At 33.2% G+C, this 61370-nt stretch overlaps 8 protein-coding genes across 9 annotated transcripts; 2 read left to right on the top strand and 6 right to left on the bottom strand.

Moving 5' to 3' along the window:
- Nucleotides 1-1006: 1006 nt before the first annotated feature.
- Nucleotides 1007-3002, bottom strand: LOC132622609 (protein NOI4). The gene is made up of 3 exons (XM_060337235.1): nt 2853-3002; nt 1911-2102; nt 1007-1375 (listed from the first exon to the last, which is right to left on the bottom strand). The coding sequence occupies exons 1-3, from the start codon at nt 2859-2861 to the stop codon at nt 1352-1354; spliced, it is 225 nt and encodes a 74-aa protein (XP_060193218.1). The 5' UTR covers nt 2862-3002; the 3' UTR covers nt 1007-1351.
- Nucleotides 3003-8932: 5930 nt separating this feature from the next.
- Nucleotides 8933-11225, bottom strand: LOC132621673 (early nodulin-like protein 21). Its single transcript, XM_060336014.1, has 2 exons — nt 10522-11225; nt 8933-9929 (listed from the first exon to the last, which is right to left on the bottom strand). Exons 1-2 carry the CDS (start codon nt 10712-10714, stop codon nt 9610-9612), a joined length of 513 nt encoding a protein of 170 aa, XP_060191997.1. The 5' UTR covers nt 10715-11225; the 3' UTR covers nt 8933-9609.
- An 892-nt stretch (nt 11226-12117) lies between these two features.
- Nucleotides 12118-15853, top strand: LOC132621672 (very-long-chain 3-oxoacyl-CoA reductase 1). Its single transcript, XM_060336012.1, has 3 exons — nt 12118-13079; nt 14530-14599; nt 15284-15853. The coding sequence occupies exons 1-3, from the start codon at nt 12442-12444 to the stop codon at nt 15536-15538; spliced, it is 963 nt and encodes a 320-aa protein (XP_060191995.1). The 5' UTR covers nt 12118-12441; the 3' UTR covers nt 15539-15853.
- Nucleotides 15854-18577: 2724 nt separating this feature from the next.
- On the bottom strand, nt 18578-28091 carry LOC132621671 (uncharacterized membrane protein At3g27390-like). 2 transcript variants are annotated; one of them, XM_060336011.1, is made up of 10 exons: nt 27670-28091; nt 21920-22028; nt 21638-21830; nt 21408-21544; nt 20556-20844; nt 20352-20458; nt 19750-19885; nt 19459-19657; nt 19135-19378; nt 18578-19055 (listed from the first exon to the last, which is right to left on the bottom strand). In XM_060336011.1, the coding sequence occupies exons 1-10, from the start codon at nt 27761-27763 to the stop codon at nt 18785-18787; spliced, it is 1779 nt and encodes a 592-aa protein (XP_060191994.1). In that variant the 5' UTR covers nt 27764-28091; the 3' UTR covers nt 18578-18784. The 2 variants fall into 2 exon arrangements, with proteins under 2 accessions (XP_060191994.1, XP_060191993.1); XM_060336010.1 differs by lacking the exon at nt 27670-28091 and adding an exon at nt 22607-23083.
- A 1273-nt stretch (nt 28092-29364) lies between these two features.
- LOC132621413 (protein LOW PHOTOSYNTHETIC EFFICIENCY 1, chloroplastic-like) lies at nt 29365-32346 on the bottom strand. Its single transcript, XM_060335670.1, has one exon. It carries the CDS (start codon nt 32007-32009, stop codon nt 29760-29762), a length of 2250 nt encoding a protein of 749 aa, XP_060191653.1. The 5' UTR covers nt 32010-32346; the 3' UTR covers nt 29365-29759.
- Nucleotides 32347-40317: 7971 nt separating this feature from the next.
- On the top strand, nt 40318-41367 carry LOC132623940 (BAG family molecular chaperone regulator 3-like). The gene is made up of 2 exons (XM_060338755.1): nt 40318-40707; nt 40787-41367. Exons 1-2 carry the CDS (start codon nt 40452-40454, stop codon nt 41026-41028), a joined length of 498 nt encoding a protein of 165 aa, XP_060194738.1. The 5' UTR covers nt 40318-40451; the 3' UTR covers nt 41029-41367.
- Nucleotides 41368-51436: 10069 nt separating this feature from the next.
- Nucleotides 51437-52796, bottom strand: LOC132623226 (class I heat shock protein-like). Its single transcript, XM_060337959.1, has 2 exons — nt 52514-52796; nt 51437-51918 (listed from the first exon to the last, which is right to left on the bottom strand). The coding sequence occupies exons 1-2, from the start codon at nt 52647-52649 to the stop codon at nt 51623-51625; spliced, it is 432 nt and encodes a 143-aa protein (XP_060193942.1). The 5' UTR covers nt 52650-52796; the 3' UTR covers nt 51437-51622.
- A 1795-nt stretch (nt 52797-54591) lies between these two features.
- Nucleotides 54592-59932, bottom strand: LOC132623056 (zinc finger protein CONSTANS-LIKE 16-like). The gene is made up of 4 exons (XM_060337758.1): nt 59300-59932; nt 58579-58903; nt 55494-55712; nt 54592-54945 (listed from the first exon to the last, which is right to left on the bottom strand). Exons 1-4 carry the CDS (start codon nt 59701-59703, stop codon nt 54922-54924), a joined length of 972 nt encoding a protein of 323 aa, XP_060193741.1. The 5' UTR covers nt 59704-59932; the 3' UTR covers nt 54592-54921.
- Nucleotides 59933-61370: the final 1438 nt, after the last annotated feature.

The following is a 61370-nucleotide window of genomic DNA, read 5'->3' as shown; positions in this document are numbered from 1 at the left end:
TATTTGATCGAATTAAGTTCATTCGTAGCTTAGGAGTTAGGACTTGGGTCGTGGATCATTTACTTTCCGCAAACATGTTTATTTTTATGTAGTGTATAATTATGCTACGTACTATGTGTTATGAGGTGATTGACATTTCAAATTGACCATCTTGACTGCCATAAATAACCATATTTGACAACTATGGGGGCGGGAGACTGAATTTTGTTTTCTGGATTCTGAATCGCAATTATTTTTATTTAATGGCTTCTACTTATATTTATTTATATAATCAAATAATTTTTAAATATAAATATTGATTTTGAACTAAAATTATTGGATTATGCTAAACCCTATATCTAAAAGGTGTGGCTCCGCCCTTGAGTTTGCTACTAAGGACATGATTCTAATTTAATTGTGCCACTCATGGGTTGCTTTCTTGTTATAGGCTATATAACCTCGAGCAATTTGTCATGGACAATGAGAGAATTATAGATATTACTTATTTGCTTGAGTTTAAATATTGTAAAGTGATTGTATATAATATTTTTTACACAATCAGATTAAGGTGATTTACAATAACATATAACTCTTGATAGCACGTACAATATGGTAACCTAAAAATAAAGAAATACACTTACCATAGTTGGTGTGGTGTAAGAAAAAAATATGTGCTTAAATCCCTTTTCAGCTTTTCTTATAATGGTTTGCCATTTGTTTGTTCTGTTCATGATATCATGAGGCAACGCAAATATTATTTTCTCAAATTATATGTCTTCTCAATCCTCTGCTTGTGGTAGTGTCCAATGGACACATAAATAGGAACTTTCTTTCTCTACCAGCAGCCAATTCGAGCATGAAAGACGAGTTCTTTCTTTCTCTACTAGTAGCCATCCTGATGGCATGAAGAGGCAAGTTTCATCATAATGTACAAGATACATAATCCATGTAGCTGGAGAAGGTTCAAATATTCAAATTGCACTGGTAAACGCACATACTGAAAATTCTAAACAGCTGCTATTAGCTCTGAGGACAACATAACAGATATATCATTCAATCTAGTACCATGTTCTACAAGAGAAGTGATATAAATTGACAGACTAATCAACTATGATTGTCGAGCATAATACATTAGCGTGTTTGTTAAAGTTGGTCGGCGATTCCCCTGAATAATACATATTGGGGAGTAGAGTACTATTGAGAGAGACTTTAAGAAAACCTTATATGCAAAATAACCAATACAGGAAAATACAAACAGAGGCTGCAGCACCCATTCTCCCACCTTTGTAAACTACACTTGGCAGACTTGAACTGCAATATTATGACGATGGCCTTAAGTCTCACGATTCACAGCCACCGAAACATTATGGTTTCAGAAACAGCAAAACCTTTTTTTCTGCAGATATAGTAGATGTAAGAGTCAATTCAACTAATCAATTACCATCAATTCTAAACTAGTTGGAGTCTGACTTAATGAAATTTCAACAATTAAACTATCTATCATCAGAGGTTCTTTGCATCTCCTACTAACAAGATTACAAAGACTCTTAGCAGACATTGAACATGACGTAAACTCACCAACATGACAATACCTTAATCCCGCCTGCATATGGACTTGTTCTATCAATTTATTCTATTTTCGTCAAGTTTCAGTATATCCGAATCTAATTTCCAAGAGTTGTAATTCAAACACATTTCATGTCACCACTGAATAAAATTTCTCTAGAATAGGTGTCTCTAGATCTCAGAATTATATACATTGAGAGGCAAGTCTCGAACCAAACTAAAAAGGAACTCCTGACAAACGCCGAACCTAATGATGGTAAACAACAACAACAACAACTAGACCATAACTCCAAGTAGTTGATATCTCCAAGTGATCATTTGCAAAAGTGTAATCAAATATTAAGATTTAGTAGTTGAGGGGATACCCTGGGTTCTTGCTGATAAGGGTTAGGTTGTCCATATGCATAGTCATTCCTGGGCGCTTGTGTTGGTGCTGCACTGCCACTAGCTTTTTTGTCATCTCTAGCCTTAGCAAATATGACAGTGAATCCATCTGCCGAGGCCGGATTATTTACATCCCACTCCCCGAATTTCGGCAATGGCCGACCTTTTTCTTGCTGGAAAATGGTGTCAAAACAGAGAAATGAAGAAATGTAAGTTAGCCATTATAAGCAAACTGAAGTCTTTCTTTATGTTCCCTTTAGTAAATTCACTCTAATTACTTCCTCTTCCTTTTCAGTTTTCAAAAAAGAATGAAATTTTTCTTCTCATTTTACTTATAATGACATGCTCTTATAGCTATTAGAATGACATGGCATATTTAAGGCAACAAGAATTCTAAAAGGTACTTTTGGTATGTGTCAAAAGGCTCACTTTTCCCCCTTAAACCTCGTGGTAAGTCAAACAACTCTAACACATGATTTTATTCTAATCTTATGTCTTTTAAGAACAATCAATTAAACATCTTTGTTAAACTGAAATGTGAAATAGATTATCAACTAAAGGTGCTCAATCTGGCTATAAAAATCAAGCAAAAACATGTTAACAGTTAAAATTGTTGGTGAATTATATGCAGCAACAGCAGCAAACGAATTGAAAATAAAGGCGAATAAGCTCGGTCCCAGCCATGCCATATTAACAAAGAAATCATATACATATGAAACAATTTTTCCTAACGTTTCATTCATTCAAGGAGAAATGTGGGGGTCGGGGTTTTGGATATTTACACATTTCTTGAATCGCATTATATTTCATCTTATTCAATAACCGATGGCAAATTCAAGAATATTCACATTCAAAAAAGCATAGGGAATTCATGACAAAAATAAAAATGAAAATGAAAAAGATTGGAAGAGAGAGAAACTTACAGAATTCATGAATATGAGATTTTAGGTCTTTCTAATTTCAATGGATGAAAGGAAGAAGAATGCAGAGAGAGAGAGAGAGAAGGATGATCAGAACGAGTCTTGTGGGAGAGGACAATTAAAGAGGTGGAAATCAATTTGCAAATTAGTCGTTGCCCCCATGACACCCCCATTCTCTAATTCAATAATAATATAGTCTCAGATAGCCAAAAAGTCAAATACTTTCAGAAAGTCCCACGCTGTGTTTGAAAATTGCAAATTTTTTTTTTTTTTTTTTTTTGGAGGGCATGGAAAATTTTAAACTAGTACGTACCATTTAGGAGTGTCAATTTTAGAAATAAAAATATAACATGTTTGTATACCGTATAAACCGAGGTAACATGTTTTGGTCCATTGACGCAAGATCGGAGCAGGGTATGAGAGTTGGCTTTGAGATGTAACGTCAGTCCAAGTTCAACGAGTCGGATAGAATAAAGCTCGAGGGATCATAAACTGGAGGGACGCTAGTTGACACGAATGCAAGAAATCCGACCTGTAACGGATTTCCCGCCGCCCGTTACGCCGAGTGTTGCGTTGCCAGCCGTTGTGGCGCCCCAAATCATCTGAATCATTATCCGTTTAGCGGATTTAGTTACCATGTATAACTCTAAGTCTTGTACTATATATAGGGGTGAATCCTCTCATTATGGACCAGGTCCTCATTACTCTCACATTCTTACTCTGTAACCACTAAAACTATTCTAATTCTCCTAAGATTGGCTCGGGTTCAAGGCAAAAAAGGCTCCAAGCCGGACCAATTTGTTGTGTTCCTCAATTATCAATCAAGGCTATCTCTTTTCTTGCTCTTTACGAATCTTTGCTTGTTATTGCTTACTTCATTATTGTATCAACATATTACACCACGTATCCTTTAACTGCGTATAAATTCAATTGTTACCTTTTTAAGGGGTAAACAATGTTCAATACGTCAATCCGTTCAAATTTGAGCGGTTGAGTTGGTTATATTATATAACTTATATATCTATTAATAGGTCATTTTGGTTAAAATCTAATTTCTTCATTCTAAGATTTTGGAACAATTTTAACGGCATATATAGCACAAATTTGAACTTATCATTAATTACGTATAAAAATAAGTTTTTTTAGGTAATCTTTTTGATATAGTGACGGAAATAGAAGAAAAGGCTGTAATTAGTTTGCTTTGGTAATAAGAAAATTATAAAAGAAAAACAAACAAATTTAAATAATTAATTTTGTATTAGGGGAAGTGTTCTGATTAAGATTCTTATTTAGCTCAAGTCGATCCGTCCATTTTGACTGAAACAAATATTGGACGGTTTATGATCAAACTTATTTATTGAGTTGAATCATTTTAACACATTAATGTATTCAAACGTCGGCCATTCATGAAAAGTAGTATTTCTTATGAATGCGACGGCATTTGGAGAAATGTTCTGAACAAATGTTGTGCAAACCAAAAACAGATTTGAATAATTATGTTTTTCTTTCAAATCTTGTGAGTGTCCCTAAAAAATATCTTTTTTGAGAAAAGGCACTTTCCACGTTAAAAATCTCTTAACATCTAAAAAAAACTTTGTTAGGATTTTTGTTCGACTACTTCTCAAAGAGTGTACAAAACTTTCAACAAATAAATGAGCTTGTACATTTCAATAAAAATTTGAACTCCCTCTGTACCAGGATACTTGTCACAATTAAAGTAATTTTCGTATAATTTTTAAATATCTAAATTTTAATTTTAAAATATTAAATTAATTTAATTTAATTTAGCTGCGAAAATTAACTAAGTTGACTCTCGAGAAGCGAAATGTGACAACGAGTCATATAACTCTGAAAATGAGAAAAATGCATTTGAAGTTATAAGAGTGATAAACCGTTTACCATTTCAAGTTATTTGACTTAGAAAAATATTGATAAAGGGGCGCTACTAACTATATATAGTATATCTTTCAGAAGGGTTATTGTCATATACTGGTCAAATTCATGACATAAATGAAATTGGGAAATATAAGATAATGTTGTTTGAATAAGTTGTGAGTGCACGAACACCTCAGGCTACGTCTATAAATTGTAGTGAAATTAAACTAGAACACCATACTCCCATTAGCTACTCTGTTTTCCTCTTACGTTTTTTTTACTCGAGGAGATCATATCAATTATCATAGCTTATATACTCTCAAAAAATCTGAAGCAAAGAGTCAAGAAGTTGAAAATGTCGGATAATTCAGGCCTCCGTGATCGACTACTGGAGAAGAATGAAATCTCCGATAATTACTTTGAAGTTGATCAACAGAGTGATTCAATGACGGTAGAGGAACAAAACAATGAAATCCGTGATATTACTGAAAATTCAGGGAGCGGTTCTCTGAAAACCAAAGACTCCAAGTATGTGTATTGATAATTCGCTGTTCTTTAAACCTAAACCGCAACTAGTTAATTGAAAGGCTGAATATACATCGACAATCTCATAATTAACTTGCCACTAAATTTCATTTCGACACTTGCACTGCACATCCTCCAATTGAATAGCTGAATACTTATCATGTTTTCAGGTGCTCAATCGGAACAGCCAGTAGTTCGAATATCCAAATGAAATTTACAGATAAGTTTAAGAGGTTGTCGATTCATTCAACTTAATTGAAATGATGAATACTCAATGTTTGTGTATATGTATAATTCCGATTGATAATATCTTAATTTCTATTGGCAGAGGCAACCCTGTTGTCATGGGAACATCATGGGTTTACAGAGATACAACAACAACAACAACCCAGTGAAATCCCACAACGTGGGGTCTGGGGAGGGTAGAGTGTACGCAGACCTTACTCCTACCAAGGTAGGATGGCTGTTTCCGAGAGACCCTCGACTCAATAAAAACATAAAAAGAGGTCAGATACGGCTAAGAGATTCAAAGCGATATGGAAATGAAGTAACGCAAGCGACACAGATAACATAGAATAATCAAAGCACAGGAAATAACAGATAATAGCATAATAGCATAAATTAGAGCACAAGAAATTATACTACGATAATGCGACTATTAATAAGGCAGGGTAATGAGACTATCTACTAGCCTTCTACCCTAATATGGGTCCTCCAAACCCTCCTATCTAAGGTCATGTCCTCGGTAAGCTGTAACTGCGCCATGTCGTGTCTAATTACCTCTCCCCAATACTTCTTTGGCCTACCCCTACCTCGTCTGAAACCATCCATGGCCAATTAAGCGAAGATGACATTACTGGCGATCACTTAGAGATTCCCAGGAGACTGGCGCATTATATACAGAGTTTGAAATTACATCGTCGCGTTGATGCTGGAGAAGAAACACGGAAAGTCAATTTGGTACACGATAATGGGGAAAATGAAAATGAATGTTACTATTTCACTGGACAATGGAGGGACTTCGTCAAGGAAAATAAGTTGAAAGCTAACAAGGATTTGGTCCGACTTGAGATTTCACAGCAATTAGGCCTTCGAATCGGGTACACTAACGACCAGAAAGCTATTGACATGAATAACCCTGTACTCCTAAGGCGTTTGTCTAGAGCTGATGTTAAAAGCCTATATATAAAAAAGTTGTGTGAACGGTATTCGTATAGTAGTGGTGGTACCGGATTAATAGAGATTGAACCAATCGTTCAAATTAAATTATGTTCGCAAGTTGTGTATAGATATGGTGGTATAAAAGGTGTAATGTTCATACAGCTACCAAAGAAAGACGTAGAAGAAAATCTAGGCTGTGATCTTCCTCTTCCTGGAGCGGGCGGAGAAATTGCCATGCCTTTGTTTGATCCAGTGGGAAACAATTTGGTGGAGATGAAATTATTGCACACTGAGAAGGGTGAATACCATATTGGAGGAGCATGGGAAGTGTATGCTGCTAAACATGGCTTGTTAATTTCTGATACAATTTTTCTTGACAAGGTAAATGTGCACGCTGTCAATGATCATGATCAGATGAATACTGCACAATTTTCGTGTCACTACGAAATTACTTACCAGAGACGACGACGAGGAGGCACTAAAGATCAGAGCAGGCCAGCAGCACTTGCTAATTCTGTTAAAGATGTACCTCGTGTTCCTAAAATCGAGTCAGGATATGAAGGTGATCCGTCCTGGCTTCAATATTGCACTCCATAGTTATGATATCAGATTCTAAAAATGTATGTTAATAGCTTCAATTTAGCCTTAAATGTGCGCCTTTAATCTCAAGAGACCCGATCAATTTTCCATTCGTCTACTAATGATTCCAGATTATACCTTGTGTTCGTCTATTTATCTTTACTTCTTGATTTAATTCTAGCAGCTTTAAAGAAGAAATTAAGAGTTGAAACTGTAAAGATGCTCCCTTTTTCGATTCTAGGAAACTTTCAAGACGCTCAGTGTTTTGGGGTGATGAACTTATGGTTAACTATCACGATCTTCCTTTTCGTCTTATATGATGGTTTTGATTGTGCACTGTTAGAAAAAAAAGACTTCAGGCACGCATAGAAAAAGTATACACACTCTTAAAACTTACTGTCTTAAACCAAAGCATGTAAGATGAAAAAAGTTTAAATTAAAGAGTTCACATAGAAACGTACCATACTTTCTAAACATACTTAAAAAGAACAAATGTCAAATAAATCATATATATATATATAAAAGCAGGACAAAGTCCTGCTGACGTGGCGCAATACAAATGCAGGAATTGTATTTATCTTTTTTTACAAATTTTTGGATTTTTACCCTAGCTTTTCACAAAGAAAAAAATTAAAGAAAACCCTTCGGCATTCCATTCGGAAATGACACCGCTTAAAAATTTCAACTGCTTCTTACCATTAGTTATTCTTAATTCACTCTATTCTCCCCGCTCTCTCTGTGTATGTATCGTTTCTTCTCTTCTTTTACAAGTTCTAACGTTCTCTTCCATCACAGTTTGATCAATTTCTTGAATTTCCCTTGCTAATAACATCTACTTTCTACCCTCACTGCCATCTTCATTTACCATGTTACACTTACTTCCGCTTTGGATTTTTACATCAGTTCGTCTTTTATTCCCTCCATCACTGTTATCAGCATTACTGCAGAAATGGATAACAAACTACTTACAAGTTCATTCTGAGAAAAGAAAAAGACCAAAACGACATGCTTATTTTTTACGCCCATGAAGTGTTCGCAGAAATGCCCTAACAAAGAGACATCCCCCACAGCTTGCGGAAATGACTCGAATTCTAAGTCGGAAAACCAATAATGTTGCAGGTGATGCAGAGCAAAAAAAAAAAAAAAGAACCTTCCCTCCCTCTCTCTCTATGTATGTATTGCTCCTTCTCACATTTTAAAATCTATTGTTCCCTTGCTTCACGTTTATTCAATTTCTTTATGCTTTCCTTACGTTCTTCTCCCATTGTCATCTTCATTTATGTGCTACATTTACTTGCACTTTCGATTTTTATTTCAGTCGTCTTTGTTCACTCCATCGCTGTTACCAAGTACCGACGTTACTGCAGAGTTGGATAACAGGTACTTACCAAGTTTTGTTCTGAGTAAAAAACAGACCAACATGACATGCTTATTGTGACTCGTATGAAGTGTTCGCAAAAAATGCCCGACAAGATCTGTTGGTACATCCGCAGTGTGGAATTGGATCCACACAAATTTCACAGTGATCAATATAAATTAATTCAACAATCAATAGGTTATAAACATAATCTCACTGCTAAGCCGAATCATAAACCCATAAATATATTAGGTAAATTTGTTTATTACAGAAGGCTATTCATTGAAAAACAGAACCTCCTCCTATAATAACTCAATGACTGTTGTTCTTGCAATATGCCGAAAAAAATTAAGCTTGAGTGACATAAATATTGATTATAGTTTAGAGTGTATTACATTTTTATCTTTCGGTAAAGTTTTATTTCTTCTGCTTATATAGAACTCATTGTTATATTATATATAAAGGCAGGACATAGCCCCGCATACGTGGCATGCTTCAATGATCAGGATTCCGATTTATCTATTTCCTCCCTTTTTATTTATTTTATTATAACTAATACTAAAAACGTTTCTTTTATTAGTGCTTTCCCCTGAAAGGGTTCTTTCAATTTGTTTTCCCTTAAAATCATCTTTCCTTAACCATTTTACATTAAGAAAAACTAACGGACACCGTACCAAAACCTCTTAAATACTGCTACCCTTTTCATTGTGGCTACTTGTATTCCTTCAAGTTGAGCAAGGAGTAAAGTTTCTATTTGGTAAGGCAGAGGAAACAAAACAAAGAAGAAGAAAATAACAGAGAAATATGAAAATGGGAAATAAAGAAAAGAGGGTTGAGGGAAATAACAGATTTTCTAGAAATGCTAGATAAGCATATCAAAAAAATTAAAATAAAAAAAAAACAAGAAAAGCAATGGAAAAAACAGTAAGAAAAAGCATTTTAAATTTCTTATTATGACTTTTAAATTTGTGATTTGGTTATATATTAATATACTTTGTGTATAATGATAAAAAAAAATTATCTTCCAATTTTGATTAAATTTGTAAAAAAGAATTATCCCTAGTTCACTAATATACCGCGCGAAGCACAAATTTATTGACTAGTTGAAACATATATCTAGATGAAATTCAAAATAATCAATTCCCACAAAGTGTCTATGCAGAAGAAAAACAATGTACCCCTAAGTAATTAACCAATACAAAAACCCAAAACGCAGTTCAACATAAAGCAGCAACAAATTGGTTAAATTAAAGATCTAACTAGCTAGTAGACAAGTGAACCGAGAAGAAAGACAAGAAGCTGAAGAGCACAAAGTTGTTCAAAGAGTGGCAATGACATGAATGTTGTAGCTGAGGCTGCAGAAGTAGCTTCACCGATCACATCTTGCACCAGAACCCTTACGATCATTCGCTGTCCTCTCTCACAGTGTCCTGCTGCTCCACTCACAAAATAGAAATAACCAGAATGCTCTAACGTGAACATCGTGTTCCCTGTGTTGGAAAAGAAATGGGGGCGCGTTGAGTTGCATTTCTTGTATTCTTTCTCTGACACCTCCATCACTGAGTCCTTCTTGTACTTGAAACCTAAATCCATCGCCAAAGCAAAACAAACGAGAGGACTTTAGATCTACACAACAACTATAACAACTTGTACATTTATATGACGATGGAATTTTAATCTTTATATAGTGGTCGTGTAAAGAATTTGTAATATCATGGGTTACATTAAATTTAACTACAACTAACTATCTAATTGGTTACACTGAAAAATGGCAAGTAACATATAAATATTACAAACAATTGAACTATACTACTTATTTTTTTTTTTTTTTTAAAAGTGACTTTTTATAAGCGTATATACAAACACTTATATTGTAAAGAATTTTTACGCAATTTTCCAAGTTATCATCTCGGACTTAATTAGCTATGAAAAGTGACATACTACTATGTTGTTGCAGGTCAATTTAATTAACCGGATGAACTAAAAAGCTCGTAAAATGTCATGCATGCTATGGTACATGACAAGTTATTATAAGTCAATTTAACAAGATAAAGTACAAAATTGGGTACTTACTGTTCAGTGTGCAAAATCTCTAAACATAACATGGTAGTAACTTAAAAGTCAGTTAATTTGTGCTATGCTGCTAGTAAGATGCAAGTAAGTTAAAATGCTTACGGATGGTGTCGCCAATTTTGAACCTCATTTGGGAAGCCCAATTGTTGTAGAAATTGGTGACATTTGCGGGAGGAACAGCCCAACCAGTAGTGTCACCAACTTGGAATTCCAAGGATGACACATGCATGAATTGAAGAGAAGTCGTAACTAATATTGAGATGATGAGCACGTTACGAAAACATGTGAAGGCCATGATCAGTAATCACAGGGGCAAGGCAATCAATTAAAGAGCTCAGATAGATAGAGGAAATTTTGGCTAGCTGCTAGAGAGAAGTTAAGACTTTTTTTTTCTTTTCAATGTGTGATGATAATGAGGAACTGAACTTACAAGGAACAAGTCTTTAATTTGTGTTTAGTCTAATAGCGAACAGTTGTTAAATCAGTTATATATAATACGTGCACAGTGTAATTAACGTGGGCGTGTGGGAGGAAAAAATGGAAACGTGAGGGTGGTGGGCTTAGTGGCTGCGATATCCCAAATAGTTACCATGAACTTACCCCACTATATCTCTCTCTTTTTTTTTTTTTTTTTTTTTTGTTAACCCGCAAGCGTTATCTAAAATAATGAATTTAGGGTAGGGGTTTCTAGAAAGGGGGAGGGTTTAACATAGCAAAATCAACCCACATATATCAATTAACTTGCCCAATTATAAAAGGGCCTGAATTTTCACCTGTTTCAAGATCAGATAGTGTAAATCAACGAGTTAAAATCCAATCCAAACTCATACAAAACCAAATTCGGAGAGTAATTGAGAATTATTTATATTTAAAGAACTTAAGCTAATAATTGTACGTTAACGTTCACTTTCTTTTTTAATTAAAAATAAAAGAAAGGAAGGTATGTTTGGTCATGTTGAACTGGTTGGGTTTGAACCATTTTATCTCAATCAATTTTGACCCAATTAATTTTTTTGGATAACTATTAAGTCACAATCTATTTATTAATTTGACTCAATTCACTCGTTTATCACCTCTATTTTCAAATTTTCAAGAGAAGTCTATTTGTTTATTCATTCATAAATGTAATCCGACTATAAATTGTTTAAAAAATTTGTAGATATATTGTATGATTTAATACAATAAAACAAAGTAGAATAAGTGTAAAGGTAAATAATGAATCGTGAGATCACAAAAATTGAACAAAAGATGTAGGGAAATTATAAACACAGCACCGAAGGAAAATTTGGCTTCTACTAGAAAAGAAGGGATCTTGAGGCAGAGCTAAAATATTGAATTTAGAGATTCTAGATTCTAAAATAAGAACGTTATTAGGTTTTTGATAAATTATTTATACATATTAAGTAAATTTTTAAAATAAATATAGAGTCTGCGCCAAACTATCAGGTTCTGTCAAACTCATAATCCGAAGGCTAGCTGGCCCCTGTCTTTACACAAAGCCGAATTCACTATTTTTTTTTTTAACCGTATAGTATATAAATCATACACGATTATATACGTGTTATATATAAATTATACATATATTATACATTCACTAAATATATTTAATTTAGACGGTGGATTGGACCCATATATTTAAGTTAATTCTTCTGAAAAGAACTATACCTTAACATTATAAATTGGAGGAGTTAGATTACCTAAGCCTAAAGGCACGTTTGTTCATCTACTTCAACAAACCATACCTTCCAAAATGTAAATCTTAGTGTCGACTTTCGAAATAATAATAGCCTTTTCGGCCGCCCTATTAAATTCCCAACTGCCTGCCTCTCCCTAACCATAATTATTACTCTTTTACACTTGTGTTTATCAGTTGCTCTGTTCCATTCTTCTAGCTGTGCCTAACCATGTGCATTTACATTGCACTAATAATCTTCAAATCCCATCGATTTTAACGCTCAAAAATCCAATCTTTAGATCTATATATAGCTAAAAAAAAACCCAATCTTTCTGTTCCAGTCACACATGGAGACTTGCATCTATCATCAGCTCAAATCTCAGCCAATATGGCTTCTTTTGCTTCTTTCTTTAGGTTCTTTAAAAGTCTTATGCTTTTCAATCATTGTTCTCAAATGGGTCTATGTTAATTTCCTTAGACCTGCAAAAAATCTCAAGAAATATGGTTCTTGGGCACTTGTTACGGGACCTACAGATGGTATTGGAAAAGCCTTTGCTTTTCAATTAGCAAGAAAGGGTCTTAATTTAGTTCTTGTGGGTCGTAACCCTGATAAATTAAATGATGTTCTTGAATCAATTAAGGCTAAATATGGGAAAATCCAGATTAAAACAGTGGTTGTTGATTTTTCTGGTGATTTGGATGAAGGGGTTAAGAAGATTAAGGAGATAATTGAAGGATTAGATATTGGGGTTTTGATTAACAACGTTGGGGTTAGTTATCCTTATGCTAGGTTTTTCCATGAAGTGGATGATAAGTTATTGGCTGATTTGATTAAAGTTAATGTGGAAGGAACTACAAAGGTTACTCAAGCTGTTTTGCCTGGTATGGTTCAGAGGAAAAGAGGAGCAATTGTTAATATTGGTTCTGGTGCTGCCATTGTTATCCCTTCTGATCCCTTGTATGCTGTTTATGCCGCGACTAAAGCGTAAGTTGAGCTGTTTTCCCTCTCTAATTTATAGAAATCTAGTCTTCTTTTTTTTTTAATGTTAGATAACTTTTGCACCCTAGTTGAAACTTATTAGAAAAAAAGCAAAAAGTTATACATAAGTTGATAGACTAAGAAGCTAACTAATAAATGGTAAGAAAATCTTGCATATAAGTATTATAACTATATGAGTTGATATTCATGTTAATGTCCACATGGAAAATTAAATTTATATGCATATGGGAAGATTTCCAAATTCTAAATTTTAAACTATTGTCCGTGCATAGTGGGAGCTTAGTACACCGGGCTGCCCTTTTGTTTGTTTTGAGGTCCCTTTTGGATTGAATGATAGCACATGATTGCACCGTAAGTTGAAACTTATTAGGAAAAAGTAAAAGTTATACATAAGTTGATAGACATTGAAGCCAACTAAAAATGGAAAAAATCTTGCATACAACTGTAAGAGTTGATTTTCATGTTAATGTGCACATGTTAAATTAAATTTGTGTGCATATGGATGGATTTCGAATTACTAAATTTTAGACTATTGTTTGTTTTGAGGTCCCTTTTGGATTGAATGATGCCAAATGAAGTAAAATTTAAACATAAGTTGATAGACTTTGAAGCTAATTAAGAATTGGTAAAAAAATCTTGCATATAGTTATACGAGTTGATATTCATGTTAGTTTACACTTGTAAAATTAAACTTGTGTGCATATGGATAGCTTTCCAAACACTAAATCTTAGACTATTATTTGTTTTGAGGTCCCTTTTGGATTGAATGATGGCAAATGATTGCACCTTGTGTTGAAACATAGTAGAAAAAAGTAAAATTGTACATAAGTTGATAGACTTTGAAGCTAATTAAGAATTGGTTAAAAAAAAAAAAATCTTGCATATATAAACTATAAGAGTTGATATTCATGTTAATGTACACATGTAAAATTAAATTTGTGTGCATATGGATGGATTTCCAAAGACTAAAATTTGACTTGAGATCTGATGATTTCGTTACTTTAGCAGTTCCTGTTCACTTAGCTAATTGAGGCATCCTCATTTTAGAAATCTACTGTACCATTGGACGACATGAATCTTGATATCCTCTATTTTTAAAAAAGAGATCAACTTGAAGATTGCACCAATGAAAGATAGCTTTAGTGATCTAGTAGTAGAATGTACTATAAAGAAAATAATGACACTGAAAATGAAAAGGGGGTGGAATTGTTTTCCGGTACTAAAGAAAACTTTGATATTCATCAGGTGAAATTCATTGTGGCCTTTAAGCTAATTTGAGGCGTTGATGACAGATTTACATTTCCTACTGGTTCCTCGTTTTTAATATGACGATGTATTATACTTTTAGTAAGCCTTGGATGTTTAAGCATGACATAGTAGCTGTTCCCTAATATTCTTTTGTGCTGCCTTGAACTTTTTTGGATCTATTTTTCAGATACATTGATCAGTTCTCAAGATGCCTCTATGTAGAGTACAAGAAGAGTGGAATTGATGTGCAATGTCAGGTATATGTTATGCCCTTGGCTTTACTGGCTTTTAATCAGTTCTCTGGATGCCTCAAATGATGATCATTTGGATTTACTGGCTTTTTATCCATTTTCTTGTCAATTTTGAAAGTTGTAATCATAACTTTTTATGCTAGAGTACTATTCCCATGTGAAGTTCACTACTTGTGTGTTATGTCCTAATGCCCTGGATTCATCTGTCTTTTGCTTCTTGATATATTATTCTACAACACGAAATGCAAATTTTAGGAGCACACCAAAATAGTCTTAAAATGGCACCACTATTGGGTGTTTGGTTGAAGAGTTTACTGTTGCTAGTTGTTCATTATGGACGGACATGTGAGGCTAATACGGGAGAAGTGTGTGTTGGGGAAGAGCAGGAGGGGGTATGTTCGGTATGAAGGAAAATGTTCTTCAGAAAAATAAGTGGGTTTTTGAAGTCTTCTTATGTTGATATGTATAAACTAAAATTTTACTTTTTCAACTTGCCCTTTTATTATTATTATTAAGCATTTGGAGGGATTTTTCCGATAGTGAATGAACTTGTCTGTTGGCATCTTGTTCAACTTCATGAACAAATGGATTGAATAGGGTCTTGTTAATGTTGAAGGACATCCTGACATACTCCATTACATTTTCTTGTTTTCCGCTGATGCAAACATTATTCTTGGTTTCCAAATATAGGTGCCTTTGTATGTGGCAACAAAAATGGCGTCAATCAAAAGATCTTCATTTTTTGTTCCCTCGACTGATGGTTATGCTCGAGCTGCCCTGGGATGGATAGGTCATGATCCAAGGTGCACACCTTACTGGCCCCATTCTCTTCTGTGGGGTTTGCTGTACTCATTGCCAGAATCAATTGTTGATGCATGGCGTCTGAAGTTCTGCATTGGAATCCGGAAGAGAGGACAGATGAAAGACTCCAGAAAGAAGGAATAGAAAAACTCGCCGTATCCCAATATCTCATATCTTAAGTCTGATCAGCTATCTTCTTTCTGTTTCTGTTTCCAATTGGGTAGTGCTAGTTCTGGTAATGCAACAAGAACCTTGTTGATTTCGTTCTCATTAAACAAGGCCAGATGTCATTCTTGTTGCATTTTTAGTTGTAGGCTGTTTGAATCCAGAGCTGCCTAAAAGAGTTCGAAATTTCAATTCTCTAATCTAGCCAAAAAAAAAACATTTTCCAGGGCAAGTAAATTAAAATGACTTTGTTGTATTTATTCATTGAGTTTGATATTGCACAATGGTTTTTCAGTATGGTGTTTACTTCTATGATCCACGGAAGTACCCTTACATGATCTGGGTTTGCTAATTTTATTTTACTATAATTATTTCAAAATATTACTCCTGTGATTTATCAGATCATTTGAAGATCGACTGAGGTTTCCTACTAGTGCATGTTTTGAAATCATTGGCTAAATTATTGTGATGGTACTTTCTCAGCCTTGTTCTATCTCCAAAGAGGGGAGAAAACTTTGTCCAAGAATATAATTTATTTGCAGCAGGAAGAACTAATTAAAGCTGTCAAATTCGTGCCCATACAACACACGGTGTGATCTCACAAGTGGCCCTAGTGTACAAACGTTACTCCTGTCTTGTGTAAGGTAGAGAGGTTGTTTCCAATGGACTCTCGGCTCAATTTTAACCTGTTGACTGAAAGTGGAGAAACAGATTAAGCAAAGCATACTAGTTTCTAGCTCTATAGAGAGATAAAAGAAGAGGAAACTTTTATCTTTAAATTAAAAAAAAAAGAAAGGAAGGTTACTCCTTTGGCCAATTTTACAACACATGCTCATTCTTAAAGCATCAGCAGAAAATATATCATCCTAACCCATACCTGCTAGGATTCTCAAGCAAATCCAATCATCTCAACAAGGGAAAAAAGATTAACAGCTATACCGAAGCTACGTACCAGAAAATGGTTAATACTATGCATATTTTCATTGAATTTCAACATCTCTGTCAGTAGCCTGTTGAGCCTCTTGATCGTATCCATTTTTGCCATTTCTGGTTTTGAGATTTCTCTCTAAGCATACGAGCAAACATGCTTTTCGACCTGGGAATTCTTTGAGGTCCTGAATTATCACCATTCTTCTTGGCCAGGTCTTCTAAGATAATCTTGATGCTACTCTCAAAGCGGCGCCTGAATGTTGAAAATCTTGATATCGATTTGGTGATGCCTCGTAGTCTTCATGACAAAAACAGGAGGAGTTAATACAAAAATCAGAATGCCATGAGTGGTAACAATATCAGGATTCTGGATTTCACGGGAAAACAAATGATTATCACCTTCGAGCTAACGCCTCAAACTCAGCTCGCCTCAGTTCAGATTCAGGTGGTGATCCAATATTTGAATTCCTCAACCTCTCAGGATCACCACTCAACAACACCAATTGGTCAAGGTATTCCTCGTCGCTGTCAGGAAGATTTTCAGCTTTGATCTGGTCCTTGATGTTCAAAAGTGGATTGAGAAACCACTCAGAGAATGTATCTATAGGCTTGTTTGTGCTAGTTACTTCACTACCATATTCGTCTGCATTAAAAGAAGATTTAAATGATCAGTCTCTTTTTAAGGGAAAGTGTGTGTTGGGGGTGGGGTGGGGGGGGGGGGGGGGGAGGGGGGTTGTTAGATTCACGGATATTATGACATTGAGGGTGTGTTCAGTATGAAGGAAAATGTTCTCCAGGAAAATAAGCGGGTGTCTGAAGTCTTGTTATGTTGATATGTATAAATTAAAATTTTACCTTTTCAATTTGCCCTTTTATTATTATTAAGCATTTGGAGTGATTTTTCCGATAGTGAATGAACTTGTCTGTTGGCATCTAGTTCAACTTCATGAAAATGGACTGAATAGGCTCTTGTTAAAGTTGAAGGACATCCTGACATACTCCATTTTATGTTGTTGTTTTCCGCTGATGCAAACACTATTCTTGGTTTCCAAATATAGGTGCCATTGTATGTGGCAACAAAAATGGCGACGATCAAAAGATCTTCATTTTTTGTTCCCTCAACTGATGGTTATGCTCGGGCTGCCTTGGAATGGATAGGTCATGACCCAAGATGCACACCTTACTGGCCCCATTCTCTTCTGTGGGGTTTGCTGTACTCATTGCCAGAATCAATTGTTGATGCTTGGCGTCTGAAGTTCTGTATTGGAATCCGGAAGAGAGGACAGATGAATGACTCCAGAAAGAAGGAATAGAAAGAACCTTCCTCGCCTGATCCCAATATCTCATATCTTAAGTCTGATTAGCTGAATTCATATCTTCTTCTTTCTGTTTCTGTTTCCAATTGGGTAATGCTAGTTCTGGTAATGCAACAAGAACCTTGTTGATTTCGTTCTCATTAAACAAGGCCAGACGTCATTCTTGTTGCATTTTTAGTTGTAGGCTGTTTGAATCAAGAGCGGTCTAAAAGAAATTCTAGTTCTCAATTCTCTAATACGTCTAGCCAAAAGAACCATTTTCCAGGGCAAGTAAATTAAATGACTTGGTTTATATTCATTCTTTGAGTTTGATGTTGCAGAATGAATTTTCAGTATGGCGTCTACTCCTATGAACCAATGGAGTACCCTTACATGATTTGCTAATTTGTATTTTTCGTAACTAGATCAAAATATTACTCCTGTGATTAATCAGATCATTTGGAAATTGAGTGAGGTTTTCTACAAGTGCATGCATTGAAAACATTGGCTAAGATCATTTGAAGGTTTTCTCAGCCTTGTTCTACCTCTAAAGAGGGGGAAAAAAGGAAAGTTTTATCTAAGGTGCACACAGATTCATGAACTTTGTCCTAGTTATACAATTCATTTGCAGTAGCAAGAACTAATTAAAGCTAACAAGCTGTCAAATTCATGCCCTTCTTTCTTTCAATCTAAACCTGTTGACTGAAAGAGCAGAAACAGATTAAGCAAACCATGGTAGTTTCTACCGCTATAGAGGGATAAGGAAGAAGAAAGTTTTATCTTTAAATTTAAAAAAAAAAAAAAAAAAAAAAGAGGAAGGCTTACTTCCTTGCCAATTTTACAACATGCTCATTCTAAAGCATCAGCAGAGAAGATATCATCCTAACCCCATTCCTGCTAGGATTCTCAAGCAAATCCAATCATCTCATCAAGGACAAAAAAGATTTTAACATCTATATCGAAGCTACACAGAAGAAAATGGTTAATACTATACATATTATCATTGAATTTCAACATCTCTGTCAGTAGATTCTACCAGTTGAGCTTCTTGATCATATCCATTCTTGCCGTTTCTGGTCCTGAAAGATTTCTCGCTAAGCATGCGAGCAAACATGCTTTTTGACCTGGAAACTTTTTGAGGTCCTGATTCTTCTGATTGTCTACTATCACCATGCTTCTTGGCCAGTTCTTCTAAGATAATCTTCATGCTACTCTCAAACCGGCGCCTGAATGTTGGATATCTTGATATAGATTTTGTGATGCCTCGTAGTCTTCATGACAAAATCAGGAGAGTTAATACAAAAATCAGAATGCCATGAGTGGTAACAAAATCAGGATTCTGTATTTCACCTTCGAGCTAACGCCTCAAACTCAGCTCGCCTCAGTTCAGATTCAGGTGGTGATCCAATATTTGAATTCCTCAACCTCTCAGGATCACCACTAAACAAAACCAATTTGCCAAGGTACTCCTCGTCGCTGTCGGAAAGATTTTCAGCTTTGATCTGGTCTTTGATGATCAAGAGTGGATTGAGAAACCACTCATAGAATGTATCTCTAGGCCTGTTTGAGCTAGTTACTTCTGTGCCATCATCGTCTGCATTAAAAGAAGGTTTATATGAACAATCCTTTTTTATAATTCAGTATTAAATGGTCAAACTTGCATATTCGACTTACTTAACAAGATACCATCACTGTTGGCTTTGGCAGATTGTATAAGGGTCTGAAGGATGCAATAGGCAGGCAAACCAATGCTAATGACTTGACCACTGTCTTTATTAGACTTGGCATCTTCAATGTCTATTTGTGTAATTACTCCTTTAGATACCATCATCTCACCATGACGTTGACAGCCCTTGAATAGGCCATCAAGAAGCTACAGTAGTAATATATGTGGAGCGCAAATTAGCACCAAATTTCACAGCCAGGTACTGGTGAAGCATCACAAAAGCAAATAACTAAGTATACCTCAAGGGGCTTCAACTCGACCATGGGGGCATTGATGGAGTTTGTACGAGATGGTGGATTTCTGAAAGAATCAGGCCTTGAGAATGAAGCTGCACGAGAGCTGGTTCTTGATGCAGTCTTCTTTCTGTACTGAGGCCTGTATGAATACCAGATATATGGCAACTATCAAAATTATTTGAAAATAATAGCCTGTTTGGCCAAGCTTCTCCCCGGCCAAAAATGTTTTCTCCCCCTCAAAAAGGTGCTTTTGTTTCAAAGTTGAGGTGTTTGGCCAAGATTTTAGGAGAAAAAAAAGTGCTTTTGAGTAGAAGCAGAAGCTGTTTTGAGAAGTAGAAAAAAGTAGCTTCTCCTCAAAAGTACTTTTTTTGAAAAGCACTTTTAAAAGCTTGGCCGAACTCTAATTGTTGCTCCGAACACTAATCGTTGCTCAAAAGTATTTTTCAAATTGATTAGCCAAACACAAACCGCTTCTCACCAAAAGTACTTTTTTGAAAAGCACTTTTCAAAACAAGCTGATTTTAGAAGTTCGACCAAATAGGCTACAAATATAGTTTGGTCAATTATCACAGGTATGGAGGTTTAAAGGTTGTAGTTATCAGAACCTAGGAAAGCAGGACCCTTCTGGCATGTCTAGCACATCATTGCTATATTCATCATATATGGACAAGGAAGCAACAATATAGCAAAGCCCTAACCAAAGAGAACACTCCTGAAGTAGAAGGCAATGGTAAAACTTTAGCAGTTAAGGAAATGTATAAAACACAAGAGGCAATTTTGAGGTCCTTGAAGCAAAAAAGGAAGTTAACCTGATATACAACTACTCCTGCATAAGCACCCAGCAGGATACTTGATAACATTGATCCAATGAATGCACCAACAACAGCCAGTGGCCAGAGTAAGATAGCAAGACCAGCAAATGGGACACAGATTGTCTCTAGAAAAGGTCCTTCCCGACCTATACAATCATGAAACAAACGTCGCCACCCCTTGATAAGCATGTAAGGGAATTTGCAGGCAGCAATTACTATGATCGTCGGTATGTCAACCAGGAGTCCTAGTGCCACAGCTATTAGCGCCAAAGGAATATAAAGCAACCTGCAATAGATTGCAAAGTAACTTCTGAGCAAAGAGTAAATCTCTCATGAAGAATAATTACCCAGCCAAACCCCAACATATGCTTGCAGCTAAACAGCATAAGTTGAATCCATGAAAATCGAAGAACCATTTTGTTAAGAAAAACAGGAGAATTTTTAAATGCTAATATCTTAAGTGCAAAGACCGACAACATGCAACTTAGACTAATGCATCTGTAGCATGATGTGTTTCGTTTTTTTAGAATTAAGAGTAACTAAATAAGTGTTTTAAGGTTTTGTATGACCTAACTTGACCCTTTACTGATTTTAAAAATTGTTGACAGCGTTGTTGAGTTTGTTTTGGTAGACCTATGTTAGCAGAATAGATGGAACATGTAAAGAGGTATAAAGATGCTATAAACAGTAAGTATATACTCTTATGTTTCTTTTCGTATAGTTTGCCAATTTAGTAACAGGGACATACTTTTGGGATGAACTAATACGAAAAATGCATCAAACAAAAGGGGAAAGATGGAGTTTTGACAATGATCCTGAAGCAGAAGTGAAAATAGATGAAATATTGACCTGATCTCATAATATTTATCACCAGGAGGTCCTTGAAGTCGCAAATCATCCATGATTGAAAAGTAGGAATGGTATAAAACATCCCTCAGATCCCTAACAATAGTAAAGCTTCCTTTCACTGTGTCCCAAGTCCCATCCTACCATTAACAATGAAGCAATTAACAAACTCGAAGGGCAAAACGAGAGATGACATATCGACAGTGTACGAAATAGGAACCATTAAGACATACATATATACTGTGAAAGAAGGCATTAGTCCTCTTTCCACCCACAGCTTGAAAAGTGCCAAACACTGGTGAAAGGAAGCCATAAGCAGCCCCGCCAACAACGCTGCTTGCAAATCCAATCAACGGCCAAAAAAGTAAAATAACAAGGACACATATGCTTAACACAAGTTTTAAAGCTGGACCTAGTTGTTTTGTGCTGCAATTCATCAAACAAGATGGAAGTCACTAAAGAATATTTTTAGAATACATGAGGTTAACCATGACAAAAATAGCTAAAGAATTCACCTCCATAGACAGTAAAATGTATAGAACAGGTGCACTGGCCAAAGACCCAAAATAAGAGCAGAGTTTCCAACTGTGACTATAATGAGGATCAAAGGGCACAAAATGACACCTGCAAAGAGTAAGTAGCACAAACCTGTTATTTCTATTCAAAATCAAATAGAATAGCTCTGGAACAATACTAACCCTAATACAGAGTAACAAGGGATTGAAGAACATTCTGCAAAAAGATAGAGTGGAGCTAGGAAACAACAACAACTATGTCTCAGTCCCAACAAGTTGGAGTCGGCTATATGAATCTTCATTTCTTCATTTAAGCTCATATCATATCATACTAAATAAATAAAAGTGAAAAATACGTTAAAATAATAATAATAAAATTAAAAAAGTTTCATAACAATTGTAAAACCTATCCTCCACTAGTAGCTATGAGCCTATCAACTATACGAATCTTTTTCTTCCATTGTGCCCTATCTTTAACTAAGTCTGCATCGATGAAGTGGAGCTAAGGAGGGGGGGGGGGGGGGGGGGGGGGGGAGAAGAAAGAAAAAGAAAAGGGGGATAAATGCACATATGATACAGGATAACAGTAGCACAAAATAAGAGAAAATGTATGCTACTAATTTGAAATTGATAAAAGGAAAGAAGAGACAGAGTGAGTGTAAATAGTAGTTGTAATTGAAGAAGAACCTTTCAAGACACCAAGAATAAGGAGGCCAATGAAGTATGGTAAGAAACAGATGAAGCTCCACAAAGAAGCAAGAAACCCCCTTGGGGGTTCCATTCTTATTATGCTTAGCTAAAATCAAGAATCACTCGATCTTTACACAAATACTACAAACTCCCTTTCACAGGCAATGAAACTTGGAAAACCCAAACAAAAATGGAGTCTTTTGCTTCTCAAAACAAGATTCTTGGTTTAAAAAAATCGAGTCTTTTTTAAATCAGGACGTAAAATGGAAAGAAAAAAGATATTTTTGATGTGGGTTTTGAGGATTGATGAATTAAAAAGTTGGTTAACTGTCAAATTATTGGGAATGAAGTAGATACCAATAACTTTTGGAGCTTGTGGAAAAGAAGAAAAAGCAAATTTGAAAGCGTTTAGAAGCAAGGTATTCAAGTACTCCTTTTTTAATAATGGAATACTTTATCATTTCTCCTTTTTTAATTATGGAATACTTTATTATCCTATTTCCTTTATTTTTACGTATACCATTTTCAGCTTTGCTGAAAGGTGCAGCACTGGAGCTTTGTGATTTAAGATGGAGACGGTTTACAGTAGCAAATTAGGACTTGATTAAGGTTGTTTTAGCGTTCAAAATCTATACGGAAACTTTTGGTATTTTGCTTGCGCGTATACTCCGAGTTTGATTTCTAAATACGACAATATTTTTTGTTTGGTGACCCATAAGACTTCAAATTCACTCTAATAATTCAAATGTTTGATTAATGATGTACGTGTTGGTTGCTAAAAGAACATCATTGAAATCTATACTGATATTATATTTTAATATTAGTAATGTTGTGATAGTGAAAACAATTATAGTGATTGTTGAAAGTTCTAATAGAATTATGGTATCAAAGTTGAATATAATTTTTAAGTGTGTGAAAACATTATATAAATGGAATAATATCAAACATTTTGAAATATTCCGGAAATAAAAAGATTGCCACAAAATATTACTTTACTACTATATAGAAATGTGGGTTTGGGGCACCTTTTCGTCGTCCGTTCGTGGGCCCAAAAAAAAATTGTGGGCCCGCATATTTTAAACAACTACTAATATTTAAAAAAAAAAAAGTATAATATGTTCCATATTAAACACCGACGAGTAATAAAAAATAAAAAAAGTGAAACCCACCGCATCTAAACTCACGGAAAAAAAAAAAGTGGATCCCATATTAACAAAATCAAGCAATATTAAAAAAAAAAAAAAAAAGTGAATCCCATATTAAAAAAATAAACAATGTTAAAAAAAAGTGCTTAGAAAATTAAATAATTAAATCAATAATGATGGATTCTTGCCACATGCGTATCAACCCATTAGAGGGAGCAAATGGAATTATTGTATAGCAACATACTTAAAATACAAAAGTGCTTAGAAAATCAAACAATTAAATCAATAATGATGGATTTATTGTCACATGCGTATCAACCCATTAGTGGAGCAAATGAAATTATTATACAGCAACAAACTTAAAATACTTAAAAAAAAATGCGGTCCCCATATTAAACACCAATCACTATTAAAAAATTCAAAAAAACACCAATCAATTAAGCATTCTAATATTTTTAAAAAAAATTGTGAGCCCCATATTAAACACCAACCAGTAATAAAAAAAAAAAGTGAAACCCACCGCATCCAAACTCACGGGAAAAAAAAATGGATCCCATATTAACAAAATCAAACAATATTAAAAAAAAAAAGTGAATCCCATATTAAAAAAATAAACAATGTTAAAAAAAAGTGCTTAGAAAATCAAACAATTAAATCAATAATGATGGATTCTTGCCACATGCGTATCAACCCATTAGAGGGAGCAAATGAAATTACTGTACAGCAACATACTTAAAATACAAAAGTGCTTAGAAAATCAAACAATTAAATCAATAATGATGGATTTATTGCCACATGCGTATCAACCCATTAGTGGAAGCAAATGAAATTATTGTACAACAACATACTTAACATACTTTTAAAAAAAAAAGTGTGGTCCCCATATTAAACACCAATCAATATTAAAAAATTCAAAAAAACACCAACCAATTAAGCATTTAAAAAAAAGTGTGGTCCCCATTTTAAACACCAACCAATATTTAAAAAAAAAAGTAAATAAAGTGGAACCCACCATCTCCAAGCTCACGGGAAAAAAAAAGGTGGACTCCATATTAACAAAATCAAGCAATATAAAAAAAAAGTGAATCCCATATTAAAAAAACAAACAATGTCAAAAAAAAGAGTGCAGATTTTGTATTCGTAGCAAACACTAATATAATAAAGTTTTAGATACGGAGCACAAACTACAATGTTATATTAATCGTGTTTTGAACATAGTATCACATATTGACAAAATCAAGCAATATAAAAAAAAAAGTGAATCCCATATTAAAAAAACAAACAATGTCAAAAAAAAAGTGCAGACTTTGTATTCGTAGCAAACACTAATATAATAAAGTTTTAGATACGGAGCACAAACTACAATGTTATATTAATTGTGTTTTGAACATAGTATATATATATATATATATATATTAATAATGTCCAAAAGGGTGGGCCTCATACTAAACAACACCAAGCAATATAAAAAAACTATATAAAGCATGGGTTTAGACCCTTGCTTCGTCGTCCGTTGTCCCTTAAAAAAAAAGGAGGGGGGGGGGGGGGGGGGGAGCATACTAAATAACACCGAGCAATAAAAAAAAAGGAAGAAAAAAATGAAACTCACCATCTCCAAACTCATGGGAAAAAAAAAAGTGGACCTCATATTATCAAAATCAAACAATATCAAAAAAAAAAAAAGTGAACTCCATATTAAAAAAAATATAATGTTAAAAAAAAAAGTGCAGACTTTATATTCGTAGCAAACACTAATATAATAAAGTTTTAGATACGGAACACAAACTACAATGTTATATTAATCGTGTTTTGAACATAGTATATGTATATATATTCTATGCATAAAAATAGTACAAACTAATAATTTCCAAAAAAAAATGCACCGCATAAAGGATGGACCCCATACTAAACGACATCAAGCAATATAAAAAAAAATGAATCCCACCATATCTAAACTCACTGTAAAAAAAAGTGGACTCCATATTAACAAAATCAAGTAATATCAAAAAAAAAATGTGAACCCCATATTAAAAAAAATAATGTAAAAAAAAAAGTGCAGACTTTATATTCATAGTAAACACTAATATAATAAAGTTTTAGATACGGAGTACAAACTACAATGTTATATTAATTGTGTTTTGAACATAGTATATGTATATATATTATATGCATAAAAATAGTACAAACTAATGTTATATTAATCGTGTTTTGAACATAGTATATATATATATATATATATAGTGCAAATTACTAATGTAAAAAAAAAAAAAGTGTACTCCATATTAAAAAATCAAACAATATTCATGTAATTTCCAAAGTATCTCATTAAGTCAATAATGATGGATTCATTGTCATGTGCGTATCAATTCATTAGTGGGAGCAAATGAAATTACTTTTCTTCAAAAGATTAAATAGTCAAACCATACAATTTTTTTTTTATATTAGCCTGAGATCTAATCTAGATATTAAACTGTTGTATCTGCTATTCCGCCATCTCATTTATTTGTTATGTTTACAAAAATAAATATACTTAAAATATTTATATTTTAAAATAAGATAGAATTTAATTACTTTTTTATTTTTATTCTTACTCTAATAAATGTGAAAAGACATTAATGTCGTAAAAAAAAATCAAATGGAGATCAAATAATGAATAAGGTAAATTAGTCAAATTATAATTGTAATCGACGTTTTCTTAAAAAATCATGCAAAAGACAACATGACAAGAAAAATGAGCTAAACCGAGAATATTTACCAAAAATTAAAAAATAGTATTTCTTCGTTTAAATAAAAAATCAATTTTTACTTTGTTTCGTTTTAAACATGTAAAATTAATTTAATAATTTGATTTAGAATTGTCCAAATCAAAATTTGATAAAAAATAATAAGTATTTTACACCTTTAAATTAATCGAATTAAAATTGAAAGTATCAACTGATGCTTAAATATTGCTATTGTTTTATCTCAAAGAGAAGAAAATAGTTTCCTTTTAAACAAGTCTTCTCTTTTAAAAAGTATTAATAAATTTATCGATTTTGTGTTCATAGCAAACATTAATATAATAAAATTTTAGATACGGAGCACAAACTATAATGTTATATTAATCGTGTTTTGAACATAATATATATTTTATATATATATATATGTATTATCACTATTCAAAAATAACTACATACACATAAATATACTATAATCTAAAGTGTTGAACCCATGTACAGCACGGGCATAGACCGTCTAGTTGAACGGAGAAAAGGGCAAAAACATTACGAAATATCTAGAGTTGTCAGCCCGGCCGACATGTCCAAAATTCTTCAACATTGAATTATCCCATTTTGAGACTAACTTCACTTGCCCCAATGAATATTACTATAATAGTACTCCCTCCTAATAAAAAAAAAATATTCATTTAATCATTTGCATACCTTTAAGAAACTACTCACTTTAAAAAAAAAAATATAAATTGACTAAATTATTCCTAATTAAATAAGTATTGAAATTTAATCACATAATAATTAATAGGACAAATCTGAAAATATAAGGTTAATTGTTCTTGATTTAATAAATGGACACTTATTTTGACCCAAAAAAAAAGTTAAATGGACAATTTTTTTTATTCAGAGGGAGTAATAATTTAGTGTGCGAAATTTTAGATATAACAACTAAAATGCATACCAAACATGGTACTAGTATAATACATCAATAATCTACTTTCTAACAAGCAACCAACGACCCCTTTAAGTATTGAAGAATGTTCTGCGAAAAAAACAGTGGAGCTAGGCAAGGGGACAAAACAAAGAAAAGGGGGATAAATGCACATATGATACGGGATTAGAGTAGTACAAAACAAGAACAGATGTATGTTAATTGAAATTAAGAAAAGGAAAGAAGAGACAACAGTGTAAATTGAAGAAGAACCTTTCAAGACACCGAGAATAAGAAGGCCAATGAAGTATGGTAAGAAACATATGAAGCTCCACAAAGAAGTAAGAAACCCCCTTGGGGGTTCCATTCTTATTATGCTTAGCTGAAATCAAGAATCACTCGATCTTTACACAAATACTACAAACCCCCTTTTCCTAAGCAATGAAACTTGAACAACGCAAACAAAAATGGAGTCTTTTGCTTCTCAAAACAAGATTCTTGGTTAAAAAAAAAAAATCGAGTCTTTTTGAAATCAGGACGTAAATGGAAAGAAAAAAGATATTTTTGATGTGGGTTTTGAAGATTGATGAATTTGATAGCGTTTAGAAGCAAGGGATTCAAGTGCTCCTTTTTTAATAATGGAATACTTTCTTATCCTATTTCCTTTATTTTATACGTATATCATTTTCTCAGCTTTGCTGAAAGGTGCAGCACTTGAGCTTTGTGATTTAAGATGGAGACAGTTTACAGTAGCAAATTAGGACTTTATTTAAGGCTGTTTAGCGTCCAAAATCTGTACAGAAACTTTTGGTATTTTGCGCGTATTTTCCGAGTTTGATTTCTAAGTATGACAGTTGTTTCTGTTTGGGTCAGACCCATAAGACTTCAAATTCAATCTAGTAATGCAAATGTTTGATTAATGATGTAGGTGTTGGTTGCTAAAAGGACATCATTGAAACCTATACTGATATTATATTTTATTATTAGTGATGCTGTACAGTGAAAAGAATTATAGTGATTGTTGAAGTTCCATAGTGGTAACATTTTAGTATCAAAGTTTAATATTTAAATTATTAAACGAATCTATAGTTTTAAGTGCGTGAAAACATTAAATAAATGGAATGCTATCAAACATTTTGAAACGCTCCGGAAATAAAAGGATTGCCACATAAAATTGTAATGGAGAAAGAAAAAAACAATTGAATATCTGGAATTTGTCAGCTCGAGATGTCCAAATTAAATGTCTTCAATACTCCTTCCGTCCACTTTTATTTGTCTACAATACTAAAAATAAATGTGAACTTTATTCATCAGTTTACCTATTTTATCTTTATTATTAAGTACAAGTTATTTTCAATTCATTTCCCAATGGGTGAGATGACTTAAATAGTTAGAGGTTATATAGTACTCCCTCCGTTCATAATAAGTAGTGTTGCACATTCCTTGAAAAACTATTCACTCCTAGAAAATAAGAAGTATTTTACTAACTCACCTTTTATAAAGACTCAATATTTTGAAATGTCGTGAATGCAGGTATTTCCAAGTGGTTTGACACCTTTGATTAGAGTTTAATTTCTGTATTTTGACGGTGTAAATTTTTTTTACATCATCAGATTAAGACGACAAACAACATATAAACGTCAAGTGAATAACCATCCCAGGTTTTGCAATCGATTTATTAAAGATAAATCCATTTTATTAACATTTTCATATACGGGATCTCGTTTTATTCTATTCTTGGGGCACATGGGATATTTGTGTATTACTAGTTGTTCTAGCATCATTCACTTTATCTACAATACCTACAGCAAACATTTGTCAACTGAAGCTACGCAAAGAATAGATTCTACTAAGCATTTTATCTTTTTGGTACTTGTACTAGAAGAATAAAATATGCTTCCAGCTTCCTCTTAGTACCTGGCATAATTCCTTTAATTCCATCTGCAATTCTATGGAAACAACTCAAAAAGACTGTAAAGTTTTCAACTTTCATGACAAATTTTTCAGTTCAAGGGAACAATATTAGTGGATCAAGAATGACACTTTCCAGGCATCCAGTTCTTAGGTAACATTTGGGCCCTTCTTTGCGATACTCAAAAGAGGGAGACATTACATTATAATGGTAGTGAATACGGACATGGCCAGATAAAAGGTGAATACTTCAATCCAGGAAATTCCTAAGAGGTAAAAGGTAGACGAAACAGGCCTGATCTTGCATCTAAAGTCAATCAGAGTTATCTTACTATGTAGCTTTGCACAAGAGGAAGCATATACTCTTTGTTGAAAACAGCACAAATATAAACAATGAGTTGTATGCCTTTAAGGAGACCCACAGACACACAAGCAATATAAAGTTGAGCTTATCATGTTCCTTTTGTCTGAGCAGTAAATATTTCTTCCCTGTCAAAAGGCCTGCTTCTTCTAGGAACATCAGCTATATTACAGAATTCCGACAAGGTTTTCCTGATTTGCACCCTTTTCGTTTTCTCTGGTGGACGCTGACCAAGGACGTTTAGATCAATACTCGCACCATATGCCTGCATAGAGCCGATGACCGCATCATAAGCCTTTGTAGAAAGACTCAAGCCTTCATTTAGAGCCCTAACATACAACTCATATGCCAGCCTCGGCTTGCCATCATTCACGAGAGCCTCAATTAGCATTTCATAACTAACCTCATTGGGGGTTATGTCTTGAGTTTTCATACGCTGAAACCACTCGTACGCAACACCTCCCATACCATTCCGAGCACATCCACTGATAATCGCGTTGAACGTAACAACTGTAGGTTTAACTCCAGTGGAAACCATCTCCTTGATGATAGAATTAACTATGTTGAACTTCCCTTGGGCAGTGTAAATCGATGCCATAATCGTATACGCATACAAATTTGGCTCGATCCCCATTTTGATCATATGTTTCCAAACCTGGAGGGCCTCATCATAAAGCTTGCCTTTCTCTAGAGCACTGAGCAATGCTCCGTAGGAAATAACTGTCGGTTTTTCACCTTTTTCTACCATTCTCTTAAATATCTGTACTGCAGCAGATGTTTCTGAAGCTTTGGAACAGGCGACAAGCACGGAATTCCATTCCCTACTGCTTGGCTTAAGCCCTTTTTCTTCCATTTTATTCAGCAACCTAACACCCCATCGCCAAATACCTCTTTTTCTAGCTGCACTCAGCAGTATGTTAAAATGAGAAACAACCAGTTCATATGACATGTTATTTGGTTTTGGCCCCTTATCTAATAAATCCTCGTAAATTTCAAGAGCTGCCCACCATTTTTTCGCCTTACCCATCAACCAAATGATATGGTTGCAGACGGATAAGCTAATCTCTGTATCAATCTCTCTTATCCTATTATACAATTCTTTTGCTACCACATAATGTTCTTCACGGGTACATGCCCACACTAGGCGTTCATATTCTGCACGACTAGGTTGGATCCTGGCCTTATCCATATCCGTTAGTAGTTTCAGAACATTGATGCTTGAGTCTTTGCCCTTTACCAGCCACTGCCGCATCACCTGGTAGCAAATTCGAATTATGAAATTCTCAAGCTTGGGAAATTCATACTTCCAATTTTCTTCCTCAATATTTCCTATTTCACCATTTTGATATTTCTCTCTTGCCTTAAGAAATAAAGTTATAGCACCAAATCCATCTTCAAGTCTCCGATAAGCAAACAAAGCAGTGGAATAGGATGCGGGACTAGGAAAGAGTTTCTTCTTTGGCATCTCTTTAAATAGTTCGAGAGCTTCAATTTCCCGACCTTGTTCTATATAGACTCTCATTAAAGTATTATACGTCACGACATTAGGTTCCACTCCTTCTGAGACCATATCATCCATGACTTTATCAACAAAATCATACTTCCCTGCCTCCTTTATAGCACCCAACAAACTGTTATAAATGAACACATTTAAGTTAATAGAGCCAATATTATCCTTGCTCCTCCTCCTTAACCACTCAACAAGTGCCGTTGCAGAGTTCAACTTCTTATCTTTACCAAGACCTCTAATCATAGATGAGTAAACTTGAAGGGGCAATTCTACCTTATCCTTAAGAACTTCATCTACCTCATCTGCAGTTTTGACAAAGTGCAAACTATGTGCTAGAGTTCGAACATCCACTTTCTCGCCTTTTACTCGCCTTGACTCATCCTCCTCAGTTCCAACATCATCACCATCATCATCATCATAATTATGAGTCAAGATCCCCTTTTCCTCCAATTGAACACAATTTAAACCCTCAACTAAACCCTCCCCTCTAGTGAAAGATTGTGAATTTTGTTTTATTACATCACAATCAATAGCTTGTTCTTCAGAAGCCTGTGCCAAAGCAAAAGATGGGGCAAACGAATCCTTCAAGAATTTAGTTCTCAAACAAAAATCTTGTTTTCTGAACTTAGTCTTATTCCTTGTATAACTAAGACTTCTGGATAAATGATCAGGACTTGAATTATGTGAAAAAGAATATGCAAGAAACCAACTCTCAGTTTTCCTCCATGTGAAAACTGAATTAGAAGATGAAGCCAACTCTGATTCGACATGGGGTAACATACTAGAATTACTCCTTGAAGACCAGACATTTAGATAAGGCATTTTGTACATAGAAATTTACTAACAAATACTCAAAATTCAGATTTTTAACCAAACATTGATGATTGAGTAACCCATCAAGATTCTTGCTTTTTCAAAGATAAAAAAGAGGAGCAGTTGTTCATTATAATCTTCAAGAGTTCAACAGCATACCTTAAAGAAGACTAAACAGCACAGTAAGTAGGAATTATTGCAAAATTGAAGTTGATAGGAACTAAGAAATGGGTCTTACTAATTTTGGAAAGTTGGTTTTTCGACCATTCATATTATTGTTGCTTCTGGTAGCCATTCAATTTGCTGTGAACTGAAATTTAGTGAGGTGTACCAGAAATTCTGAGGCTGGGAAATTATGCTGACAAAGAATAACAGTGTCGTAAAGAGCCTAAACAGATCCACTGGGCTGTAAGTAACTAGTTGGGTTTGAAACTCGTGGGGCTACTTAAAGTCTTTTGGGCTCAACTGATCCATACCCACAAGTTTTGGTTCATTGAATGGTGAGAGATACTGGGCCACAAACCATTTATGGCACCCTTGATCTACAAATAATCTTCTTTTTTTTTTGCGCGGATTGTCCTTCATTTGGGGTGGTTTTTAATTTTTGTCCTCCAAATTGGTGGTCTTTAAATTTTACCTTTCGCCTAATACCCTGAGGTTGTAAGTTCGAACCGTAGCTTAGTAAAAAAAATAAAAAATCGCAAGGCTAAAATTCTGCCTTGCGAATTTGTTTAAAAATTTTTGACTAAGCGGGGGTTCGAACCCGAAACCAAGGGATTATAAGCGAAGGACAAAAGTTATACCGCCAATTTGAGGGCCAAATATTAAAGACCACCCCCAGCGAAGGGCAATCCTGCAAATTGCCCACAAATATACACAGTTAGCCATAAGTAAAAAATATTTACAGCCTTTAGCCAGTATGCATAACAGTATATACATATATTAAACATTTGTCGGCTATTTTCTTGGTAGGCAGCTATTTATAAATTTCTTTTTAGATTTTGAGGTGGAAAAAATGGTGTAGGACGGCCAGGTTTTGAAATCATTTTTAATATTTAGCTGTAATTGAAAAATCATCACTTCATAATGCGAATTTAGACAAAAAATACTCGAGCATAGCGTGTTGGAGTCAGTTTTTACAAGTGAAATTCTAGCATGCTATGCTGGAGTAAGAAAACAACCTTTATGTGACACTCTAACACAATGTGATGGACTTTCGAACTTTTACATGTGTATATCCAATCTCATTAAAGTGGTATATTTTATTCATACTTTAATCTCTTCTATGAATCTTGATTAATTTTTTCTTAAATTCTCACCAAACTTTAATCAAGGTTCAGCCTAATTTGCAGCGTGACTAATAATTAGGCGTAGCCAAAATCTTGAAGAGATTTTATTCTAGGATCTCCACATGTTTTGAGTTCTATAGTTAATATCTACTACTACAAAACAAGCAAGGAGTGTCCAATTTATAGTTCCCAAAAATTATTTTAAATGATGGACAGGTTGAATCAAAGCCATGCACTCACTGAAAATAGTTTGCTTTGGATTTGGCCGACGAAAGAAGCTGCAAATATCGAAATATTTTGGAAGTCGTGGTAAAAGGAATCATATCTAAATCTGATCTCATCTAAAAATCCTAGGCCCATGGTCTAGCTTGCATGCTTGTTCTATTTCAAAAAATTGCGCAGATTGCCCTTCTTTTGGGGTGGTCTTTAAATATTGCCCCTCATATTTATGATCTTTTAAGTTTTGCCCTACGCTTGAAAAATGGCCTTATACATGAGGTTCTTGGTTCGAACCCCCGCTCAGACATAAATTAAAAAAAAAAATCGCAAGGTAAGGCTTGAGTTGCGTGTATGCCGGACCTGGCATACTTATGCCTTATGGGCAAACTTTTAGTTAAGTTTTAACTAAAAGTATGCTCATAAGACAGAAATTTTCCTTAAGACATAGTTTAATTATGCCTTATGGGCATACTTTTAGTTATGCCTGCCCCATAAGGCATAAATTTTCCTTAAGACATAGATTTTGTCTTATAAGGCAAACTTTTAGTTATGCCTTAAGGAAAAGTTCCGTCTTATGGGGTACACTTTTAGTTATGCCTTAAGGAAAAGTTCCGTCTTATGGGGTACACTTTTAGTTATGCCTTATGGGGCAGACTTTAAGTTAAAAGCATAACTAAAAGTTATGCCCCTAAAGCGGAACTTTTCCTTGAGGCATAAACTTTGCCTTATAAGGCGGAACTTATAGTTATGCCGGGTCATAAGGCATAACTTTTCCTTAAGATATAGATTTTGCGTTATAAGGCAAACTTTTAGTTATGCCTTAAGGAAAAAAAACCGCCTTATGGGGTACACTTTTAGTTATGCCTTATGGGGCAGACTTTAAGTTAAGACATAACTAAAAGTTATGCCCCTAAAGCGGAACTTTTCCTTAAGGCATAAACTTTGCCTTATAAGGCGGAACTTATAGTTATGCCGGGTCCGGCATAACTTTAGTTATTCCTTAAGAAGTGTATGCCAGGTCCGGCATACAAGCGACACAAGCCTTGCTTTGCGATTTTTTTTTTAATTTATGACTGAGCGGGGGTTTGAATCCAAAACCTCATGATTTCTACGCGAAACTCAGGATTGCAACGTGAAGGGCGAAAATTAAATACCAACATTTTGAGGGGCAAAAACTAAAGACCATCCCAAAGGAAGGGCAATCCTGCGAATTGCCCGTTCTATTTCAAAGGTTGTTCCAGAATTCAGAATTTTAAAATATATAGCTTACTCAATTCTGAATATATATATATATATATATATATATATATTAATTTTTTAAAAACAAATATAAGTTTTGGTCAAGACTATTGAATCAATGAATTCTATCGAACCTATAATTTAAACTATAGGTTCGCCTCTTGTTCATATGTCCCACTCGGTGTTTTAAGAGGCGGGGGCTCGAGGCAAGACGTTTTACACAACACAGGCGAGGCGTAAGCCCCGAGGCGCGGGTGTAACTCACATGGATCTACCCCTGTATGTCTCATGTTTCTTTAATTTTATAATTTTATTACTACAATTATTATTTTAGAAAGTTAACATAAAAAATAAAAATAGCCTAGATAATCTTTAAAGTGAAATCTTCAGGTACTTCATCATCAATCTCCACATCTATTAGTCCTTCTCACCCTCGACTAATATTTGCACTCATTTTTATTTATATATTTCAAAAAAGGAGAATGGTAAAAAGTGTAAGAGTAATGACAAAAAATGAATAAAGTTGCTTCAGGAACATAGTGCTATGATATCTCTATCCTATTAATTTCAAACATAATCATCTAAAGATTATTTATGACAGTGTTATTTTCTATGAGAGTTGCTTTTTTAATTTATAAATTTTAGGAAAAATCACTATAACATCAGTTCACCAATTATAAAAATCATAATCTATAGCAAAAATACTCTTAAAACGAAAAATGCCCAAAACGTACTCTTTTGCGCCCAGGACTTACGCCCTTTGGATCTACACTCGAGGCGTTTTTGGTACACCCCGCCCCTGTACTCGCTCCGAAAGCGTCTTTGAAAACACTGGTCCCACTTCATATATATTCCCTAACGTTGGTTGAGTTCGTTAGATTGAATTGGACATTTCAACACTTGACACTTACTAAAGTTGACGAAGTTAGCAAAGAGGACTGACCTAAAATCTAAATTTAAATCTAAATCTAAATCTTTTTTATATGCCATTAGGAGTTATGGTAATTTAAAAATAAAAATTGAGTGTTAGCATGGGTAGGAGGGTGTGGGAGGAATGGTCATGAGAAAAAAGTCTTTTGTCCTATGATAATTCTTCATCCAATAGTTCTCTCAATTTAATCCATATATAAAAGTATGAATGTGAATAGTCCACATCTCAATCTCATAATTCCCACATAGGTTTTGGGTAGGGTGATTTGATACTTTATATGATTTTGCACAACTTTTATCTAGTAAGTCGCGAGATAACTTTAGGAGTTGAATTAAGATCAATGTTCATTACTTTTCACTTAAGTGGATAAGTTTCGATTATGATAAGATGGCTATAATTATATGAATTTATGATAATTAAGTAGCAAATAATTAACCACATGTTTTAACATTAAAACCTTGACCTAAACGTCAAAGTACGATAGAGATAAATTAAGGTCAAAGATTATTGGAACAGCAGCATAATTGAGCTAACTTTGCCGTTTTAAAACTAATGGTTCTTCAATTTCTCTTACCAAATTTACTATTTAATTAGTATCATAGATTAAGATGACACTTAAAAGGACAAAACGAACATGGAGAATCTCTAAATTATATTTGGAGAGAAGCTGGTTGATTAATTGTGTGGTACGGTTATGACTTATGTCATCTTAAATCATCTGAAGACTTAAAAAAGTTGTGTCCAATTAGATTATTGAATTCCATTTAATTTGCAATAATTGGAGGCACGAAGGAACAAAAAAACGCCATTCATGTAACGTGCAAATACGAGACAAATCAGATATTATTGATGCTGCTTGTTGGGAATGCTTTGAGGAACCGTCATTTTTTTTCCTTTTATATAAACGTATTGAAATTCAGACTAAATTTAAATCCATACCTTAAAATTGCACATTCACATTGGGGGTAAGATTTTTCTGAACAAAAGCGATTTTATGCCCAATTCTCAAATCCAAAACCTCTTACTTCCTTTGTCCCAATTAATATGATGATGTTTGATTGGGAATATAGTTTAAAAAAAAAAGAGTTTTTTGAAATGTGTGGTCTAAAATCATTCATACATATTTGTGTAATTATAAATCATCTCATTGGGGGAAAAATTACTATTTTGAAGATAAATTGTTATTGAATATAGAAACATTTCATTCTTGTTTAGACTAACTACAAAAAAAGTGTCGCATAAATTGATAAGAAGAAAATATTAAAGATGATGAAAAAATATTTTTATTCCACCACAACCTTTATTGTCGAGCAGCATAATGTATTATAAATAGAATCCTTAAATAATTTCTTCCTTGACGTGTATTATATGATTAAAAAAAAAAACAAATTGAAGGAAGCATTATTGATCCAACATCCTCTATGTTGTAAAATCGAAACAAAAGAAAATGTAGGAAAATCAAATAATTGCCCGACAAACAATCCTCCTCCTTTCAGACATGGGATTATGGGTCCTCTGAATTTCCCCAATAACCGATTCAAATGTTTCTTGTTATGGTATTCTTTTCATTTCATTTCATGCATATTCCAAACGAACATGTGTAGGCTGTCCACTCAAAATATTTACTGGGTTTTGTTTTTATGTATTTATCCTTTTCCCTTTATTTTCACCCATTCCATCTTTTAATAAAATATAAAGTTATCTTGAATGTTGCTTTTGGAGCAATTGTCACACACTAACGGGACACTGTTACCACTTTGCTAATTTCGAATCATAGCTAGGTAATGCAGAAGAAGCGAAGATTCAGGATTTAAAGTAACGTGTTCAAAATGTGTGTGAGATATATACATTTTCTTTTAATCTGTTTTGCATGTTGACCGTAATAAAATTATAAAATAAGTTGATTATAATGGCCGCTAAACTCGCTCTAGATCCACCTCTACTAACTCTAAAACATTACTGTATATTCCTTTGAGAATAATTCTTACTATAAGGATATCAAATGAACTTTCCAATGAGAAAAAAAAAAGTCTGGGGGTGGTTGGGGGAGGAAGTAGGAACTAATTTTGTGAAAAAAATCAATGCTTTGTGTGCGTTTTGTCGTAATAGCTTTCTTCCCCCACATGGGAAGATACCTTTGGATTTGCTAACCACCGAATTTTCCCCGAATTATAAATAGGCCAAATTAAAGGCATTTAAATTTATTATTATTATTATATCAATTAAGATGCACTCAATCATCACCCCAAAACTATTATCCCTCTTATATTCAACTGCAACTATTTGGAGAAATGATTAACTTTAGATGACAAAGTAGAGTTATCCGTTTCTTAGTCAATTAAGTACTCCATATTTTATTTGACAACTAATTAAATAACCCTTTCTGTCTTCTCTCATTAGCAATCTAAAGCACCCAACTCCAACTTCTTACCTGTATCCAACTATAAGTGGATTTAATTAGACTATATTCCTTCAAGTTTCAAGAACGCGGAAACTTCATTACTTTAATACCCTATTAGCATATCAAAAGTGTCCAAATTGTACACGAAAATGCCGGAGAATTTAAGGCAGTAGCACGAACCAAGTTTTTCTCAATTTTAACTATAAATTTATCTACTGTATATTCTCTCCAAAATGGATAAGGTCGTAATACCCTTGAGATAAGGTCAAGTGGTCAACATTCAAACCCACTACGTGGCATTGTGTTTACCTCTAGCTTCTACACCTTCCCAAGCAAAGTCTTAAAATCGTAGGGGCCATTTGATTTATTGTTTCGTTATAAAAAAAAGTTATACATTAGATAATGATAAAAAGTGTTATAAGGAGAATAACGTTGACTGTTGTATGAGATAATGTAATGTGAATACATCAACATACTCAGTGTAATTCGATAACTAATATCTGGAATAATGTTATGTGGATAATAATAATATAAAATTATGTGTGAATTACCTAAGGGCGTTTTTATCTCTAAGTAATCTTATCCACATTACATTCGGTACCATTTTTTCTTATTCCATGTTCTGTTTTGTTCTATAAAATGGTACATAAGTTTTTATGTCATACCGGTATTAATGATAGACCGTTTTATTTTTAGACTCCGCATAAATTATGTAAAAGTTACAATTGTAATTGATAAACGTTGTATGAATAATATTTTACGTATTATATCCTGATCCCTCAAATTAAAACGTATGGCAATGCAGAAGTTAATTAAAAACATCGATCATTAAAAGTGTTACACTAGTTTGTTATAGTTTAAAGAAAATGACCCATCCTCTACATTTTGGTCAGACCAAAGTAGGCCCGCTAATCAAGCACAAACTGCCATCCACCCATGTGCCTTAGCTCCCCACAAAATCAGCGTATATACCAGGTGCCCCTACCAATCTATAACCAGCTTTCTGTATATACTCGTGGAAACTTTATTCACACTATTGTTATATTAAATTATAAAATAATAAATGCAAGATATATACATTTTGTTTATAATCATTAACTATATTTTAGCGAGGTTTAAATGATATTTTTCTATTTTCAATTTACGTGCATTATTTTTCTTTTTAGCTTGTCTCAATTTCATCTTTTTGTATTTAGTAAGTTTTTTTTACCTTATAAAAAAATCATGATATATTTAAATCCACTTTATTCAAAAGTGTTTTTTATATAATCAAAACATTTTTATAAGACATTACTCCAGTTCTTGCTCTGGACTAACTTTCGTAGGAACTCCATAGAGATCAATGATGCACATCCACCTTTGGATGTAGTTTAACAAAGAAAAAGAAAGCATTACTTGTCCGTAGTTTTTGACTGCCATGGTAAAATATCGTTATAAAGAACATATTGCGTATATAACTTAATATAATATAAGAGATGTTATTAACATAGTAAAGAAAATTTGATTGCTATAATGAAATGTTATTACGGAAAAGACTCAAATATGTCATCGAACTATCGAAAATGGCTCATTTATGTCATTCATCAATAGTTTGGCTCATTTATGCCATCGAACTATCAGAAATGACTCATTCATGTCATTTTTCATTAACGCAGGTTTTACAATACCAGCTATGACACTTTACCTCCAATTAGATGTCCATGTCGTTTAATTAAATCAACATTGATTTGTGAGTCGAGTTTTAGTTTAATTTAGGATTTAATTTGTGCTGGTTTAATTAAATGACGTGGACCTCTAATTGGTGACTAAATGTCATATCTAGTATTGTAAAACCGACTTTATTGAAAAATGGCATGGATGAGTCATTCCTGATAGTTCGATGACATAAATGAGCCAAACTATTGACGAGTGACACAAATGAGCCATTGCCGATAGTTCGATGGCATATTTGAGTCTTTTCCGATGTTATTATAAAATGACTATTTTATAGAAATGTCTAACTGTATTATCGTATTATCGAATTTGGTTTCTAGTCAAACTCAAAAAGTACTCATAAAATTAAATGAACAAAGTATTTAACTTTAAATTACAATTCCTAACTGTTTGATTTAATGTAAATAAGCGTGCAAGTATATTTTTGGCCCACTCATATGTTTCTCATTAGCTGTGATAATGAACAACTAATAAATTATTGGTAAGCATGTTGTAACTCTTGGCGGCTTTTGTGTCTTTCTCAGTTTGCTATTTATCCCCATACGGATCCCCCAACTGCTCCTATATAACTAGCCAATTCTGTTCACTTTCTTTATCCCACTAAGCCGTTTTCAAATTATTGTATTACAATTTAGAAGAAACATTAACCCACCAAAAAACCAATTAAAATGATCAAGTTGAGGTGCAAGAAGTTCTTCAGAAGCAATTCCAAGTTTGCAAGTACTACTAGTGCTGCTACTGCCGCGGCAGCATCAGGTGGAGACGCCAAATTAGGTGGTGAAATCAAATGGGAAATGCGTCCAGGTGGTATGTTGGTTCAAAAGAGAGAATGTGCAAAGAATGATGGAGAATCAATCATCACCCTTAGAGTCTCTACTGTTTCTCAGTGGCATGACATTTCTATACAAGCTACTTCATCTTTTGGTAAGTAAAAGTTTCCCTTTTTTTGTCACTTTCCTATTACGACCTGCTCTGACCTGATCGTGTGATTTATTGATCACAGGAGAATTAAAGATGATACTGGCAATGGTAACTGGTTTAGAACCAAAAGAGCAAAGGCTATTATACAGAGGAAAAGAAAGAGAGGATTATGAATATTTGCACATGGTAGGGGTGAAAGACAAGGACAAAGTGTTGCTCTTTGAAGATCCAGCTATCAAAGAGAGAAAACTTCTTAATTTGGCTGAAACAAGTGGACACGTCCAGGTCATAGGAGGATCCACTTACCATACCATTTGTGTCTAAAAAAAATTCCTATTAATTACTAGTTAACAATGTGTAGTGTGCAATATGTCTAATTTCTTGCCTAAAAAACTGACCCTCTCCTCATCAAAAAAAAATGAGTGATGATGGATCAAGAATGGTGATAAATATATAGTCACCAACTTGCCCAAATTAGGTTAGGTTGTTCTTGTTTTCCTATGATGTGTTAGCAAATTTTATATGCAGCCCAAGTGGGGTTTCCATGGCAGCATATATGAAAATGTTTTAACAGGTGCATGTCTGCATCATCTCGATTAGGTTATCGAGTTTGTAAATTTTAGTATAGTTTTTGTCAATATTTTTGGTCCTTTTTTCTTTTCAGTTTAATCTTCACCTATCTGAAATTAATTGGCCGATGAATTTGAGTCCTTTAACTTTTCAGTTTAAGCATCTACTATCTGCAATTACTAGGTTGATAATTTGAGCCGCACCGAATTGGTCCACTAAGGAAGAAAATGTTTTCTAATGTGATATTCTTCATTCCTAGAACTCAAATATAATCTCAGACATTTGATTAATAATTGAGGGATATCAACCTTTCCATTATACCATTTGATGGTCCCATATTATGTGGTTCGTTTGTACAAAAATGATATAAGTTTTTAACGTCTACGTATTCTTGATGTATTGAGCCTACATTATTGTACGCAGAAAAAAATATCAGGTTCTATATAAAATATTGACGTTTCGGAATCTTCACACACGATTAATCATTGGTCAAAGTAACTTTTTTTTAGAGCTCGCAAAACAAAAAAAAAACCTTTAGAGGTGGTAGTCCACGTTTTACAAAATATATTTGTAAAATGTGGACTGATCCACGTTATACACTATTAAAACGTGGACTGATTCACGTTATACAAAATATTTTGTATAACGTGGATCAGTCCACGTTATACGTTCAAATTTTTTTTTTTCGTTGATTTGGCTCTGACAGCCGATTTTTTTTTTTGGGTATATCGTGGATCAGCTCACGATATACCTCTTTTGGTATATAAATTTTTTATCATCTCCTTTTGGTAAATACCGTGTATTTTTATATCTTTAGGCTCCGGACTTCATTTAGCCGCTTGTCCAAAAATAATTACTGTAGCTAGCTGAAATATACAAAAAACATTACTTTATGTATAAATTTGTATATTATAAACTAATATACATAAAATATATATTTAGGAGTCATTACTTTGGTGACGGTTATACAGTTTAAAAATTCTATGAAAAATGATGGTCATCTAAGTAACGATTATTAATAAAAGAATTCCAATCATTCCTTTAATTTTTAATTTCAGAACTCAAACCCGAAATTTTGGTTGTTTTCGGATCGGGCCTCTTAGGCCGGCTACGTACATATAGATATGGGCACACAAAATAACCGAGTACAGGCGTGCATTATTTAATAAAATGAAAAGTTGAGCCAAAAAGAAGAAAAAAGTCCCCACATCCAGAGAATATTCACCTTTTTTTTGCCCTTTTTAATATCCAATATGGATTGCTTGAGGAGGATCGATAAAGAAGAAGCAAAATGGAGTAGAATTTACTTTTTACAAGTGAATGATATTTTTTAAAGTTTGAGCGTGATGCTTCATTTTAAGCAGCAGGAGGGACCCCAAATTCACTAGCAATTGCAAGTTGATTATATTATTGAGATGTTTGACAATCTGGAAAGCAACATTTCATTGGTGACAAGTCTTAATTGTTTTCTATTTAGATAATCGTTTGGTGTTTGACATAGTTTGGTGTGTCGGTTTCTAACTAATTAAATAACTTAGTTCTGCAATTTCCTCTCACTTAGAAACCTTACAAGTTTTCTATTGTCTAATAAACTGAATGAAAACTTTCTTCTTGAAGCATGTGGTATAATTTTGTTTTTGAGCAAAAACATGTAGAGTTCTACTACTCTCTTTTTTGTTTCTTGGAGAGGTTAGTGATTCGTCAATTTATTAACATAACTTATCACACGCCTAATTTAATTAATAAAATTAGGTTGATTTGGCGAAATATTTAAATGTAAATTAAATTGACCCATAAAAATTTTGTCGTAATATTCTGAGCAAATATTTTGAGCAAATTCTTTGTCTAATACATTATATACAGGCATAATAAAAAAACTTTTATATGACTTTATTAAATAATTAAATAAATTATAAAAAGACAAGCAAACAGATTAAAATTTAGTAAAAATTGAGCGAATCATTTAAGGGTTGGTTTGATACGATCAGAGGATGGAATAGTTATTCTGGGATAACTTATCCGAAGATAAAACAGTGAAATTGACTAAAATAGCCATGAAATTCTCAAAACTTTTATTCTACTACATAAGGTGTGGGATATTTTTGTAAACAAACAATTTTTTCTTAAAAGTTGTACAACGCATGTTACTTTTAATACAATAAACCTAACAATTAATAAGAAATAATCTCAGAATAACTAATCCAAACATAAATAATCTCAATATAACTTATCTCAACATAATTAATTTCATCATAATTTGTGTTCAAACTACGAATTAATAATCCGTGGCAGCTGAGACCAAAAGTATTGACATTTTATCCTTGTTTGTTCTGTGGGCTCACAAGATGAAAGGCTTGTCACCACTGAAGTGGCCCAATAATAGCTTAACACCATTATTTGATATGTTGTGTCTTCCTTTACCTTTAGTAGGCATTTGCACATGATGAAATTCCAAATCATATCTCAAATCATGATTTTAATTTTTTTAAATGTAAAAATTAATTTATAAATTTATATTTTATAAAAATAATTCATAAGTTGCTAAATATATTTACCAATCATTTTTACCAACTATTTATATCAAATATTAAAATATTTACAAGTTAATAGTATATGTATAACAAATTTATTCTTACAGACCATGTGGGAGGATTATATTAAAAAATAATTACACTATAAGTCATGTTCAATTTTCCATTTTATTGAACTAAAATTTGATCAAACGATATTATATTTTTTAGAAAGATTTTCTAATATTAATTTTGTTATAAACTATAACTTATTCATTTGATAAGATTGTATAAAAATTGAAACAAATTTAATGATTTTCACAACTTATGCAATTTTTATGTCTATGAGAAAAAATAAAACTTAAAAAATCTAAATTACATATCTAAACATAATTTTAATCATAATTTCAAATCATATCCAAACGGCTCCTTAGTCCTCGTTAGTTGTTACGACTCCATTTTTCCCACAGTTTAAAAAGTATTCCAGACGAAATCGCTTTAAAAGTTGCTATCTTATTTCAATTTACTCTCTAATTAATATTTGCAATGTCAAAAACACATTTTAATAGAATGGATTCAAATACCAATTTGATCTTATTATACTTTATATAAGCATGGGTTGGGGGATGGTCCCCAACTCATGTTTTAAAAAATATACATTTATTTACATTTTTACACTATATAGAAGAGCCAGTGGCTCTTCCTTTCGTCGTCCGTTCCACTTTAATTAAAAAAAAATTGTGGGCCCCATCTCTTCTATATAGTGTAAAACTAATATTAAAAAAAATTGTAGGCCTCATAATTTTAATTCTCCTACACAAAAAAAAATTATGAGCTCTATATTTATTAAACAACAACTAATATTAAAAAAATAGTGCAAATTAATAATGTCAAAAAAAAAAAATGCACCCCATATTAAAAAATCAAACAATATTCATATAATTTTCAAAGTATCTCATTAAGTCAATAATGATGGATTAATTGTCACGTGCGTATTCGTAGCAAACACTAATATAATAAAGTTTTAAATACGGAGCACAAATTACAATGTTATATTAATCGTGTTTTGAACAGAGTATCCCGTATTGACAAAATCAAGCAATATATATAAAAAAAAAAGTGAATCCCATATTAAAAAAACAAATAATGTCAAAAACAAAGTGGGAAAAAACATTGTGGGCCCCAACAACAACTAATATTAAAACAAAATATTGGGCACCATATTAAACACCAACCAATATTAAATAAAAAAAGAGAAAAAAAGTGGAACCCATCACATCCAAACTCACGGGAAAAAAAAACTGGATCCCATATTAACAAAATCAAAAAAAAAAAAAAAAAGGTGAATCCCATATTAAAAAAAACAATGTTAAAAATTGTGGGCCCCATATATATTAAACAACAACTAATATTAAAAAAAATATTGGGCACCATATTAAACACCAACCAGTATTAAAAAAAAAAAAAAAAAAAAAAAAGTGGAACTCACCACATCCAAACTCACGGAAAAAAAAAAGGTGTAATAGAATTTAATTACTTTTCTATTTTTTCGTTACTCTAATAAATGTGAAAAGAGATTAATGTCATAAAAAATATTAAATGGAGATTAAATAATTAATAAGGTAAATTAGTGAAATTATAATTTTAATTGACGTTTTTCTTAAAAAACCATGTAAAAAACAACATGACAAGTAAAATGAGTTAAACAAATATTTATTAAAAATTAAAAAATAGAAGTTCTTCATGGCCCCGTATTAAACACCAACAGGTATTAAAAAAAAATTGTGAGCCCCATATTAAACACCAACCAGTATTTAAAAAAAAAAAAAGTGGAACCCATCACGTCCAAACTCACGGGAAAAAAAAAGTGAACCCCATATTAACAAAATCAAGCAATATTAAAAAAAAAAAAGTGAATCGCATATTCAAAAACAAACAATGTTAAAAAAAAACTGTTTAGAAAATCAAACAATTAAATCAATAATGATGGATTCATTGCCACATGCGTATCAACCCATTAGTGGGAGTAAATGAAATTATTGTACAACAACATACTTAAAATACTTATATATTAAAATAACATAGAATTTAATTACTTTTTTATTTTTTCCTTACTCTAATAAATGTGAAAAGAAAAAATAAGATAGAATTTAATTACTTTTTCATTTTTTCCTTACTCTAACAAATGAGATTAATGTCATAAAAGAAAAAATAATATTAAATGGAGATCAAATAATTAATAAGGTAAATTAGTGAGATTATAATTCTAATTGACGTTTCCTTAAAAAACCGTGTAAAAAATAACATGACAAGTAAAATGAGTTAAACAAAAAATATTTACTAAAAATTAAAAAATAGAAGTTCTTCATTTAAATAGAAAAATCAAATTTCTACTTTGTTTCATTTTAAACATGTAAAATTAATATAATAATTTGAATTAAAATTATCCAAATTAAAATTTGATAAAAAAATTATATGTATTACTTTACTATTACTACTATATAGAAGAGCCGGTTTATAGAGACAAGATCGTCGTCCGTGTTCGGTCCTACTTTTTTATTTAAGGGCAAAAACATCCTTTGTGGTCCCACCCACTTTTTTATTTAAGGGCAAAAAAAATGACGTTTTATACTTTATATTAGCAACTCTTTTAAAAAGTAGATTGGAATACTTTATTATACTTTTATTTTTCTACAAGTAAAATGAGCTAATCCGAGAATATTTACCAAAATTTAAAAAATGGCATTTTTTCGTTTAAATAGAAAATAAATTTCTACTTTGTTTCGTTTTAAACATGTAAAATTAATTTAATAATTTGAATTAGAATTATCCAAATCAAAATTTGATAAAAAATAATAAGTATTTTACACCTTTAAATTAATCGAATTAAAATTAAAAGTATCAACTGATGCTTAAATATTGCTATTATTTTATCTCAAAGAGAGGAAAATAGTTTTCTTTTAAACAAGTCTTCTCTTTTAAAAAGTATTAATAAATTTTCATAGCAAACACGAATATAATAAAATTTTAGATACGGAGCACAAACTACAATGTTATATTAATCATATTTTGAACATAGTATATATATATATATATATATATATATATATATATATATATATATATATATATATATTATCACTATCTAAACACAACTACATATACATAGATATACTATAATGCGAAGTGTTGGGCCCGTGCGCAGCACGGGCATAAGCCATCTAGTACACTATATAGAAGCACGAGTGGCATCAGTTTTCGTCGTCCGTAACAAAAAAATTGAGGGCCCCATATATATTATTATTTTAAACAACAACTAATAATTAAAAAAAAAATACTCCATATATATTAAATAATAACTAATATTAAAAAAAAAATTGGGCCCCGTATTAAACACCAACCAGTAATTAAAAAAAAAATGAATTCTATTAACAAAAATAAGCAATATATATATATATATATATATATATATACTATGTTCAAAACACGATTGATATAACATTGTAATTTGTGCTCCGTATCTAAAACTTTATTATATTAGTGTTTGCTAAGAATACAAAGTCTGCACTTTTTTTTACACTGTTTATTTTTTTAATATGGGATTCACTTTTTTTTTTTATATATATATATTGCTTGATTTTGTCAATATGAGAAACTATGTTCAAAACACGATTAATATAACATTATAGTTTATGCTTCGTATTTAAAACTATATGTGGAATAAAAATTTTGATTTCATACAACTACCCATTTGTGAGACTACAATGGGTATATGGTTATTGTTGTTGTTGTTGTACACTTGTACTAACACAAATTATATTTTTCTTTTGTTAAAATATCTACTTTTATATCTTGAGTTTGGGCCTGGGCTTAGCACGGGCCTCACATAACTAGTACTTTATATAAGCATGGGTTGGGGGTGGATCGTCGTCTGTTCCCAATTCATGTTTAAAAAAAAAAAAAAAAAGAGTGGACCTCATGTTAAAAAATTAAAAAATATATATAAAAAAAATCTTCCAAACAAATGTAAAAAAAAAAAGGTGGATCTCATATTAAAAAAACTAAGCAATATAAAATTAAAAAAAGTACACCTCATATTAAAAAATCAAACAATATTCATATAATTTCCAAAGTATTCCCATAAAGTCAATAATGGTGAATTCATTGCCATATGCGTATCAATCCATTAGCGGGATCAAATGAAATTATTGTACAGCAAAAAACGTGAGCCCCATATTATTGATTTTCTTCAAAAGATTAAGTAGTTAAACCATATAATTTTCTTTCTTTTCTTATATTAGCCTGAGATCTAATCTAGATATTTAACTGTTATATTTGCTATTCCACCATGTCATTTATTTGTTACGTTTACTAAAATAAATATACTTAAAATATTTATATTTTAATTTTTATTCTTACTCTAATAAATGTGAAAAGATTAACGTCGTAAAAGAAAAAATAATAGTAAATGGAGATCAAATAATAAATAAGGTAAATTAGTCAAATTATAATTCTAATTGACGTTTTCTTTAAAAAAAAGTGCAAAAGACAACATGACAAGTAAAATGAGCTAAACTAAGAATATTCACCAAAAATAAACAATAATAGTTCTTCATTTAAATAGAAATCAAATTTCTACTTTATTTTATTTTAAACATGTAAAATTAATTTAATAATTTAAATTTAAATTATCCAAATCAAAATTTAATGAAAAATAATAAGTATTGTTTATGTTCAATCTACATACATTAACAATATAATATTTTACACCTTTAAATTAGTCGAATTAAAATTTAAAATATCAACTGATGCTTAAATATTCCTATTATTTTGTCTAAAAGAAAGGAAAATAGTTTCATTTTAAACAAGTCTGTTCTTTTAAAAAATATTAATAAATTTTTGCAAACTTTATATCCGTTGCAAACACTAATATAATATGATTTTAGATACGAAGCACAACCTACGATGCTATATTAATCGTGTTTTAAACATAATATGTATGTGTGTATATATATATATATATATATATATATATATATATATATATATTATCACTACCCAAACAAAACTACATACACATAGATACACTACAATCTAAAGTGTTAGACCCGTACCTAACACGAGCATTAGAGGTGGTATCGTCGTCCACCTCCAACTCATGTTAAAAAAAAAAGTGAACCTCATATTAAAAATAAAAAATAATAAAAAAAATAAGCCCTATATTAAAAAATCAAAGGAAGGTGGAAGCAAAGAAGATGGCGTATGCGAAGCTGATAGAAAGCAAGGATGAGGTGGAGATGTGGACGAATAGGGAACTTTATAAGATAGCGAGGAAGGAGGCGAAGTCGGTGGTTTCGACGGCAAAAACGGCAGCTTTTGAACGCCTCTATGCTGAACTAGAAGAGAAAGGTGGGGATAGGAAATTGTTCAGGCTAGCCAGGGTGCGGGAGAGAAGGGCGCGCGATGTGGATCAAGTGAAGTGCATTAAAGATGAGCATGGAAAAGTATTGGTAGAGGAGACTCTCATTAAACAGAGATGACAGTCATATTTTCACAAACTCTTGAATGAAGAAGGGGAGAGAGACATCGTGTTGGGAGATTTGGAGCATATAGGGAGGCGTCACGATTTTGGGTATAGCAGGAGTATTAAGGTCAAGGAGGTTAAGGGTGTTGTCCGTAGGATGCGCAGGGGAAGAGCGACCGGACCTGACGAGATCCCTGGGGAATTTTGGAAGAGCGCGAGCTCGACAGGTTTGGAGTGGCTAACTAGGTTGTTTAATGTCATCTTTAAGACGGCAACGATGCCCGAAGAATGGAGGTCGAGCGTAATGATCCCTCTATACAAAAACAAGGGGGATGTCCAGAGTTGCGAAAACTATAGAGGTATCAAATTACTAAGCCATACTATGAAAGTGTGGGAAAGAGTGGTGGAGATGAGGGTGAGGAGAGGCGTGTCTATTTCAGAGAACCAGTTCGGATTTATGCCGGGACGCTCAACTACAGAAGCCATTCATCTTGTGAGGAGACTGGTGGAGCAGTATAGGGAGAGGAAGAGGGACTTGCATATGGTATTCATCGACCTAGAAAAGACTTACGATAAAGTTCCAAGAGAAATCCTATGGAGATGTTTGGAGGCTAAAGGTGTACCTGTAGCATACATTAGGGTGATCAAGGACATGTATGAGGAAGCCAAAACTAGAGTAAGGACAGTAGGAGGGGACTCAGAGCACTTTCCAGTTGTGATGGGGTTGCATCAAGGATCAGCTCTTAGTCCGTTTTTATTTGCCTTGGTGATGGATAGATTGACGCGACAAATTCAAGGTGAGGTGCCATGGTGTATGCTTTTCGCGGACGACATAGTCCTGGTCGATGAGACTCGTAGCGGAGTTAATGCTAAGCTGGAGGATTGGAGACATACCTTGGAGTCTAAAGGATTTAAGCTGAGTAGGACCAAGACAGAGTACTTAGAGTGTAAGTTCAGTGAGACACCCCAGGAGGTTGGCATGGAAGTTAGGCTTGGTGCTCAGGCCATCCAAAAGAAAAGTAGTTTCAAGTACCTTGGGTCTATCATGCAAGGCAGCGGGGAGATTGACGATAAACTCACACATCGTATTGGGGTAGGGTGGATGAAATGGAGGCTAGCTTCAGGAGTGCTATGTGACAAGAAGGTGCCACCACAACTGAAGGGCAAGTTCTACAGAGTGGTGGTTAGACCGGCTATGTTGTATGGGGCGGAGTGTTGGCCAGTTAAGATCTCTCACGTTCAAAAGATGAAAGTTGCCGAGATGAGAATGTTGAGATGGATGTGTGGGCACACTAGGAGCGACAGGATTAGAAATGAGGCTATTCGGGATAAGGTGGGAGTTGCCTCGGTGGAAGACAAGATGCGGGAAATGCGACTGAGATGGTTTGGGCATGTGAAGAGGAGAGACATAGATGCCCCAGTGCGGAGGTGTGAGAGGTTAGCCATGGATGGTTTCAGAAGAGGTAGGGGTAGGCCAAAGAAATATTGGGGAGAGGTGATTAGACAGGACATGACGCAGTTACAGCTTACCGAGGACATGACCTTAGATAGGAAGGTGTGGAGGACCCACATTAGGGTAGAAGGCTAGTATATAAGTCTCGTTATCTTTCCTTATTAGTAGGCGCATTAGCGCATTATAATTTCTTGTGCTTTGATTTATGTTATTATTTGCTAATTTCTGTACTTTGATTACTCTATTTTATCTGTGCCGCTTTCGTGATTTGCATTTTCATATCGCTTTGAATTCCTTGATTATCCTGTTTTACTGTGTCGCTTGCATTATTTCATTGCAATATCGTTTTAAATCTTTTAACCTTATCTGACCCCTTTTTTATGCTTCTATTGAGCCGAGGGTCTCTCGGAAACAGCCATCCTACCTTGGTAGGAGTAAGGTCTGCGTACATTATACCCTCCCCAGACCCCAAGATGTGGAATTTCACTGGGCTGTTGTTGTTGTTGTTGTATTAAAAAATCAAACAATATAAAAAAATAACTACATATAAAAACACTATAATCTAAAATGTTAGGCCCGTGCTCATACGCCATCTAATACATAGAGAAGATTTTGAAAAAGGTCCTCTGGTTAAAATTGTTCATGAGTTTTACTATTACACTAATTCAACTGTGATATGACAAGTTCAGATGATAATATTCAATTATTAATCACAACTCACAAGGAAAATTACAGAAAACATAAAAAGAACATGAACGACACTCAAAATATACAACCTTACAACCTCACAATATATTAGTTTTATTACTACAATTAACATAATGCATCCACTTTTCTTATAATTATTATTACTCAAAAGTCTTATTTTTCTTCAATTTCGATTACTTTGGAGTAGGGTTTTTTAACTTCCTCTTTAGGGACAGTCACAATGAGGACACCATTCTCCATGGATGCCTTCACTTGATCTGCCTTTATATTTTCTGGAAGCCTAAATTTCCTGCAGAAATTTCCTCGGTTACGTTCCACTCTATGCCACTTGTCTATTTTCTTCTTCTTTTCATCATCAGCTTCAGCTAATTTATCTGCCTTCCACTCCCCACTAATTTGTAGTACTCTTCCATTGTCCACTTCCACTTTGACATCCTCTTTGCTAAACCCTGGTATCAAGATATAATAATCAAGTAATTAGACGTTTGCTCTCTATAAAAAAAATTTCTTAATTAAATGAGATGGCCACAAATTTAGTTACATGATCAAAGTAGGTAAAAGTTTCTTTTAGCCAATGGTTTGTGAGAAACAAACTCTCCGTCTTATAAAGGTAAGGGTAAGGATTACCTACATCGTACCTCGTCAGACTCTACTTATATGATTAGACTGGATATGCTGTTGTTATCAAAGTATGCAAAAGATCATAGTTTTGAATTTCAAAAAATAACAACACTTATATGTATCTTGCAAAAGATCATAGCTTTGAATTTCAAAAATAATAACACTTATATGTATCTTACCTAAACAAATAGAGATTGACTATATAAATTCTCACTACAAGTAGAGATTGACTATATGAATTCTCACAAATAACGTCCTCATAATTTCAAATTAATTCACCGTCGTTCAAAAAATTAAAAGTACACTCTTTTTACTATCTTAAACTTATACGTGAGTAGTCACACATTTTAATACTTAAAGTATCATAATATAATATAATTAAATAATTAAAAATGCGCTCTTTCTAATAATGCAGATTAATACCAGGAAGGTCGGCGAAGAAGCAATGAGCTTCAGGGGTTTCTTTCCAGTCAATAGGGGTACTCAAAACTGGACACATATTCATCATGGCAACCATTGGGTCGCTGTTGCTCAATAAACTGCTGATCATCTTTGACATTTTTACTGTATTTCTCACTTCGATCAACACTGTCTAGTTGCTAATTAATTGTATTTCTGCAACAACCTTCAATTTGTCTGGAGCAAGTGAAACTTTGTGGAAGTATATATAGACAACAACAGACTATGGATTGTTTAGGAAAAAGAGAGTTCAAATTGGTCTTGAAACTTCTTGGATCTTCTTAAGGTGGATTGGAAAAAGAAAAAAGAAACCAATTAATTCAGTAGCACTTTTTGGATAGTTCTACAAGCTTCGCTCTCTAGAAGGCACTTTCGCTTTCATTGTAGGGAAAAGGGTCAAAACTGCCCTTTACTTGATAAAAATATATCCTACATTACAAATTTGGATAAAAAAATACCCTTTTCGTCATTAAATTTTTTAAATATATCTCTATCTTAATGAAAATTAGCAACATAATCTGATTTCATTTTTAAACCCGATCAAACTACATAAAAATCCCATATGAAACCAACTTGTTCCTGAATACTACATCTAGAGCCACTAGATAGAAGAGCGGGTAACCCATATGATTTTTTACTTAGTTGGGTCGGGATTAAATATAGAGGGTTTAAAAATGAAATTGGGTTATGTTGGGAATTTTCGTTAAGACAGGGATATATTTAAAAATCTTAATGTCGGAAGGGGTATTTTTGACCCAAATTTATAATCGAGGATATTTTTAACCCTTTTCCCAAAATAGATGGATATTTTTGACCCTTTTTCCTTCATTTTATTCGTCCATCAAGCTGCCACATGTACAAGTTATCAAGAATTGGTTCTTTAATCAAATTACGCATTTTGTTTTTTTTTAAAAAGTCATTCCCTTATTTTTCTTTTAATTTACTACTATATACAAGGGAGAATATAAATTTTTTATAGTCCTCACAAGAAATTTTTGTCTCTTTTTACCTCTAATTAAAGTTTTATTACTTTGTGAATCCTCGCACATTTTGGTAAATTTTGAGAACATTAAGAGCTTTTTTTATGCCACTAAAATGATGGTGTCATGGAAAAGATTAGTAGCCCACAAAACATGATCATACATATTTGAGTCATTTATGAGAAAATATTATTAAATTTGATTAAAATTATATTTTTCCTTAAGAATGTATTATAGACACGTAAAGAATATAATTATCATGTCATTCAAATACTTCTTCTTAAAAAAAAAATCGCGTGTTTAGTTTGAGACAACATCTACAAAAATATCTTGTAATATTAGGACTTTTAATTATTTATATTTATTTATAAGTTAACTTTATTGATTTCATCATACAAAAATATTCTTGCATTAAATAGTTTTGACATTAATTTAATATTGTAATTTTTTTTGGGTAAAAAATAAGTAAGCCCATATAAGTTCAATTCAAAGAAACATATGAAAAGCTGAATTTGGATCATCGGAGACTTTAATCTCAAAATAGTTAAGTAAATAGAAATTAGAAAAGCCATTCTTTGATTTTTGTTTAAAAATCTAATATATAAACTAAAAAAATATTTTCCTTTAACTTTCAGATACATTTTTGTACTTTAATATTTTGGAAGTCTTTTGAAAGTATCAAATTGGTGTTACAAAAATAAAGAAATAATAACAGAAAAAAAAATTAAAAGATGTCTACAAATTGAATTTTTAAGGTCGGTTTGAGCCCGGTCATGGGACAAATGACACTAGTGATTGCTATATTTGGAGCCTTAGGATAGTTACAGGAGTCTTTCTTTTAGTTTCCTATAGCTATATACTCTTAAGTTCTTCCGAAAATCTATAAGCTTGTATATAGCACAATAAAGAAGGCTCATTAAAAAATTCATATATTATTCTAATGAATTCTTGATTGATCAGAAAATATGGCGAAACTTTACATGAAACGTGCATTTTTAAGAAACAATATAACCCATGTTTTGACATAATATGTTAGAACAAAAGGTTATTCAACAAATGGTATAAATTGGAGGCCCTTTATCCATTAATTTCAATGGTAATGACAACACGGTAGGACTTTTTGCTATTTTCACTTTGATTTGAACTATTGAGAAAGTAACAGTTTATATCCGAACAAAATGAAACTCTTACATATCTCTGCATTTTCTAATTTATGTGCCCTGACTTGCAATATGGTAGAGCTTTTACAATTTTATTCATTGATTGACAAGAATTCCTTTGGGCATGCTTCTCCTTTTAACAGTATAATATCAAGATATATAAAACACTACAACACACATACTGCTTTTCATTGCATCATATTTAACTGCTCCAATTGAGGTAAAACACACTTCAATCCCTCTTAACAAATCTCCCCTGCAAATCAGCAAAATGCGGACAAGTTAAAAGGCAACATTATTACAATGTCTGATGTCAAGACCGTGATATTTACATATGGGTCAAATTTGTTCCTATACTGTTCGAAATTGAGCAATTTTCGCCCTTTGTTAGACTTATGGTCTAGTCTTACCCCGCGTATAGGAAAAAGTCTCATTTCTTGCCCTCGACCCTTAATGAATCTCCAACATAAGAGTAATTTTAAATCATAATTTTAAGTTAAGGTGATGATATTTCACTTTTTTCTCGAATAATTTGGACATTTGGAGACCCCAAATTTCACACAAGAGCTTCGCTAAAGATAAGAGCAAATACAAGACAATTTCTAACGACAATGGATAAATGAACCAAAAGTTTTTAAGGGCGGGCAAATTTGAGCAATTTTGAAAAATATATGAACAACCTTTGACCTTTACCCTATACATATTACCAATTGGAGTACCTCTTACCTATGCCTCAATTAGTAAACTAGTTGGGACATGTTTTTTATGGCATGAATATTAATGAAGAAAGATGCAAGTAAGTACCTTAACGCGAGGGCGCTTTTCAGCGTTGAGCTTGCGAACTTGATAGCGGATAGTTTTAGAGAAGAGCCTGTTCTGTCTCTTCTCTTTGTACCTCATTACACTCGCCTCCCTTCTTCCAGCCTTCAAATTCAAATCCTCCTCTATTTGTATACTTTCACTTTGTTCACTTCCCATACCTTCTGGTACTCTATACAGAACTGCACTGCTTCCCATTAGCCCCTATACAAGAATGAAAACAAAGTTAAAATTTATGAGGTGAATTGGGTTTCAATTAAACTTTTAGTAAAGTTAATTCAGTTTTCATCAAATTCTTATTATTAGCTAAGTGGAAAAGAGAGACTGAGCCAAACGCTTAAAGACACGAGCATACATATGACCAGTGTTTTAAAAGGCGGGGGCGTTTTATATATGCCTCGGCGAGGCATAAGCCTCGAGGCACGGGACGTAAGTCCTATGGATATTTTATTTTTAGTATTTCATAAAATAATATAATTACACACACATATCTGTGTGTGTCTCTCACGCGCTGATCCTCACAAAAAACTAATCAAAACAATCTATTATACGCCACTTACAACTTGTAATTATATATAACATCATTTTACAAGAATAAAAAATACAATGAAATAAAAGCTATTGTGAAATGCAAAGCAACTCTAACATCTTAACTTTCAAACAATAAAAAAATCACAATTTCTTAAAATAATATTACTATCATACTATTTATTTTATCACTGTAAGCAAATAATCAATATTTATCCGTCTTATTATTTAAACGTAACTCCTTCATGAATAAAAATAAAATTACTTTCAAATAGCGAAATAATAAAATATGATAATTTTGATACATATAGGACAAAAAAACCCATGAGAAGTGAAAATGTACAATTCAGCTATGTATTTTTACAAGAAATATTAAGTGATATTCATCCTCACGATGTTCTCAAATAGTATATGCAATACTACGACTTGTTATTTGAGTTAAACCCGATCTTCTTATTTCTATAGATGAAAAATTATTAAATATCATTCATTTGTCAAACAATTATGAGAGTCAACGATTTTAATTAAAGAATTTAACATATAATATGAGTAAGAACTGTTAGGCGTGTTTAGGGCGTACAGTCGGGCGCTTAGGGCTTAAGTCTCACAAGAACTAAGCCCTGCATGTGAACCCCGAGGCGTTTTGTCAGTGCCCGACTTCGGGACGAATCCTGAAATTGCCTTTTAAAACAATGCATATAACACAACATCTAGAGTGTGTTTGACAGTGAGGAAGTTCGATTTTTTCCTCTATCTATCTTGATTTTTTCCCTACTTTTGACGATCTCACTTTTTTTTTTAAAAAAACCAAGAAATCCCTGAGTGCACAGGGCACACAAGGTCCAAAATCTGTGCATAATAGGCCTGTCACTGTACCGTCTCAATTTAAATACCATGGTTTTGTCTACGACAGAGTTCAAAATTAAGACGTGTATTTAACTCACACATCACGTGCTGTGCTCTTATCACTAGACCGAAAAAATATTTGATTTTTTCTTTGTGTTCTATTATTCTATGTATTTTACTATACAAGTTTAAGGCTTCCTTAATATATTTTGGTTTTAGACAACCAATTTCAATAAACCGCCCTGGCCTACGCACTGACTAAAATTACTGCCTAACTACTGCCAAAGACAATTATGTAGCTGTGGAACGAAAATTCACATGTTTTTCTGATGTTTTTAGAGAGAGCTACTGTTCCTTTTAGAACGGTTCATGGAGCCCTAGCCTACAGCTTGCAGACGAATAAAGACACGAAAAGTTTCAGCTAATTAAGTAAAAGCGAAATTAAGAGGGCCCCCAAGTCTCAGCACAATTCAAGTGCTCAGTAATTATTGTCAGTACTACACGGCTTCAACATTAACATCTATCGACCTACCGCTTCAACATACCAACACATATTTGGTACTCCGATCTTATTGTCCTGTATTGTGGCATTTAGTCGACTCTTTTGTAAATAATATCTAACGTGAAATGTTTTACAAAGACTGTCTTGTGATATTCAAGGTTATGGCCTAACAGTTAATAGAACGGTGGTAAAAATTATGAGAGATGACAAAGACAGAATAATACGAGAGTTTAGTTTTGGTGGAACAGTAACCCGGTATTGTATTAGTGGAAGACAATAAATACTTGGTGAAATTTGTGGTGTGGCTGTAAATAATTTCGTAAAGTTAAATTATTTCTAAATGAATATGACATTTTTTGTTGGGACAAACTAAAAGAGAAAATATGCCACATAAATTGAGACAGAGTAAATATACCATCATTGTGAAAGGAAAAAAAAAGAAAAAGAAATCTACCTTATTTGATGCGAACAGTAAAATAAACAGAAAAAACAATAAGTTCAATCTTATTAGATTGCTTGCGAATGAAATATTTTCACCCAACGAAAGCTATAGTATCCAAAGAATAAAAAAGAAAAAGAACTTCATATCTAGGAAGTCTCATACGCCAGAAAGAGAAATTCTTACGCAAAGCTGATTTTGCATAGAGGATGGAAGTAAGCTGACATGGATGGATTTCACGCTCTCTTATCTTATCTTTCTAGCTGACGAAAATCTTAGCCAATTGTTATCTCTTTTGCAAAATTAAAGTTGCAACGGAACATTTTTCTAGGTCAAAACAAATTAAAGCATTTCTATACTACCAATCACTGCTACATATTTAACACTATAATTGCAAAACAAGTTATTTGCCAGTTATTTTTACGTTACTAACCAATGCTTATTAAATAAATTGCTTGCAAATTATATTTTGTGTGTATTAGGTTGTGTAAATATCAATATTTCATCTTGAATAGATTCAAGTCACGTATCATATTACATTATGTTTGGTTATAAAAGGTTATCTTTCCTCAATTTGTCCAAACCTAAACAAAGTGACAACCTAAAGATAGCATCTTTTTCTGATATCTTAGTTCCTCATCTTTTAACTAACTATGTAAGATTAAAAAAAAAAAAATGTAACATTAATGTTACTTGTAACTATAGTTTAAAGGACGTAATAACGTAAATTTCAAAGTAAGGTAAGGAAAACTAACGTGGGGTGAGAAAGGCGTTTCGTAGGCGAGAAAATCGTCTTGAATATCCGGAACGATCTGAGGAGACTCAGCCTGAAGATAGAGCGAACCCTTATCAGACCAAGCATTCAGTATTTCGTCATAATCAAGCTTTAGTGACAATTGTTGTTGTTGTTGATGATGATGATGTTTGTTCCTCGGACAACTGCTAACTTCCTCGTCCTTCCTCGTCTCACTATGTTGATCGAACTCAACAACGTCTGAGTAAACCACCCATTTCTCTTCCTCCCTGTGATCCCTCTCTTTGTTTCTCAAAGCCGTCCGTACAAGCTCACCTTGTTGTCCCCTATAAGATAAAAATTAACTCAAATCTTTTAGTAACTCGTTTAACCCGCTCAATTTTTTTACAAATTGGGACATCACACCTTTGTTAACTTGGCTTAACATATTGAATCTAAATCGACTCATCAAATTACTGGGTCAAATATTATTAATCGACAAGTCAAAAATGCAACTCAAACCAAAACGTGCAAAATCAAACTAAACTTGAAAGAATTTGAGCTAATAATTTAAGAATGATATATTAACTTCCCCGTATTTTCACAAAGCAAGACAAGAAAAAGAGAGAAGGCTGGGTCATATTGGACAAGTTCAATTATGACCTGTTAACCTGTCCCGTTCCAATCCATCTTGATTTAAATAAACTATAGACTATATAAATCGTTCATTCAAAAACCTCTACCTGTAAGTGTCGGCAAATGTCAAGCTCGCCTCCTCCGATGAAACAGTCATGTAATTCGGAACACTAGTACTTATGTTGCAGTCAATTTCATCCTTGGGAGAAACGAGAAGTTCGTTAAGAGTAGTAGCACTGTTTTCAGCTCCAGAAAAGAAGAGTGCTACGTTTTCATCATGGGCAGTACTATCTTTATCATCCACCAAATTTTCTGGATGCAAAGGGAAGAGATTGAGCTGATGAGAACCCTCATCATGATCATGGTTGCTACCGTTAGATGATGAAGCGACCATATGATCCGACGGTTGAGATTTTTTATCTGAAAGCTCAAGACTAAGACTTAGGAACTTTGGTTTTCTTCGCTTCTTGTTTCTTGTTTTGGATTTACGATTTTTTTTGTATACACACATAATTATCAGATGAATTCACTGTGGCCTTTGTTGGTTTTTAGAATAGTGCTCAACCAAATGTGTGACAAAAAGTATGTGGAAAAGTTGAGAAAAAGTGTAGTGTTTGTGGGGAGGACTTATTTTGATGATGCTTTTGGCGATTGAATAGAGTAGAAAGGTCAGTGTCGATATCAGGTTGAACTTTTTGACACGTGGGAATCGGTGATTAGATGAGAATGGGGATTGTGTTGTTATCTGGATTGCGTTGCTGGTGCCTTACATTTTTTTTCGTGGAGATATAAATAATGGAGTAAGAATAAGGTTAAGTGAGTCTATTCACGTGATTGAATTTAAAATCATAACTAATCAATGCTAATAGTTGGGAACTACAAATGGCTGATTTATGCAGGTGTTCCAATTTTTATTCACCATTTAAATTTTTGTTCATTTAAAGTTGGGTAAATATAGCCTTAGGGGAATAATCCTTAAGGGGTGGTTTGGTAGGTAATCAAAATTATCCGGGATTATAATCCCGGGATTAATTTATCCCATCTATTGGGATTATTTTATACCATCTAAAAGATGGTATAAAGTAATCCAGTATAAGTGGGATAAGAGGGGATATCACATCTCTTGGGATGAGATGCATTTTATACCTTGTTTGGTACAAGGTATAAATTTATCCCAGGATAAGTTTATACCTTCTACCAAACATGGTATAAAAAATTAGTGCCGGGATATCCCAGCTTATACCATGCACCAAACGACCCCTAAGAGAGTCCGGCGTCAAAATGACTTCTTTTTAAAGCTAATAAACAAAAATAGGATGCTTTTTTTTTTAAATACCAAAATGGGTATTTCGTGGGTTATCCAACGAAATACCCAAAAAAAATACTGTTCTGGTCCGGAAAATAAAATTAACTGATCGTTGCATTTCGCCACAAGTGGAGCGAAACACATTTTTTTTTTTTTTTTGCATTTCGCTACACTTGTAGCGAAATGTAACAAATTTTTTTTTAATTCGTTCATATACCAATGAAATGGGACAAAATTTATTTTGTTCCATTTCGCTGGAATATGAACGAAACCCCCCCCCCCCTTTTTTTTTTTACCGTTTTTCTGCTCTTCACATCGCTGTGGTTTTAATTTTATTTTTTTGTACATTTCTGTTGGTTCAATCAGTTTCGGACGAGCATTGAATAGTCACATCAAAATAATATCTTTTACATTTCGTGACTTAATTTGCGATTTTTTTTTTTACTTTTCTCCGTTTATAAATATTGTCCTATCTTTACCTATGGTATATCCTTCGTCTTTCAATTTTCTTTTATCAATCTCATATCTTTCATATATTGTTTTTCTCTTATCTGTTTCATATCCTTCAACTTTTATTTTTTCTCTCATATATTTCATAAAAGATGACGGAAACTCATGTTAAATTGTATTTATTTTGGGGTGGTGAAGTTGTGTATGAAGCAGGTTCGGTTAGATACAACCGTGGTCCTGAAATAGGGCAAAGGTTTCCAATTTCCCTAAAATATGATCGTATGCAACGCGTCTTAAGGAGCAAAATGTTCGTAAATGATCCTGAACTTTCAGTGGTTATAACGGGACGATGTCCAAGTTCATTTACAACCGATGGTTCACCAATTTATGGTAAGATGCCAATTACGGACGATGAATCTTTG

The sequence above is a fragment of the Lycium barbarum genome, chromosome 12 (genome assembly GCF_019175385.1).
Source record: "Lycium barbarum isolate Lr01 chromosome 12, ASM1917538v2, whole genome shotgun sequence".
Lineage (NCBI taxonomy): Eukaryota > Viridiplantae > Streptophyta > Magnoliopsida > Solanales > Solanaceae > Lycium > Lycium barbarum.
Note: the sequence above shows the minus strand (reverse complement) of the source record. Positions and strands in the feature narration are given on the sequence as shown.

Coding starts and splice junctions, on each gene's coding strand:
- LOC132622609 (XM_060337235.1), bottom strand. Junction 1,376..1,910: donor CTTATCAGCAAGAACCCAGG/GTATCCCCTCAA, acceptor CTATATCTGCAG/AAAAAAAGGTTTTGCTGTTT.
- LOC132621673 (XM_060336014.1), bottom strand. CDS start 10,714: ATGGCCTTCACATGTTTTCGTAACGTGCTCATCATCTCAATATTAGTT. Junction 9,930..10,521: donor CAAAATTGGCGACACCATCC/GTAAGCATTTTA, acceptor CGATGGATTTAG/GTTTCAAGTACAAGAAGGAC.
- LOC132621672 (XM_060336012.1), top strand. CDS start 12,442: ATGGAGACTTGCATCTATCATCAGCTCAAATCTCAGCCAATATGGCTT. Junction 13,080..14,529: donor GTTTATGCCGCGACTAAAGC/GTAAGTTGAGCT, acceptor TCTATTTTTCAG/ATACATTGATCAGTTCTCAA. Junction 14,600..15,283: donor GAATTGATGTGCAATGTCAG/GTATATGTTATG, acceptor TTCCAAATATAG/GTGCCTTTGTATGTGGCAAC.
- LOC132621671 (XM_060336011.1), bottom strand. CDS start 27,763: ATGGAACCCCCAAGGGGGTTTCTTACTTCTTTGTGGAGCTTCATATGT. Junction 20,845..21,407: donor GATAAATATTATGAGATCAG/GTCAATATTTCA, acceptor AATCTATTGCAG/GTTGCTTTATATTCCTTTGG. Junction 20,459..20,555: donor CAGGAGTAGTTGTATATCAG/GTTAACTTCCTT, acceptor CTTCTACTTCAG/GAGTGTTCTCTTTGGTTAGG.
- LOC132621413 (XM_060335670.1), bottom strand. CDS start 32,009: ATGTACAAAATGCCTTATCTAAATGTCTGGTCTTCAAGGAGTAATTCT.
- LOC132623940 (XM_060338755.1), top strand. CDS start 40,452: ATGATCAAGTTGAGGTGCAAGAAGTTCTTCAGAAGCAATTCCAAGTTT. Junction 40,708..40,786: donor ACAAGCTACTTCATCTTTTG/GTAAGTAAAAGT, acceptor TATTGATCACAG/GAGAATTAAAGATGATACTG.
- LOC132623226 (XM_060337959.1), bottom strand. CDS start 52,649: ATGTCAAAGATGATCAGCAGTTTATTGAGCAACAGCGACCCAATGGTT. Junction 51,919..52,513: donor CTTCTTCGCCGACCTTCCTG/GTATTAATCTGC, acceptor TCTTGATACCAG/GGTTTAGCAAAGAGGATGTC.
- LOC132623056 (XM_060337758.1), bottom strand. CDS start 59,703: ATGTGTGTATACAAAAAAAATCGTAAATCCAAAACAAGAAACAAGAAG. Junction 58,904..59,299: donor ACATTTGCCGACACTTACAG/GTAGAGGTTTTT, acceptor TTTATCTTATAG/GGGACAACAAGGTGAGCTTG. Junction 54,946..55,493: donor AAAAGCGCCCTCGCGTTAAG/GTACTTACTTGC, acceptor GCTGATTTGCAG/GGGAGATTTGTTAAGAGGGA.